This window comes from Notamacropus eugenii, chromosome 1 (genome assembly GCF_028372415.1).
Source record: "Notamacropus eugenii isolate mMacEug1 chromosome 1, mMacEug1.pri_v2, whole genome shotgun sequence".
Classification (NCBI taxonomy): Eukaryota; Metazoa; Chordata; class Mammalia; order Diprotodontia; family Macropodidae; genus Notamacropus; species Notamacropus eugenii.
In genome coordinates, this window is record NC_092872.1 from 301,550,184 (window position 1) to 301,622,272 (window position 72,089).

Sequence of the window (72,089 nt, forward strand, 5' to 3'; positions counted from 1 at the left end):
CTAAAAGCTGTCTGTAAGACCATAAAGTGCAAAGATGGATGAAAAATTTTCCAATTTTTGTGGTTTGTTGGACCTAATAAAGTAGCCCAGAGGTCAAGATTAGCTCAACTTAGCATCTCTAATAATCTTACGGAGGAAATAACAGCTTGTTAATGCAGTCTGCAAGTGATCATAATTGAGAGGTATTGAAAACTAGAGTGGTAGGAGCTGAATACGAAATGAATTTGATGAGTTTCAGAGTTGAAAGAAAAATCCTGAAAGGTAAAGCATAACTATAACAGGGCAAGAAATATATAATTCAGACTTCCAGGCCATGTGATCAACACTTCCCATGACCTTTCAAATTTCTCCAAAACGGAAATTATATGCCAAAGATATGGACTTCAGCTGCTTCCATAGTCAAGGTCCACAGCGGGATCAAACTTAAATAGAAAGAGGCAGCATATTGATTTAGAAAACCACAAATTAACATTTTCTGTTTTATTGTATTTGTATTTATTTTGTTTAACATTTCATAATTATATTTTAATCTGGTTCTTGCTGTGGGGACATTGGATATACATAGCTAGACCACCCAGAATCCAAAAGAAGGTTTAAAAAAACTCCATAAATTGAGTGTACCCTGACCTCATTCAGCACCTTCTTCCTAACTGCCCACCATGCTACCCTCATTGAAGCCCCATTAGCTGAACCAAGGACCTGATATATGGACTTACAACAAAACCTAACCTCATATCTCAGTGCCCCCTCCCTTCTTTTCATGGCCATGGAGATCTAGGCTCAAGGCTTTGGAAGCTTTCTGGGGCCACTGCAGTAGCAATGGCAGTAGCATTCTGTGCTGCAAAATATCTTTGCAGGAAGAGTGGAGGGACAGAAGAAAAGGGGAAATACATGTATCTGGACTTGAAATAGAACTCAAAACTACAACCCACTTCATCCCATCTTCTAGGGTCTCAGAGACTCAAACTACAGAAATAAACCTTATAGCAGCAAGACAATAGTTCTCTAACTGCCAAGACCAGGACAGAGAACTGAAAAACAGAAGGAGTAGGACAGAACACTGGAGTAGGACAATGAATGTGTGTGGATTATGCAGCATTCCACTAAACCTGAGCAAAAGTGCTCTATATCCAGCTGGAGCCAATGCTGCCCTCCTTTCCCTTTGGTTACTTGGGGCATAGGCCCACAGTGGTGGACTGTGAATTGCCCAGAATGGAAGAAGTGTGAGAAACTGTGAAGTCCAGCCCCCAAAGAAACCACAATCAGAGAGGAGGGAGTCAGAGAATGAGCAATAGGGGAAAAGAAGTTTTTAAAAAGACTGAAATTACCAAAGATCTCAGGAAGAAGAAAACTCAAAGGCCTTGAACATAAGCAGATAAATCAATAGGAGAAACATTAATAGCAGAAGGAAATATAGCATCCAGATTTAGTAAACGAAATCAAGTATATATGAATAAATGCTGTAAAACAAAAGAATATGACTTAACACTTTATAAGACAGAAAATCCTGTGGAATTTGAGGAGAACATGGAATCACAACACACTGTTTCTGATTGTTTTAAAATGGAAATGACAGTTATGAGAACAGAATTTATGGCCTGAATAGCAAAGACACAACTGACAGAATATAAAAACTTGAATCGGCTATGGCAAGTATCACCAAAAAACAAAAAAGAGGGAGAGCAATAGATAGAACAATACACAGAATTGAAAGACAATCCAGAAGAAGAGAAGCTGTAACATTTAAGAAAAATATTCTCACCAGCCAAACAAAACATATTTATCTAGAAAACAGTATGTATAGAGAAACCTAAGAGTCATAGGTCTCCAAGAAGAACACAAGACAAAATACCGGAACATTATAATGCAGAGCATAATAGGACAGAACTGCCCAGAACACAGAAAGGGAAATGCTAACTGAAAGAATTCTTAAATTTCCCCCAGAAAAAGCCCAAGATGCACAGTGGTTAAATTTAATAATCCAATTTAGAAATAAATTCTGCAAGCAATTAGGAAAAAAACCTTCAGACACAAAGGAATGGAAATTTGAATAACACCAGTCTCTTCTGCCTCCGCTAGAAATTGCAAGAGGGAATGGAAGAATGTACCATATTTCACTGCATAAATTGTCACCACCACATAATTGTCACACCCTTTTTTCCAGTCCAAAAATTGGTTTGTAACTTTTCATCGTGTGGTTTTCGCATGGTACAATTCTGTTTGTCCCGCTGCCTAAAAGGTAAACAGAGCAGCAATGTATTCGCCAGTGGCATATGGATACACATTTATCTCTCACACGTTGAGAGCCATGAACCTAGAATTCTCAGCATACACATATTGTCAGTATTCAATTTTAACACAATTTTATGAATATTCTGTGCATCCTAATCTTGCACCAAGAATAGTATAGTAATAAAAGATTTTTAAGTAATACTGGCACAATTTTTTTTTTTTAAAGTTTCACATAATGGTCGCACTCCACTTTTTTTTTGCAAGGACAAATTTGGCATGCAATGATAAAGAGCAATAGAGCTCGGGATGCAGCCCAGAGTGACCTACTCTGCAGATCTGAGTTCAACCATAAATTGTAAAAGATTCAATAATAAGGAGGTATCTGATGCATTCTTAGAAAGAAAACCAAGCCTGAAGAAACTATTAGCTTATCAAATGACAGGTGAATGAGTGCAATAGCCAAGGACAGTGATATAGTGACAATATAGAGATATTGAAAAAAATATAAAAAGGCAGGAAGAGTAAACATATCCTTTACAGACCAGGTGAAATGAAAATAGTAATTGGTTCAGGAACCACAAGTAAAAGACACAGACTCAAATGGAGACAGCAATGAAATCTTAAATAATGAATGGATCAAAGAACAAATCATAGAAACAATTAATTATTACATGAAAGAAAATGATAATGATGAAACAATATTCCATAACTTCTGGGATTCAGCTAAAGCAATCCTCAAGGGGAAAATCATATCCCTGTAAACATATATTAACAAAATGGAAAAAGAGAGGATTAATGAACTAAATATGCATTTTAAAAATTAGAAAATCAACAAATAAGCGGAGGAGGAGATATTAAAAATGAGAAAAATTAATAAATTGGAAACAAAAACCCATAGAAATAATAAATAAGACTAAAAGATGGTTCTTTGAAAAGACTAATAAAGTTGATGATCTTTTAGATAATCTGATTCAGAAGAAAAGGGCAGAAAATCAAATCAATGAAATAGAAAATGATTAAAGTAAAATTATAACAAAATCAGAAAAGATAAAAAAAAATCAGAACAAATTATGCACAGTTCCATGCTACCAAAACTGCAAACACAACAAAAATAGAGGAATATCTTCAAAAATATAAAATAGCCAAACTATCAGAAGATCAGTCGGAGATCTTAAATACCCCAACCTCAGAAAGAGAAATAGAACTAGCTGTAAAGGAGCTAGCAGAGAATAAAACACCTAGTCCTAATGGATTTACAGGAGAATTCCACCAAATTTTAAAAGAACGACTAGTATCCATACTTCTCAAATTATCTCAGAAATAGAGACAGAAAGATACCTGGCAGTATTCTTTTATAAGAAAGAGAAAAACTATAAGCCAATATCCTTCATGACTATTAACTCAAAAGTTTTAAATAAAATCCAGTCAAATAGACTGCTGCCTTTTATCCAAGAAATCATTCATTATGGTGAAGTGGGATTTCTACCATGGACACAAGAATGTTTTAACAGGAAAACAATCAGCATTATTAATTATATTAAAACCTCAAACATCCCAAACCACATGATTATCTCAATAGATGAAGAAATGCCCTTTGACAAGGTACAGGAGTCTTTGTGCTAAAACTCCCACAAAGTGGAGGCAGAGCCCCCCCCCCTTTTTTAATATCACAAAAGGCACCTATCTAAAACCAGAAGGAAGCATTATATGCAAAGGTGATACACTAGAACCTTTTTTTCCAAAAAATATGAGAGTCAAGCAAGGATGCCAATTCTATTATTTGATATAGTCCTGGAAATGCTAATAATAAAGCAATAAGATAAGAGAAAGAAATTCAAGACATAATGATAGGTAAAGAGGAGAAAAAAGTATCCCTATTTGCTGATGATATGATGGTATATTTGGAAAATCAGGCTAATAAATAATGATAATAAATGATAATAATAATAAGCTAGCATTTGTATAGTTGCTACTACCTATCAGATACCATGCTAAGTGCTTTTACAAATATTATCTCATTTGATCCTCACAACGACCCTGGGAGTTCGGTGTTATTATCCCCAGTTGAGGAAACTGAAGCTAATAAGAGAAGATAAATTATTTACCTAAGGTCTCACAGCTAATAAGTGTCTAAGGCTAGATTTGATCTCAGGTCTTCCTGCAGTCCCAGTACTTTATCCACCGTGCCACTTAGCTGCTTTTCCCAGTTCCTATCCTGCCTCTAACCCTCCAAAGCAAATGTCTTCCCTCTGAGATTATCACCCACTTAAATCTATACGTACATAGTTATTTTCATGTTTTCTCCTTCATGAGAATGTGAGCTTCTTGAGGTGCTCAGCACGGTGCTTGGTATATAATAAGCATTTAATAAATGCTTGTTAACTGACATTGATTGAAGTACAAAAGCAGTTATTTTATCCATTTCTGAAATAGTCCAGAGGTCTAGAGAAAGGAATTGGACCTGTGATTTTATTTATGTAGGGAGCTCCCAGGTGAGATAACTTTCACCAATGCCTTCTCTGTGATTTGTAGGAAGAGAGAGGTACCTAGAATACTAAAAGTTTAACCGGCTAGCCCTTTCCTTTCCTTCCCACCCTTTCTCAAAACCTAAAACCTACTGCACTATGAAGCTCATACATTGGACGACACTAGGCCCCTGCCTAAGGGCTCTTCTGGACCTTCCTGGCTTAAGGGTGATTATCAATAGTAACTGTTGCTGTTTCCCTCCCAGTCTGATGTCATTTTCTTTTCTATGCTTCTTTAAAGAGGCCATGCCCTGGCTACTTCTTAAAAAGGTCTATTCACTGAAGGAATGCTATCCCACCTTAAGTGAGTACTTGCATAGACCTTGGTCTAAAGGGGCCAAGGGCTTCCAGTGCATCCTGGGTCATCTCCAGTCATCCTGATGAATATCTGGTCACTGAATTCAGATGGCTCTGGAGGAGAAGTGAGGCTGGTGACCTTGTACAACCCTCCTTCACTTAAAACATAGTCAAGTGCAAGTCATGTCATCATTTCTCTGATGGCATGGTCTTCTTTGTCAACGAAGGATGAACACAACAAGCCAGTATGCATCAGAGATGGTACCTAGACCCAGAGATGGTACCTGGCTTCCAGTTAACTGGACCATGCTTCCTCCTAACAATAGTAATAATAAAATCACATTTATATTGCACTTCAGTGTTTGCAAAGTGCTTTACATACAATATCACAATAAACATGTGGGAGTCAATACTGTTATATCATCATTATTATTAATATTATTTCAATTCTCTAGCTTAAAGTGTTTCAGCGACTTGACCAGGCTTTTACAGGGTCACACTTAGTCTCTTTTAATTTCCCCATCTCTAAAATGAGAGAGTTGGGCTGGATGTTTTCTAAAGGTCCCTTAGGTTCCTATGGTGATGGATGTCTGGATAAGTATGGAATCTATTGAAAGCTGAAGATCTAGCCTGCATTTTTCCCACAGTGATGTACAAAGAATGGTTCTCTCTAATAGGCACACAAAAATTTTGGCAAAAAAGTCCAGATGTGTTTTCACTTAAGATAAGATGACAGCCAACCCCAAATTCTTCCTGAGGAAAAATCCCCCACTAGGATTTTTCCCTGGATTATTCACATCCATAATGTTGCTGTTGGGTTTTTTATTTTTTTTGTGCTGGATCTTGAGATTCCTTGCCAAGTATTTCCATTTTAAAGCTGGAAAATGAATATAATGACTTGTTGAGTTCAGGGCATAAACAGTCAGCTAGCTTTCTCTCCAATTTTTTTTTTTGACCTAGCAATTCATTCTGAACATTTCAGTTCAATATGCAAGTCTCTGAAAGGTATTCTGATAAAATCACCAACTGTATTACCAGTCTGAGGAAGCCTATAATATCTATAATATCCCCTTGATTAAGATGGTGATACTGATTTTGCTGGAAATGTATGTAAGTCATGAAATTCAGGAAACCATAGCTTTTCAGGATGTTAGCACAGTATTAACATAATTTTAGTAGAGATGCAATAGATTCCTCCCACTTCCATTAAAAAAAAAGGACAGTAATTATACAAATAATTATGTTCTAAGTAGTTACTGGCGGAAGCTTCAGCAAACAAGCTTTCCCCTGGATTCTTTGTTAGGTAGCTCCTATCAAGGTCAATCATCTCTGCTCTTCTATTTACTGGAGTAATTGAATGGGGCCCTCTTGACTGGATGTGAAGAGGTCATGGCACTTCAGAAGGCAGACAGGTACAGGACATGAATGGAAAAATATCTTTTAAAAAATCTTATTAAACAATAAGAGTTATCTGATAACCTACCACCTCAAAATGGTCTGTGTTTGGTGGGGGAATGCATGATAAAGCCATGATAAATGTGATTTTTCTGAGCCAGCAATGATGCTTGTTCATTTGCTAAATAACAAATACGGTAAAAAAATGTTTTAGAAAGGGGTAGGTGTCTAGCACCCAAGACAATGGTAATCCCTCAAGGTCTATATATAGTAAACGGATTTTTGGAACTGATGTAAAAATTCACCTTGGAAGTGTGGAGAATTCTAGACAATAGCAAAATGGTAGCCTCCTAAAGTTAACAAAATCTTAAACTGCGTTGTGGAAGAATGAGAAAGGTTAGTCCTGCTCTACTGGGTCTTGATCGAACCACATCTGGAATGTTGTGTTGAATTCTGGATTCCACCTCAGTCTCTTTCCTGAAGGACCATTTTTTGGGATAGTGAAGCCCTATGACTTGTGGGCCGAATTAAAGTCATTGGAAATGATTTTAGGAATTGCAGTTCCCCCAGTAGACTATGAAAGGAGAAAAAAAGGTCTTATCTCTTTCTCTCCCTTCTCTTTTTTGAGCACCTCTCCCTTGTATTTCCAATCAAAGGTGGACAGAGGGAACTATTCTCGTCCCTCCTTATCTTGTCCAATGGTCATAGCAAGCAGGAATGTGGATTGGCCTAAGAGAATTTGGGACTGGACTTTGGTTACCTTGTCTGTTTTGTGTTTTTTTCCCCAAATACAGGTGACCAAATAATAATCCTGAGGGATAGATGCTGGTGGATTTGAAAGGTCAAGAGTTCCTGAGGCAGTCCCAGCTTCCCAGAAGGGATGTATTTCCTGCAACGACATTGATTTTCAGAGGAGAAGATGCAATGCTAGGAGGAAGCCCCAGGAGGATTCTGATGCTGAAAGGACTAAGAAATCCCAAGCCATACCCTAGCTTGCAGGGGGGAGCCATATTTGCTCAGGCAACAAAAGCCAAAGTGAAAAATCTGTTCAGCATCCCTGCAAAGTACCTATATCTCTTGGGGACATTATAATAATTTATAATGATTTAATGAGTTGTTTTATATTTTAAGTACTTATTAATACATACTGATGAGCTTTGTATTTAACCATTTATTTTGTGTTGAAAGAAATATATAGCTGTTCTAAATTTGATACCTACCTTTATATTGCCTTTTCAGGACTCCTTTTTAGGGGAGATATTGGACAGAAGCCATCTTGAGGCTCTGTTTTAGAGATTTCCCTTGGAACTCCAAGGTAGGGGCAATGAGCCAGAGAGTTAAAAAAATAAGTCTGATTATCCCTCTTTCGGGTAAGGCTCCCCAGGGCTGAATTTGCCCAATCTGAGATCACAGTTAGAGCTCCTTGAATAATCTGCATCTACATTCTCCTTACCAAATTTAACACTTACATACTCCAATTAATCCAGCTGCTTCTATCCCTTTCCCTCCCCATATCTGTTTAGCATTGGGAGTTCTCTTTTTACTATATTTTCATTGTACAAGTATTGCGTGATACTTCTATATTCTTTTATTTCTTGCCTTCCATATTAAAATCTAAACTTCTTTACAACTGGGGTTTTGCATTCTTTTTTAATGCTTTCCTTGGCTTTTGATAGTGTTGCATTCAGAGAAGGTCTTTAATAAATGTTTGTTGAATGAGCGTACATACAGCAGCATCTGATGAAAAACTAATTGGTCATTGATTTTTTTGCGGATTTACTTGGAAGGAAGTGAAAAATGAGATTCTGTCAGTTTCAAAATAAATTAGTAAAGGTTTTTCCAACTAGGAAGCATCAAGAAATTTAATCATGGAAGGAAGTTTTCATCAAGGACAGACATAACAAGTTAATGACTGTTTAAAAAAATCTTAGGTTCCTTTCCTTAATCATTTGTCCAACATTTCTTTCTTTATACTCAAAACCTCTGGTTTTGGGCAGAGAGACAGGTATACCAGTGAGCTAGACCCCTCACATGTCATTGCTAACTAAACTAGGTTTAGTAAAGTGTTATGTAATTGTGAGCTGTCAGTATTACTAACTCAAAGGTACCCTCTTGTCCAATTTTGTTTTTTAGTCTTAGGTTGAAGCAACATGGTGCAGTAGGAACACCGGGTGTGAAATCAGATTATCTGGCTCTGCTTTGTCATCTTTGTGTCCTTGGCCAAATCATTCAGATTTTCTGGGCCTTACTTTCCTCATCTGTAAAAGGAGGTGATTTAAGCATGTGACCTGTCAGTTCTAAATCTACGATCCTCTAACACATCCATTCATTCATTCTCATCAGGTACCAGCATCTTCTTATGTTCTGAGAGCATAAGGAAAGTATATGATGCCTTAAGATTTCATTCATTTTTTCCATAGCCACTTATTAAATATTTGTATGGAAAGAACTGTGATTGGTACTGTAGGGATACTGAAAATTGTAAGATGTAGTTCAGGACCTCCAAGGTACTTATAATCTGTATGAGAGATAAATTATGGGCACAGTCAACTGAAAGAAAAATAACAAATATGGTAAGTGATTTATAGTGCTATAAATAATAACTACTAAATAATAATGTTATAATAAATACGAAAGTATGATCAAAGATGTCAGTGCAAAAGAGATCCCTTTTGCCTGGGGAAAATAAAAGGAGCTTCATGGAGGAACAAGCATAAATTTAGGTAGCATTTTAGCAGCTAGGTGACACAGTGAATATAGTGCCTGGTCTGGAGTTAGGGAGATTCTTCTGAGTTCAGATCAGACCTCAGACACTTGCTGGCTGTGTGACTAATCCTGGGCAAATCCCTTAACCCTGTTAGCCTCAGTTTCCCCATCTGTAAAATGAGCTGGAGAAGGAAACGGCAAACCACTCTGCTATCTTTGCCAAGAAAACCCAAATGGGGTCACGAAGAATCAGACACAACTAAACAACAACAAAAAGTGTTTCAGTAGGCAGATACACGGGGAAGGCAATCCAGGCTTAAACCTTGTAGTCTGTTCTCTTACCTTTCTGAGTTAGTCCAGTGATACGAAAATAAATCTTGTGATGGCCCCTCAAAGAAGAAAGGACATGAGAGCACTGACAAGACTGGAAAAGGAGGAAAGCTTTTTTTTCCTTGACAGTGATCTTTAATCATACTTTGGAAGCCTAGGGAGAGACCAAAGAGTCTTAACTCTCTTTGTGCCCTTTACACAGAAACTGGACCCCCAGAGGAGGAGCCCATCAATATCCCTTGGAAAGTTGTCTCTCTTAAGTTGTGCCAATATTTGAAATAACAGTAAGTGTGGCAATTTCTCTATTGTAACTTATAAGTTCCATAAAACAAGAGGGGAGACTTGGCAGGAAAATAACCACAATACACATTGAGATATGAGCATATATTTTGGGGGAGCAGGGTATCGTTGTACAGTGCACATTAGCTTCTCCAGTAATTTTGGAGACTGTAAGTGGTCCCAGCAGGGAAGCAGTTAATATATTACAGCACAGTTCTGAAGCCAGAAGAATTTGACCCCCACCTGCGGCTTGTTTCTAGCTGAGTTGGGGGATTTAGAAAGGATTGGAGGGTGGGTGTGGTCTCAATATTTCAGTTTCTAGGAAATAAAATTATCCTTTTCTTTGACCTTTAATGTGACTCAGATTAGTGTTTTCTTAGCATTCAGTTTTACCCAACTCATTATTAACTGAAAGCTGTGAATGGTAACTTTATGTATTCTCCATATTAAAAGCAAGGGTCCTGAGACTAGAAACCCAAAGGCTTTTGTGTTCTGGGTCTGATGGGCACTGACTTTTTGAGATTCTGAACCCAACTCAAAACACTTTTCACTCAATTAACTGCTTCTCTTTCCTTATTTGTAAATGGCTAGTGAAGGAGGCCTCCTTAAATCTCTCTCATCATGATCACAATCCTAGTCTTATCTAGGCTTAAAGAGGACAGGCAGGAATCACTCAGACACCTTCTCGTTGATACGCATCCTGAGTGGCATACTTTGGATTTGGAAGAAGCCTCAGTTCTCATGCTAGAAACTGAAAGAAAACTTAAAAATCTCAGACAAAGGATAAACAAAAAAAGCATTGAACCTTTCCCCAGGCCTGGGATTTAACAAAATTTGACTATGAGCCATTACATATACACAGTTCTGGGCTCTGCTTCTCTAATTATCACTGAAAACTCGTAGTCTATGTATTACCCTCATTTGTCAGCACCAGTATGTTATGTATCTGGCTTCCACTGTGTATCTGTTAGAAATTTCATTGTAGATATCCTGTGCAGGTGACAATATAGAGAAAAGGATCCTGGCTTGATTTTTAAACCCTTAAAGTATAACTAATGACATAAGGGTGTCTTTCTTGTTGAGGGGATTTAGGAAATGCTTGCTGAATTGATTTTAAGACTGAGCTGATGGCAATTGGGTAATTTATTTTTCTTTAGAAATTAATCTGTCTTGCATAGGTATAACTTGTGTCAAGGTTGCTTGCTGTCTTGGGGATGGAGAGAAAGAGGAAGGGAGGAAGAAAAATTTGGAACTCAAAATCTTTCAAAAAATGAATGTTGAAAATTGTCTTTACATGTAATTGGGAAAAAATACTATTAAAAATTAAAAAAAAAGAAAATCTGTCTCTCACATTCACTACTCCCTCCTCCCCCACAACTGAACAAATTAAAATAACAAGCCCTCAATAAAATTTTATCTCAATAAATTCTGCATAATCTGGCAAAACAAAATCCTATATTGGCTATGTCTGAAAACGCATGCCTTTCCTGCATTTTCAGTTCATTCCTTTTTGTCAGGAGGCAAATGGTATGTTTCATCTTCATCCTTTATCATTCCATTGATCAGAGGTCTAAAGTCTTTCAAAGATGTTTTCCTCTATAGTGGTATCTAAATTTAAGGGGAAAAAAGTTTCTTTTTCTTTCCTTAATGTTCTATCCTAATTCTTCTTATCAAAGTAAAAGTGACCCAGGTTAACTGCTGCTCTGGGAATGGTAAAAGTGAGAACTTAGTTAACTTACATTAATTAGAATCCTGGACAGGCCTTTAGAGATGGAAGACATTTTAGGGATTATCTAAGATTCAACTGAAGAATCAACAGAAGCCCAGGGAGGTCAAACTGTAACGTTTTTCTCCCCCTGAATAAGTGCATAGGTATATATCTTGTAAATTCTGAGTCTTAATATAGTTGATATAGTCATACTTGGGTCTTTGTTTGAATTTCCTAAACTTTTAAAATGCAGAGCATTTGACCCAGAGATGAGAATCACTATCCGTCATTCTGACAGAGACTCCTGGGAGGAAAGAAACCTTGAGCTCGGGCTGTCAAACTCATCTGACAAGACACAGACTTTGTGACTTGGAGAGACGATGATTTGTTTATTCTTCAATGCTAATGGAAACAAAGACTTTGATCCAGGTAATTGCTAATAATCTTGAATCATGCCACATGTATGGATCAAAGGGGCAACAGCTGGTGGATGTTGCCACCAGAAATTTTTGAGAGTTTGAGTTATGCTTCATTCATAATAGAGTTAGCTTGTAATTCGCAGCATCTCTCCATCTGTGCCTCTGTTACGTTCTCTCTAAGTTCTTGTGTCCTTGTGAAGTGGGTAGGACAAATAAGAGGTGTGTGTGGGGGTGACATTTGTGTCCGAAATATTATTCAAATATAGTAGGATGTCTACCTTGAAAGTTTGTGTGAATTTCAATTTTCAAACATTTCATTGCAAAGAGTACATGCAGGGGAAAAGGTATAAATCATTTTGTTTTATTGTTTTATCATTTGGTCTTTTTTGTCCATAATGTTAAAAGCTGCTTTTTGGACAATTCAACAAGTTGCTTACTACTAGTAAACATTTTTGTAGCCCTAGTCAGTGAAAACATCTGTGGCAATCACAGTCTTCTTAACCACATGAAAAAATTCTTATGAATCATGTTCATTCCTCTATTTCAATGTCTGCCTGAATCTGGTTCTGAAGAAATTCAATGAATAACAGCTTTATGGAGTGCTGTCCTTTTCATAAATCTCCAGCTCTTGGGCTTTTAGCTTGCACTATCCAATACTTAAACTTCCTCAAAGAACTATTTAAAATTTTGGTTGAACTTTAGCTACCCCCTAAAACACTTGGTTTGTAGACAAGTTTGGGAAGGGAAGCCTAATTAAGTTTTTAGTTTGCTTTGTCTGTGAAATGTAGCTAGGGAGGTTGGCTGGCTGCTTGGCCATTAGACCGGAGTTCTTCCTGGGCTGATTTAAAGCTGTAGAAGATTTTGGCCCCAGGTCTCAAAATTATGTCATGCCTTAAGTTTCTATGGTGCTTTCAGGCTTTTAAAGTGTTTTCACATACATCATCTCCGTAATATTGGGGAGGGTAGACCCAGTAGGAAGTATATGCAAGCATACACTAGCTTCTATGGAAAATTACTAATAGACCATTTGGGAACATGTGAAATGCCATGTATGTTGCCACAGATGAAATGTGTGGGTGATGCTCCTAATCTAATCCTAATTCATGTTATGTCTGAGACTTCTCTGTTTCCCCTTCTGTTTCCTACACTTGCTTGTTTCTCACCACTGATGCTAACCTATTGACCTGATGTTGAGTGAACTCCCAGTAGTTTTAAAAAACATGCCATGTTGCATATTTGTCTTAAGAAACCTTTGTTTTGTCAAGGATGGTTACTCAGATTTTTTTTAGGAATTTAATCAGGAAGTGTTTGGTACCAGGTCTAGAATGGTGTGTGTGTGTGTGTGTGTGTGTGTGTGTGTGTGTGTGTTGGCGTGTGTCTTTGACTGTACAATAATCTCAGATAGAGATGGGTTTTGAATTTTTCAGTGATTTTGCTTTATTCAAACATTTTCCTTCCATCACTGTTGGAACTTTAGAGAACCAACTGCATCTTACAATCAAATGAGAATTGACAGTTGTAATGTACAAGTAATGCTATATGATTCTTCTGTCTTTCATTGTGTTGTGATGTAGCAAAAAAAGTACTGATCTCATCTCATACAGCTCTTTTCCACATACTTTATGTTCTACTCAAACAAGGGAAGGGAATAAGCATTTATTAAATACTTACTATATTCTAATCATTGTAATAAGCACTTTACAAATATCTCATTTGATGCTTTTAATAACCCTGTGAGGTATGTGCTATTATTATCCCCATTTTACAGTTGAGGAAACTGAGGCAGACAAAGGTTAGGTGACTTAGTCAGGGTTATGTAGCTAGCAAGTGTATAAAGCTGGATTTGATCTCAGTTCTTTCTGACTCCAAGCCCAAAACTCTCTCTCTGCTACGCCACCTCACTGCTTCTATTTAGGGCTGTTTGCTGTTCCCTGTACATAGTCTATACTTATTGGAATGCTTTTGCTTACATTTTTCTTGCTATAACTTGAAAGACCTCTCTGTCAAGAAAGAAAATGCCGATTTGAATGGGAATTAGGAGACTTGAGTTCTGGTTCTTCCTCTGCCCCTGACTAGCTACATGACCCTGGATAAATCATTTAGTATTTCTGGGCAAATCTTAGTATCTCTGGACCTCAGTTTCCTTTTCTTTAAATGATGAGAGTGAATCCTTTAAGATTCTATGGCTCCATAAATTTCTTCCCCGCTATTTTATTCATGCATAGGAACTTGGAGTGGTCTCTTTGGACTTGATAAAATGGATCATTTTGATTTATTTCAAGTTCATGAAATATTAAGACCCAAGGAACCACCTATGTTTCCTTTGGCAAATCATTTGAGCTCATTGGGAATCTTCCTTATTTCCAAAATAAATGATTTGGTCCAGATGATCACTAATATTCTGTTTTTAAATACATGAATTTATTTGTAATCTTCCATTCTTATCAAATAAATGTAGGGATGATGGTCCTTTTATGTTATGAGAGTGATGAATGGGAAAATATTAAATGCAGTCTGAGAGAACTATTATTGACTGAAGAGTTAACCCCCACTTTTTTAATTTGGTGCTCTCTTGCAAGAAAAAAATCATTTGGGACTAAGCAACCAATTAATCAATTAGCCAGCATCTGTTAAATGACTACTATGTGCCTAGAACTGTGCCAGATTCTGGGGATACAAAGAGTGAAACTATTGTAGCTCACAATAAGTTTACATTCTAAAGAGGAAGACAAGTAATACACAAAAATATATAAAAACATAAAATTGCATACAAACATATGTATGTAACGTAGAACTTAAGCTCATTTGTGTAAAACTTTTCTTATTGGTGGAGATAGATATCTCAATGCTCCATGACTGCATTAAGTATTGAGTTGGTAAGAGCTTGGCAAAAGAGAGATCTTGATCTTTTGGCTTCTAGCTTGTAGTTCATGATTCTCAGATTCTCTTCAAGGAGAGGTCCCTGAAAGATGAGAAGAAGTCTGGGAAGAAACCATCATGTAGAGGACCTAACAATTTGATTATGTCCACTTCTTTCTAGAGTTTTCCTTTACTGTCAGAGACTTTTCTCTGAAGAGAATCTGGGACCATGTGTCTTTTCCCTCGAAGCTGGAAGCCAGGTGACCAAGATTTCTTCTTTCCCAAGCTCTCATCTGCTCCACCCATCATGTAAATGGGTTTGAGCCCTGAATTACATCTATATACACATATACAAAATGATTAAGTATGTGTTACTATGAGAAGGGGAGCACTAACATTTGGGGTATCAGGAAGGGCTTCAATAGAGAAGATGGTGTTTGAGCTAGCTTGATTGACTCATCATAGATTCTTGATATATCTTGAACATTCACAATAAGTAAGGCTAGATAAATTCAGGTCCCTTCAAAAAATATGGAAATGGTAACTCTGTATTTAAGATATTTAGATTACTCCATTCTAACTGTTTGACTTTTCCTCGGTCTCCTTTGTTGGATTTTTATCCTTTTTATCCCCATCTATTTGAAACAATGTTCTTTAGAATCTGGACCCTTTCTGTCTTCTTCATCTTTCACATTATTCCCCTTCATGCAGTCTGGTTTAGTTAGAGTGGCACGTTTGCTATTCCTCACCCTATGGTTCATGTCTTTTCTCTGGGTCTTTGGATTGTCTGCTTCCCATGCCTGGAATCCTCTCATTTTCACCTCAGCCTCTAAATTTCCCTGGCTTTCTAGTTTCCCTGACTTCCTTTGAGATGCAGTTCAAATGCCACCTTTGGCAGGAGGAATGTCCCTTCCCATTTTAAGGTTACTATCTATTTATTCTGTATGTATCTTTTAATTTTTTATTTTAATAGTATTTTATTTTTCCAATTATGCATAAAGACAATTTCTAACATTCATTTAAAAAAATTTTTGAGTTTCAAATTTTCTCCCTCCCTTCTTCCCCTTCCCTAAAATGGTAAATAATTTGATTTGGATTATATATGTGCTACCATGTAAAACATATTTCCATATTAGTCATGTTGTAAGAGAAGATACAGACCAAAAGGAAAAAAACACAAAAAATAAAGAGTCAAAATACTATGCTTTGATATGTATTCAAACGTTATCAGTTCTTTCTCTGGCTATGGACAGCATTTTCCATTATGAGTCCTTTGGAATTGTGTTTGATCATTGTATTGCCAAGAAGGACTAAGTCATTCAGAGTTGATCATTGTATATTGTTGCTCTTACTGTGTACAGTGTTCTGATTCTGCTTACTTTACTTTGCATCAGTTTATGTAAGTCTTTTCAGGTTTTTCTGAAGTCTGCCTGCTCATCATTTCTTAAAACACAATAGTATTCCATTGTATTTATTTAGCACAACTATTCGTATCTTATATATTGTTATTTGTGTACATGTTTTGTTTAGGAGAATGCAAACTCTTTGAGGACAGGGACTATTTTTACATCTTCTTTGTGTCCTCTGTACTCAGCACAGCTCCTGACACATAATAAGCACTTAATAAAAGCTTGTTGTGTGACTGATTCTATGCTTGTTTGAATATATGAAAAATAATAAAGCATCTATGTTTCTGGCATTGTGCTAAGTTCTGGTAAAAGAAAGTGATATTTTGAAAAGTGATAGTCCTTGCTTTCAAGGAGTTTACATTCTAATAGAGGAAGACAACACAAATTGAGGGGTGGAGGTCAGGGAGGAATATTTTATTCCAGGAAGTTTTAAGATGGTGAAGGGATGCAGACATTTGGTGAGATGACTGAACAGGATTAGTGTGAAACATGATCTGGTGTCCAGGGCCAGCCAGTAGCTGTAGCAGTCTAAGTGTACTAGTCTGCGCACAGACAGCAACCATCTGATTTGGACCCTAGGGAAGGAGCTCCGAAGATGAATTATGTTAATGTCTCAGAGACTGGATTTCTGGAAGAACTAGGTATGGAGGTCCAAGTCCATTTTTGATGCTGAAGATCCAGGTTGGGAAGAGCAGTGGAGAAGTAATTGAAATCAAGTACATATGATGAATTTTAGAGAAAGTGATATTAACTCTTCTTTTAAATCATGAGAAACAACTAAGGAAAAAAATTCCTTTTAAAGCAAGTCAGTTCTTTTGCAGTTGTGGTATGAAAACAAATTTTTCTTCACCCTGAAAATAAACTTGATATCCTTCAGGTTCAACACAGCCATGGCACTTTTTTCCAAAGAAATTGATTTTCCCAGTCTCTCTAATGTTCCCTTTTGCCAGATGAATTCTGACATATTTTTAATTTGTTTAAATAGTATTTTATTTTTCCAATTATATGTAAATTTTTCAGCATTCTTTTTTTATAAGATCTTGAGTTCCCTCCTTTCTTGCCTCTTCTCTCCCCAAGACAGCAAGCCATCTAATATATATTATATATATGTAATCATGTAAAACATATTTCCACATTAGTCATGTTGCATATCTTTTAAAATCCATTTCAGATACCATCTTCTCCATGAAGACTTAATCTGTCTCCCTGGATGGTAATGGCAACCCCTCCCACTCCTAAATCTTATATATGATTTTGCCTCTTATCTACTTATCTACCCATTGGTGGCAGTTGGCCATAAAGTATTGATGGTAATGATAAGGAAAATGGGGTCCCTTTCCACAAAGACTTGATTCCTCAATGAGGGCTTCAGAAGCTGGGCTAGCCCACTCTTCCCATGGAAGCTATATTACTTATGAGAGAGCACTCCCCAGGATTTTTTTTGGGGGGAATGTTCTATACTAGATTATTCTTCCTATGCCATTTGAATAAATGTCTGTGATAAAAGCTATTTGAGTCTACTAGCTGATTGTTAATGTGCAGCATGTTGGTGGAGGCTTATGAGCATTAGGAGTAGCCATTCACAGGATTACCCCTGGAACCCCTGGGTCATATATTATTGCTCTCTCTGGACCCAGACTGTGAGTGAGAGTGCAGGTTGGGGGTGTTTGCTTCAGAGAGGGTACTAAATAAGGAAGAGCTTTAATGTTCCTTACCATTCAAAAATAGACTCCTCAAGCTCGTGTGATCACATATATGAATGAAAATGCTTTTCAGACCTAGTTGCACAAGAGCAAAATTGCTTTTTTTATTTTTCTTTCTATGAGTTTTTCCAGGAAATTGCTTTTTCCTTCCACCCTCCAAATATCAACAAAAACACCCTTTGGGTCAATTTTGTTTCCTAATACTCTTATGATGTCCAGAGTTCACAGAACCTGTCTGAAATGATGTAGAGAAATGGGTGACAAATTCATCTTTTCCATTTGGATACTTCCTTTAAAGAAGTTGTGCTAAGGGCATTTTCACCCAAAGCAATTTACATGCGGTCTAGAATTACAGCTTTATTTGAAAGTGAAAGAAAAGGTTAAATTAAAAATTTTGGTAATTTTGAAAATAACCAGTTAGTAACTGATGGCTTAATGAAATTGAGCTATCTTTGTTTCAACCACCGGCTCCCACTCTAACTGCAGTTCAATAACTTTATTATGGGTTAACTTTAAAACTTTAGAAACTTATTTTTCCTTTTTGATTTTGAATTTCCTTTGTTACTTTTAATTGTCTATATTTTTCTTGTTCTCCTAATCATTTAAATGTCTCAATGATTATTTTAGAAATATTATGATCATATCCAGCAATCTAGTTAGTCAGTAAACATTTATTATGTGCAAGGCATTGTGTTAAGCACTGCGGATAAAAATAGGAAAAAAAATAAAAAGTAGTCTCTTCCCTCAACGAACCTACAATTTAGTGGGGAGAGAGAAGAGGGAGAGAGAATGCACAAAAGGATTCTTAAAAGGGTAGAGGGAGAGGGAACAAAGTATCTGGTTATGAAAATGGTGGAAAAGTCCCAAATTAGTGCAGCCAGGTGAGTCAGATACTCTGATCTGAGTTTCCTCCTTGTACGGAGGTTTTGGAGTTCATGGCTTCTTCCTTCAATCAGAGGGACAGAGGGTCATATGTTATATGTCTTTTACAAAGCACAATCACTCCCTGCTTTGGTTCTGACTGCTTAAAAGTACATTTATAATGGCTCCCATAAATTCAAAAACTTACAAGTGATAGTTTTATTTGAAAACACAGCAGTGAAGCTGCATGATATATAAAGCAATACCAGCTTCAAATGCCTTTCCCACAGATACTGTTACTGTTTCTTTAAGAGTTAATGGAATCTTGGACCATTACAGTTTAACTGTCATTCTTTGAGAAAATTGTAAGAATACTTTCAATTTTAACTATCATTTTGAAGAGATTGTTAACTGCAATAGCTTGAAAAAAATGTAAGAAGATGGAGAAAAAGGACTTCTTTTTAAAAGAACTGTTTTTATTAAGAAAGATGAAGAGAGTTCCTGAGAATAAACTTAAATTGATATTCTGCTAGAGTTGATGGTGGGACTGTGTTTCCAGAACTGAGGAGGTCAGCCATTGTGGTGATGGTTCAAAGTAACTTTGGCTATGTATTCTCATAGATGATACATTATAAATAATTATTTGAATCTTTGTTTTGTTGTTTTTCACATTGTTAATATGTTAAATTGACAATAATCTTGATTTTTTTTAAGCCTAGGAGATTAGAAAGGAGAAGAGCAAAAGCTTAACGGGAAAAAGGTTTCTACAGTTTATTTAGTAAATAATACTTAATAAACTGCAGTAAAGGGCTCAGAGCTAATTGATGAGATAGTTATTATTTTAATAATTTATGAAGAAATATCAAAACACACCTGTAAATTTCCTTGAAACTTGGGAGTGAAAATGATTAAGGAAAATGAGTTAGTAGCAGGCAGAGGGAAGGGTGATCACCCTGTGGAAAAACGCGTAAGGGGCATTGACCCTAAAACTTTGCTACCTTGATATCCACAAAGAAAGATTTCTCCCAACATAGGTCAAAATGTATTATTATTTTGCAATGTTCTCTACTGTTGAATCCCTTACTCCCTTATCCTATATCCTATTACCTAACATAGTCCTAAGCTTGGATTATTCCCCCCAACCATATTCTTTATCCATATTCATGTGCTATGTTTTGTGTCCAATATAAATCTGTTACCTGAACTCAACTGAACCTTCACTGCATGATCTTTTTACTCTTTCTTAGTTGATTCTCATTTGCACTTCTTGCAGTAACTTTTCTAGATATTCTTTTTCCTTCTTTCTTTCTATACTACGCCTCTCAGCTGAAGTACTCACTTAATATTTTACTGAAAAAATGGAGACCATTTGATGTGAGCCTCCTCTTTTCCTCTCATCACTCACTCACTCCTCCTCCTATCTCACTATGCATCAGTATCCTTTGCTAAATATTTTCCCATATACTGTCACCATAACTGTGTGTATCCCCATTTTGAGAACTCTTCTTCCTCTATGCTCTCTTAGTGACCTCATCAGCTCCCATGGGTATAATTATCATTTCTGTGCAGATGGCTCACAGAGCTACATATTCAGCCCTGGCCTCTTTCTTGAGCTCCAGTCTTGCTTTACCAATTGCCTATTAGACATTTCAAGCTCCATGCTCCTTAGGCATCTCAAACTCAACGTTTGAAACAGAACTCATTATCTTTTCCCCTAAATCAACCCTTCTTGTGAATTTCCCTCTTTCCATTTAGCGTCACATTATTGTTCTAGTAAGCCAGATTTGCATCTTTGGAGATTTTCTTGACACCTCACCCAACCTCACTCAACATATTGAATCAGTTACAAAGCCTGCTGAACAAAGCTGGAGACAATCATGAAACCATCTCCTTTGCTGGGTCTTCATCCAAGTCATTCCCTCTAACTATGTGTTCCACAAGCTCTGTTTCAGTTTCTCTTTGTTTCTCCTTCTATCTATTTCACTATCAATTCCTATGGATTTAATGATCATTTCTATGCTGATGATTCTCACTCCTTATCTAGTCCTAACCTCTTTGTGGACCTCCAATCTCACATCTATAACTGCCTATTGGACCTCTTAACTGGATATCTCATAGATATCTTAAACCCAATGTGTCCCAAAGTGAACTCATCTTTCCCCTTGCCGCTCCCAAGGATTCCTGTCTTCCTGACTTCCCTATTACTATTGAGGGCACTGCTATTCTCCTAATCACCCAGGCTTACAACTTAAGTTTCATCGTCAACCCCTCATTCTCTCTCAACCTATCTAATCTGTTGCCAAGGTCTATTGATATTTCCTTAATAATATTTCTTGTATATATCCCATCTCTTCTCTGACACAGTTACCCCTGCATAGCTCCTCATCATCTCACATCTGAATTATTACAATAGCCTCCCTTGGTCTCCCTTTGGTTGGTCTCCCTTTCATAAATCTTTCCCCATTCCAGTCCACACTCTACTCAGCTGCCAAAGTGATCTTCCTAAGGCATAGAGCTTCTTCCCCTAAGCCCCTTCCATTGGCTCCCTATTTCCTCAAGAATCAAATATAGAATCCTCTATTTAGCATTCAAGTATTTCAACTTCTCCCTACTTTTCCAATTGTCTCTGTGATCCGATAAGATTGACCTCCTTTCTGTTCCTCAAATAAGCTCATCTCCTGACCTTGGATATTTTCCTTGATTGTTCCCGATGCCTGGAACTCTCTCCATTCTCATCTCTACCTCTTGACTTCATTGAAATATCAGCTAAAATCCCACTTTCCGCAAGCAGCCTTTCCTGATTTAATTCTATTGCCCTCCTATTGTTGATTATTTCAAATTTATCTTGTGCATAAATTGTTTGTACATCTATCGTTGTTCAGTCGTGTCTAACTCTACATGACCATATTTGGTGTTTTCTTGGCAAAGATGCTGGAGTGGTTTGCCATTTCCTTCTCCACTTCATTTTACAGCTGAGGAAACTGAGGCTAACAGTGTTAAATGCCTTGCCCAGAGTCATATGGCTAGTAAGTGTCTGAGGCCATATTTGAACACAGCAAGATAAGTCTTCTGGATTCCAAGTCCAGTCCTCTATCTACTGAGCCACTTCTTTAGCTGTTTGCAAATTGTTTTGCAATTTTTTTCACCATAAGACTGTGAGCTCCTTGACAGCAGGAATTGCGTTTTGCCTTTTTTGGCATTCCCAGCACTTAGTACACTGCCTGGCACATCATAGGTGTTTAATAGATATTTATTAACTGACTGATTCTACCTCTACACCTCTCACATTCATTCCTTTCTTTCTCCTTCAAGTTAGCACTCCAGCTTGAGCACTTATTACTTTTTGCTGGATTGTTGCAATAGATTCCTAACTGATCTTCCAGTTTCTTGTCTCTCCCCTACTTTAATTTATCCTCTACACAGCTGCCAAAGCTGATATTTCTAAGGCACAGGTTTGAGTATATCAACTCTCTGCTTAATAAACTCCAAAGGCCTCCTATTATCTCTATAATAAAATAAAAAAAAACTCCTTTGGCATTTAAATCCTTATGTAAGTGGGTTCCAAATTTCCTTCCCAGGTTTATTGTATGTTACTTTCCTTCATGTAGTTTTCAGTCCAGCCAAACTAGCATTCTTTCTTTTCCTCACAAACAAAAATCCATCTCCACGTCTTTGCACAGTCCCCCATGTCTGGAATACATTCTCTCTTTACCTTCACCTCTTAAGAATCCCTAATTTCTTTCTAAACTCAGCTTGAATGTTACTGTCTACATACAGCTTTCCTGTCTAATGCCCAAATCACTTGTATATATTTGGCAAATGCTTGCAATTTTCTATTGTCTACCTATCTATCTATCTGTGTATTGATCTATCTATCATCCATCTATCCATCCATCCATCTATCTATCTATCATCTATCTATCTATCTATCTATCTATCTATCTATCTATCTATCTATCTATCTATCTATCTGTCTATCTATCTATCTATCTATCTATCATCTATCATCTCTATATCTGTATCTATTTGTCCCTTCTGCAGCCTTTCCTGGTCTTCCTTCTCTCTAATCCTACCCTGTCAGCTTGCTTTATACTTCACTGGAAAAATTGAGATCATTCACTGACAGCTTTCCCTTGTACCCTCCACCTCATATCTCATCCAAATGTCTTCTTCATTCTGGTCTCAGATGAAGAGGTAGCCCTTTTTGCCAGAGAATACTCTTCTGCATTTGCCTTTGATTCCTTACTCCCTTGCAACTGCACTATTGAATTACCCTGCTATACTTTCACTTTGTTGTCTTCAATCTTTCCCTATCAACTGGCTCCATCTCTATTTACTATAAACATTCTTGTGTCTCCCCCCTTCTTAAAATAAACAGCTCCCCCAAACCCAACCCCCTCCCACAACTCTCATTTGATCTGACCAGCCCTGCTAGCTGTCATCCTGTAATCTTGAGAAATCTATCTAAAATCATTGCCTTCTCTTCCTCTTCTCTCACTTTCTTCTATACTCTCTATGGCCTGGCTTTCATTCTCATTAATCAACTGAGAAATGCATTCTCCCACATTACCTGTGGTCTCTTAATGACAAATCTAATGGTCTTTTCTCAATCCTGATCCTCCCTGACCTCTATGAAACCTTTAACATTGTCAATCACCTCCTCTTGGATGCTTTCTCTTTTCCAGGTTTTTGTGACACTATTCCTTCCTGGTTTTCCTCCCTAACCTTGCTTTCTCAGCCTCTTTCCCCAGTTTTCATCCAGATTATACTCAATAACCAGTGGGTATTTCTCAAGGCTCTGTACTCTGTCCTTTAAATCTCTTTTTGTACTATATGACCTTACTTGATATTCTTATCAGAATCATAGGTTCAATTATCTCCATGCCAATGATTCCCACATCTATCTCCCTAGCCCTAGTCACTCTGCTGAGTTAAACTCATGTATCTTCAAATGTCTTTTTGACATCTCAAACTACATGTCTCATAGGCATCTCAAACTCAACATACCCAAATATAACCCATCATATCTGGCAAACTCTGCTTGTTGGAACTTCTCTATTACTGTTGAAGGCACCACCATCTTCAGAGGCACAAAGTCACACAATGTTGGTGTCATCCTCCACTCCTTACTCCCACTCACCCCACATGTCCAGTCTCTTGCCACATCGATCATTCCTACCTTTACAACATATCTTATTTATATATCTGCACTCCTACAACCATGACCCTAATTTGGGCCTTTATGATCTCTCTCATAGATTATTGTAATAGCCTTTTAAGTCATCACATTGACTCAACTCTCTCCCTACCCTAGTCTACCACTAAATTGCCAAAGTGATCTTCCTGAGATTCAGGCTTGGTCATGTTATCTCCCTGCTCGGTGAGCTCCAGTGGCTCCATATTGCCTCTAGGATCAGAAATAGAGTTCTCTGTCTATCATCCAAAGCTCTTTATAACCTGCCCCCATCAGTCTGTGGTCTTCTTAGACTTTCCTGCCTTCTATGGATGCTACAATCCAATTGCACTGCCCTACTTGAAGTACCTCCATTTCCTGTCTGTATGCTTTTGTACATACATGTTGTCCCCCGTGATTGGAATGCTCTTCCCTGATCTTTACTTCTTAATTTCCCTATCTTCCTTCTGTTGTTGTTTACTTGTTTTAGTTTTAGTTATGTCCAACTCTTTGTGACCCCATTTGGGGTTTTCTTGGCAAAGATACTGGAGTGGTTTACCATTTGCTTCTCTAGCTCATTTTTACAGATGAGGAAGCTGAGGCAAACAGAGTTAAGTGAATTATTGAGGGTCACACAGCTAGGAAGTGTCTGAGGCCAGATTTGAACTACCTAGCTGCCTTGGATTCCTTTTAGAATAAACTGAAATTCTACCTTCTGTAGAAGGACTTCCTTAGTCCTCCAGTTGTGTTTTCCCATTTAAGAGTATTTTCATCTACCTTATAAATACTAACTATTTATACACACACTCACACACACATATATATGGTATGTACCTAGTTTTATACATGTAATCTCCCCCATTGGAGTTTACATCCTTAGGAACAAGGACTGCTTTTTGCCTTTCTTGTTATATTCCCAATGTATTAGTAACCTTCTTTTATTACGCCTGCCTTCTCTTCCTTTTTTTAAAGGGGGGGATGTCTTTGATTGTCAGGATTATTTGGCTTTTTCTTCTATGCTAAACAAAAAGACTTATTGTTTTCAGCATGAACTGGCTCAGTTAATTATTCTACAAAGTCTCTTGATGTTTCAGCAATGGAACCCTAAAGAAAATAGGTAAATGGGATGAAGAGAAGAGAAATGAATGAAATCAGAAAGATGATGAAAAGGAAATTTTGAATTCTGTACTTCACATATTTCTAATGACACTGAATTCTTCTTTTACTTCTAGGGGATAAAAGCAGTCAAAGATTTCAGGAACATTCAATTTTCAGCAAAACTTTTCTCCCATCTGGAATAATTCAATATGGAGCAAAATCCAACATTACTAATTCAATGTCTTTCCACCCCCGCTTACATACCAGGTTAGCTCTGGGTTGGCTCTGGGGACGCTGTCTTGAACCAGTGTGGGAACTGTCCAATTTGGATCAGAGGAATGGTTTGAACACTTTTTCCCTGGTCCTGGAATGAATTTGGTTTCCCAGACCTTGTCTGGTCCCTGGAAAAACAGTGTTTGCCTATGCTGATGACCATTCCAAGCCATCCCACTTCTGGACTACTTCTAAGGTGGAGCCTAATGCATCAGTCAGTGTAGCAACAGCTCCTGGCTTAAATTAGAAAGTTCCCCCCCCCCCCCAAAAAAGCTTCTAGCTCCCACAGACTTTTGAAACAAAACCAATCTCTTTCTGGGGTAAATGAGCTGTCTACAAACCAGTGTGATCACTTGAAGATGATATTTCTTTTCTTCTAGGAAAAAAAAATCATTTGTCATTAATTATACATGTATATATGTTTTCTTAAATTTTTTTAAATTAGGGTCCCCATTTGGTTGTGTAACAAGTTACATAGATTGAACAACCTAATTTCTTGGTCACACCCTCCCTCAGCTTGCTTCTTGATTTGTTTCCATATTTAATTTTATCATTTTGCCTGAACTATAAGGTAAATTAGGGTATGTTTGTATTCATTAGTAACATTTCAACATCTCTCAATTCCTCTTAGAGGAAGCTATGTGGTAGAATGGATAGAATGTTAGACCTGGAGTCAAGGAGACCTGAATACAAATCTGGTCTCAAATATTTATCAGCAGTGTGACCCTGGGCAAGTCACTTAAGTCTGTCTCAGTTCTCTTCTGTAAAAGGGTGATAATAATAGCCCCATCTTCTAGAGTTATAAGAAGATAAAATGAAATATTTGAAAAGAATTTCACAAACGTAATGTACCTTGTAAATTCTAGCTATTATTAATCAATTAAGCTCAGAGTGCCCCCAATTAATCAAATATTATTTATTCAAAAAACTAGTAGTAGTTTTCCTAGTAGTAGTCATATCTTTATTAAATCCCTTATTAATCTCCTGGGATTAATATTCAAGTTAATGAACATGTAATTTATACATAATGAAATCAATCATTAAACAAAGCTATGGAAATTTTTACAATATTTGAGGTAGGAGAAAGAACATAACCAGTCACTTCAAACCCTCACAGTAGTAGCAGAAGACTTCACTTACAAGAACATGGTTTTATTGTTCAGTTGGCTCAAGATACCAGAATGCTCAATAATTCTATTTATCTTCTTCACAAGATAAAAGTTAGAGCAGGTCTATCAAGCTGCATCAGTCATCACCTTCTTTTCAACCAATATAGGAAAACTACCTTTATTGCTTTCCTCAAGCCATCACTCTTAAAAGCTTCTCTACAATCTCACTCCTTATAAATTTCTCTTTATGTTTCTTCAGAAACTAGTTGACAGTGCTCACAAGAAAGATGTTTCACTTCACTTTGTTTCTTTTGTTTCCATATTTGATCTCCCAGATTCTCATAAATCAAGGTCAAAAATAGATACTACCAGACTCCATTAGAAGAAGTACCTTGTGGAATGACAATTATAACTGTAACTCTTGACTTTTGTGTTCTGAGAAAAGAGATAGTAACAGTTTCTACAGCTTTTTAGGATAGACTTTTGAAACAGGTGTTACACTTATAAAGCTCAAATAACCAGCTGATTCATCCAGATAATGGCTTCATGGTCCAGACAGACTGTAGATTCAGCAGGAATGCCACTTAATCCAAACACCTCCCAGACAAAGCTTTTCAGCCTTTCTTGAAGGAAGATAAAGAACAAAATGAGTGTGTTTGAGTGGTTTCAGAATAATTGGAAGCCAGCATGTTGCATGCTAAGGAATGTGCAAAACCTTTGCCAGCCAATATATTTGATAGATGATAAATGTATTTGTAAAATAAATTTGCACTTGGGCAGGCACTCATAACCAACAGCTGCAAGGCTTAAATGGGTTATCCTGCAAAAATATCTTTCACAAACACAAAAACCTAAATATAAATGCCAGGGTTGTTTTAAATGGACCCCTTCACCATTAAAATGTACTTTCTAGAGTTTAAAGGTCTTTTTGAGAGTTTCATTGCTGCAAGAATGACCCTAGGTTACTTATATACTGCTTGGAGGATAAGGCTTCTTTCCTCTCTATACTCACTTTACTGAGCTGGGAAATCTAATGAAGTTGAAAGGGTGGAGATGAGTGCTTTATTTTGCATTATGATAGAACAAGCACGAGGATGCTTACTGCTGAAACAGCTGCATCATAAATAATCCATGTAGAATTAATGCAAATTTATCTTGGACAGGATACTACACTGGATTGTTGGTCACAGTGAACTATTCTGTATAAATGTTTAAAGACAAACAAACTAACTGGCTCAAACTTTTTATTGAAAAATCTAAACCATAAACTTAGATCTGAGGTTTAATGCTGATGTGGTGGTTTTTTATGAATGTCCTCTATTGAGAAGAAGACATTACCATGTGGCCAATGGCGTTAGCAGATACTTGAAGACCACAAAAAAAGCTTTGGGTGAAAGTTTCTCATTTTTAAGATGTGGTTTATGTAATGTATTTATTGATGAGTATAAGCTAGTCATTTTATTGCCAAAACTTGGTAGTAGGAAGTAGTGATGAGGAAAATTTAAGTTTGAATCAGCTGAAAAAACACTTACCATGGTTATAGCTTTTCAGTGTACAACATGCAGACCACCAGCATCTCTAAAGACCATACTTGGTGGTCTGCTTCGCACCTCCCAGTAGACAGAGGGGTTTTGTTGAGAATAGGAAGGGTGAAAAAAGGAGTGTAGTACAAATATTCAAAGTAGAAATGTAGGGAAATATACCTTTGAATTGATGACAAATGTTAAAACAGAGTCACTGGGCCCAAGGGGGCTAGGGTACTTGTCTTCTCCCATTTGGATGGGGGGTCAAGTTCTTTTGTTACCATGGATTTTTAATTTGGAGCTCTGGGGGGGTATCATTTAAAACTTAAGTGTAACAGTGAGGTACTCAATGTGTAATGTTGATCAGGTATATTGGCTATTTATTTCCCCTCATACAAAACTAATGCTTATAATACAAAAGGCTAATAAGCACTCATTGACAAAGATTTAAAGTTTGATACAATAACCTGTAATTCCTGTTATGGACTTCCAAGAGGATGATACTTAAAACGTGAGTAGTTTAGTGGACTGTTGAATACATATTTCATTTTCACTTTGATTTGGTACTGTCTGAACAACTACATCAAAGGTTATGGCTTCTCTTAGGCCACACCAGGACCTAGATTCCTTCTCCTTTTGGTTGCCATCCTCTCTTTTGAGAAGCGCTGTGGCTACTTCAGGAAACATCTGCTGAAGACAAGTGACACCAACTGAAGCACACAGAAGTTGTGGACCACTCAGACTCACTGTGCCCTCAGGTAGGAAATGTCAGGATTATTATTTAGTCAACTATGTATAGGGAAGGAAACACAAAATAGAAGCAGCCAAGGGCTTGAGGCCCAGACCTTAGCTGCCTTGTGGCTGTTGGAAAGCATCTCTGTCATGTCCCAGATAGAGAGAGTTCCTTGCCATATGATCTGGAGAGAAGAAGAGAGGGAGAAATAGTGGATTGTTTCTCTCTTTATGCCTACCAAGTGGATAATTTGTCCTGCTAAATGACCCATAAGAGTACCATTTAATAATCTCAGTGTCTAGGCTGAATCACACAATTGACTCATTAAGCATGTACCCAGAAGCCCTCAAAGATAGTAGTTATTTTTTTGTCCATTATCTTCCAGGCAAGATGACTTTTTGTTTTATAGTTTAAGGGCCCTGGGATAGAATTATAGGAACCAGGAGCTTTTTCTTCAGTCCTGGGAAGACTTGGAGCCTGAACCTATTCATACCGAACACTGCAGGAATGATTGACTGATGAAGGCTTGAAGAGTGGGAGTTGGGAGGGGGATGTGGGCCATATCTATCATGACTAAGAACTAAAACTAGGAGGAAAATATTGAGGAACAGCAGTTAGGAAGTTCCTATTTCCTTGACCCATATGAGATACTGTTTAGTAGCACTCTAGAAACCAGGTAAGGATTATTAAATGGAAATGGTCCTGTATTTTAATCCTGTAAAATATAGAGCAACAGGCACTTAAACCTGAAAATATCCTCTTTTAAAATTTTCTGATATGAATAATGAAAATAGTCTTAGGCTATAGAATCTCATGTATTTTAAATTAAATTAATCTTAACTTTTGAGTCTTGAAAAAGACCCCAAAGTTTTTAATTAAGTGTATAATTTACTTAAAACATCTCAGTTCTCTTCTACTTACTTTTCTGTTCCTTCTATTCTATTTCTGGTCAATAGAATTTATTTATCAACTAAGCAAAGCAACGCTATTGTCTGGGAAGGAAATTGACATGCTGGATCACATCCAAAGGAAAATAACCAGGATGGAGAGAGCAGTATTTTTGATTAGGCCTGACTCAGGTTGAACCCAATGGTTCAGGTTTGGGATTGGAATGATGTGAAACATGTGTTGAACATCTAATCTTTAACAGAAAAGAAGCATACTTAACAATAAAATGGAGAGGCTACTTAGCAAGCCCACAATGTTGATTAAACTGGGCACAGATGCTTTGACTTTACATTTGCCATGGTGGTGCATCAGAGGATCACCTGAGTTCTTATGAATGACTTTTGTACTTAGTTGAAAAGATAGATACATCAACAATTTGAATCTTAGTGTCTCTCCCTGCCCCAGCCCCCATTAACTCTAAAGGATAATTTAATTACCTTTTAGAGAAAAATTGCTTTTGCCTATCTGGGGTAGATGGTAGTCCTTTGCAGCAAGATCCTGATGTCTTTCAGAAGACCTTTTACCACTTAAATGGGTTTAGGTCCAACTCCTGACAATCCCAAACACTGGAAAATAAGAAGTCTGCCATAGGCATCAATGGAGAAAGAGTGCTATTCAGGTAAAAGGAAAATAAAAAAAACAGAAAGATACCATAAATGACAAAAGCAATATTGCAGCCTCTTGGAGGAATGACTGAATACAGATGAGACTAAAACCCAGAAACTGCAGGTTTTACTTCCTCATATCAGAAGGACTGAAAATCAGATCTTAATTATCTGGTCCATGTGGTAGATGATGGCAAATATGGACTGATACTACCAGGTTTCTACATGGTGATGATGAGCTCCTGTTTCACAAATCTAGATGGCATGTTCTTGGTGGAGATGCACCAGAAAAGGTAGAAGTCAGTCATCACTCTGTTATTCAGGCCTGAAGTAGGTGGGATCATGCAGAACAGCATCAGGGGAAGAAGCCAGCTATCTCCTAGGCCACTGCTGAGGGAGACAGAGCAGGAGATACCTTGGCACACTTGAAACTACAGCAGGAACATAGGCCACTTCAACAACTAAGTACATATAGTGGGGAGAGTTGGGGGTGGGGAGGGAAATCTTACAGAAGGCCTCCAGCTAACCTGGTCTAAAACATCTGATTCGGTCTCGTCAGGGTCACAGCAAAGGACAAAAATAACTCTCAGTTGGGGATAATGCATAGAGGGAGAGACAGAAGAAGGCTGAGGCCAGTACCTACATGGGTCCTCCAGGAGAAAAAAGTAGCCTCTGTGGCAGAGGATGGGGCCTGGTCCTAGAGGCCCATGTAGACCCTGCATACTGAAGTGGAAGCAGCAGTTGTATCTGGATTACAGAATATTTGAGACAGAACAGAGATCTTCCCTCTCCATGTAAGACTATGGGAGGGGAAAGAAATTGACTCTTGCATAAATTCCCAATTTGGAAACTGTGGCTGAAGATGTAAACAGAAAAAAGAAAACACGAAACTTAATTAAAAATTATTATGGGTTAAAAGAAACTCTGGGGGGGTTAATCCAGAATAATAAAATAAGTCAATAACCAATACAAATAGAGCTTCGGACAAAAGAATGTCTTGGTAATGAGGACTCCAAGAGGGAATGTAAAAAATGAATCAATAGATAAAAATAAAATTATAGCTTGAGAAAAAAATTAGAGAAAGTAGCTTAGAACAGAAAGTAGGAAATCTTACCTAAGTAGTTCACTTCCTGAGAAATGGAGAAATCATAGCTGAGTTATTTTATGAGACATCAAGAAGTATTAGAACAAAATTAAAAGACTAAAAAAAATAGAATAGCATTTAGGCTATTAAATGCTAAAATAAGTAACTTGGGAAATAGGTTAAAGAGATAATTTAAGAATGATCTGACTCTGAAAAACATGATCAAACAAAAGTGTATTTCAAGAATTTTTTTTAAAAAGCTACTCAGATCTATTAGAATCAGAGGGCAAAATGAAAATAGAATTAACCAATCGTCTTGAAAGAAACTCCCAACTGAAAACCCCGCTGAATGACATGGACAAAATTCAGAGTTTCTTTATTAAAGAAAATAATAATGTAACCACCTAGAAAAAGAACCAAAGAATGATGGGCTCTCACAAGACTGTGTTACAACTATAATGAAGGGATTTGGGATGCTATTTCCCACAAGGAGAAAAACAAAGACTTATAATGAAAAATAATTTGCCAACAAAACTGAACATAATCTTATAGGGATTAAATTGACCTTTAATAGAATAGAGGCAAATGTTTATGATGAAAAGGCCAGAACTGGGTAAAATCTTTGAAATGCAGTGACAAGATATAAGAAAAACACAATAAAGTAAATCTATTTGAGCAGTTTGGAAAATGGGTAAATGATGATGAAGAATTTACATGCCAATAAATTGAAAGAGCTAATTCCAGGTTGCAGAGGTAGCTAAGAAAAATGGAGTCCCTGGATGTTATTTTGTTCTCATTGGTTTTAAAGAGGAAAGAAAAGGAAGGGAAAATGGAATACACTAGAGAAAAAATGAGGAAGAAGAAGGAAGACCTTACTAGTTCTCAAAATTAGGATGTAAGAAAAGAAAAATATACAAACATGAAAGGGGTACATGGAATAAATACTTCACGAGCCTCACTTTTATCTGAACTGAATTAAGGAAAATTTGAACACACACACAGACATATACACACAAGGAATTTAATGTAGAAACTATTTTGTACCTACTGTTCTACCTGTTTTCAACTTCACCAAACAAAATGCCACCTCCCCCCTTCCCCTTCCCCTAAATTTATCACTTCTAATCTTATTACCATGATACTAACTCAATCTTTAATTAACACCTCCCTCAGTTTCCTCTTTCCCCTCTAATTGGAGGGCTGGAAGGTGGAGTACTAAACTCCTCCCAGTCCCTTCCTTTATAGAGGGCAGAAATTGGACTTCATCTCATTCCACTTTGCATCTGCTGCTTTGCCAGATTTCAACTTCATGGAATAAAATGCCCCCTAGGGTCTCTCCCCACACCCCATTTTCCTACCTTCTTTTCTATGTGGTTCTCTCCCTTTCAGTTGTAAGTTCCTTGAGAGCAAGGGCTGTTTCTTTTTATTAATTGTATTTCTAGAGCTTAGCTCAGAGCCTGGCACATAGTAGGCCCTTAATAAATGTTTATTGGGTTGGAAAACAGGGGAACAAATTGGGAAGGGATAGGGGAATAAGGAGGGTAGAGTTGGGGAGGGAATAGTCACATGAAAAACGACTTGAACCATTCACAATTTTTAATCATACAACATCCCTGTTACTGCATACAATTTGAGTTCCAAATTATTTTCCTTCCTCCAGTCTGTCCTCTGACCACTGAGAAGGCAACCAATATGGTATCAACTATGAAATCATGGAAAATATATTTTCATATTAGCCATGTTGCAAAAAAACCTAGAAAAATAAAGTGATAAAAGTATATGCCACTTTGTACTTAGAGTTGATAAGTTCTCTCTCTTTGGAGATAGATAGAATTTTTCATTATGAGTTCTTCAGAATTGTCTTGGATCATTGTGCTGATCAGAGTAGCTAAGTCTTTCACAGTTGATCATTTTCAACAATGTTGTTATTACTTTGTTCAAGGATCTGGTTTTGTTCATTTCACTCTGCATCCATTCATATAAGTCTTTCCAGGTTTTTTTGAAACTGTTCACTTCATCATTATAGCACAATAGTATTCCACCACAATCATATTTTTCAGCCATTCCTCAATTGATGGGCATCTCCTCTCAATTGCCAATATTGACCACTACACACAAAAACCCTGCTATAAATATATTTGTACATACAGGTCCTTTCCCTTTGATCTCTTTGGGATATTGATCTAATAGTGGTTTTGCTGGGTCGAAGGATCACAGTTTGGGGATAGTTCCAAATTATTATCCAGAACAGTTGGGCTAGTTTTCAGCTCCACCAACTCCAGTAGTATCCCTATTTTTCCATTCTAGCATTTGTTATTTTCCTTTTCTGTTGCTTTAGCCAATCTTACATATGTGAGATAGTGCCTCAGAGTTGTCTTAATTTACATTTATCTAATCAATGGTAATTTAAACCATTTTATGTGACTACAGATAGCTTTGATTTCTTCTTCTGAAAACTTACTTTAACTATTTAACAATTGAGAAATGGCTCTTAATTTTCTAAATTTGACTCAGTTCCTTATATATTTGAGAAATGAGACCTTTGTCAGAGTTAGTGTAAAATTCTCCCTCTTTCTGTCCTGGTTTACTGTTTTTCTTCTACTTTTAACTGCAATTGTTTTATTTATGCAAAACCTTTTTAATTTCCTGTAATCAGAATTATCTATTATCATTCCTGCAATCTTCTCTATCTCTTATTTGTTCATAAAGTCTTTCCTTATCCATATGACAGATTATTTTTTTGCTCCACCAATTATGATATATACCATGATATACACTTATGATATCATCTTCTATCTCTAAATCAAATACTCATTTTGACTTTTTCTTGGTATATGGTGCGAGTGGTTGAACTATGCCTAGTTTCTGCTGAACTGTTTTCCAGTTTTCCCAGTAATTTTTATCAAATAGTGAATTCTTGTTCCAAAAGCTTGCATCTTTGGGTTTATCAAAAACTATATTACTTTTACTAACTTTTAGTAATTTACTAATTTACTGTTATTAATTTACTACTGTATTGTGTACCTAATCTATTCCACTGATCTGTCACTCCTTTTCTTAGCCAGTATCAGATTGTTTTGAGGATTACGACTGTGTTGAAACTTGGTAACTGTTGGACTTCTTTCCTTCACATTTTTTTTGTTGACTGCCTTGATATTCTTGACCTTTTTCCAGAAGAATTTTGCTATTTTTTCTAGTTTTATAAAATAGTTCTTTGGTAGTTTGGCATTAAATAAGTAAATTAATTTAGGTAGATTTATAATTTTTATTATATTGGTTCAACCTATCCATGAACAATATTTTCCAGTTATTTAGATCTGCCTTTATTTGTGTGGAAAAATATTTTCTAATTGTGTTCATGTAGTCTCTGGGTTTGTCTTGGCAGGTAGTGAAATAGTGAAACTTTAAAAGTGAATTGTTATATGAGCAGTGTTCTAAGTCCCACATAGACCAACTTTCTTAGGAGGGACTAAAAGAATCCTTGTGACTTTATTGTTTCAGGGAACTAAGGGCTAGGGCCATTTACATAGCTTTTGTATGACCTTGGTACAAAATCCAGGGCTCTTTATTTAGTTTCTAACTGTAGATCACCACAGGCAACACAAAGACAGAAAACTCTACTCTCAAATGAATCCAGTGCTATATACGTCCTATATATTCTTTTCCTGCCTGAATGCCCTTACTTTGTTACAGCTAAGTAAATATCCTTTTTTTTAAACTGCAAGATATTTTATGAGTATCTCATTTGTCTCAGTCTTGAACCTGAGATGCTAGATTGGCCTGAGTCAGGCCTAAACTATTGTATCTGACTTAATTTGTTTCCTTTTTTTTCCAGGTGACAGATTATTACAGATGTATTTTAGTCTATCTCTGGAGGGAAGGGAGGGGAATAAAGCAACTATCCTTTCCTTAACCCCCAATGTAAGTAGTGAGGAACCCAGTAGGTGATCTGAGCCTGGACCATGGTTATTCCTGGATGTACAGGTAACTGATAGCAATCCTGAGATAGACATGTCCAATCCTGTAGACAACTGTGTATTTGAGAAGCTTATATTTTGTGGGCCCCTAGTAACTCCTGACTACACTTTTGGAGGAGTCTCAGGCAAATAATTCAGTACTTTTAGAATATGAACTCTGGCCAGAGTAGCCCCAAGCCCTGACTTGTCTTGCCAGAACTCGCTGGAGGGAGTTGTTTAGATAGCAGAGAGGTAACATGTAATAATGCTTATTCAGCAGTCTGGCCATCTTTATGTTCCAATATTTAAGTCAACTTCATGGGAGAATATAACAGTAGCTACTGATATTCTCAAGGATGTCCAGGTAATATGAGTGTGTTAAAGGTATAAAGGGCTCCACTTTCCCATTTTTACTGTAGCAATGAATTGTCTAAAATGAGCACCATATTGAACAATTTTCTAAAATTATCTAAACAATTATCTAAAATCTAAAGAGAAACTTTAGGAAGTTCCTTTTTATTTAGCTTAATATTGAGCACAAAGATGTTCAGAGGCTCTGGACAACGGCATTAAGGTCTTGCCCAACATACCAGCAGAGCACAGGTAAATAGGCTGGAAGTCCTCATTGGAGGATGCCCAGGTAGTGCCTTAAGCAGGAAACCCAGGGAGGGCAGTAAACCACAGAATCACCATGAAAAGTAGAAGGCTTAGAAAAGTAATGCCTTGATTAAAAAAGACACTGGCAGGGGAAAACAGAAGACCACCTAGTGTTTTATAAAGGTACAGTCAACTGAAGAACTCTGAAAAGGGATACGAAGACCATCAATGCTCTGAGCACAGATCCATCAAAGGAAATTAAACTATCAGAGGGAACCTAAGGAAGTAAGATCAGGACCAAAAAGGGTGTCATTACCCTATCTAAGAGTGTGGGAGGGGATAGACTTTTTCAAATCAAGAACCCAGACTAGATATATGAGCAACAGAAGAGACTGAACACGATGAAGCATTATGGATCAAGAATGTTCTCTGAGAGACACTCAAAAAGAGATAATAACAGTGCAGCAACTACAAGCAGAACTTCAGAGAAGAAAATGGCTTGTCCAGAAGGATTACAAGAGTACCTGGAAGAAACCATTCCAAAAGGACTCCATTCTAGGTATTCTTCTCTCTCTCTCTATAATTCTACATCGGGATCTCATAAGCTCCCATGGATTCAATTGTTGATTATTTTTAAATCTAATTATCTAGCCCTATCCTCTCTGCTGATTTGGAGTTTTGCATCTCCAACTGCCTATTGGACATCTTGAACTAGATATCCTGTAGACATCTTAAACTCAACATGTCAAAAACCAAACTTCTTATTTCTCTCTCCTTCCCCTCTTTCTAACTTCTTTTTGCTATTAAAGGAACAACTCAGTTATCTACATTCTCAACTTAGATATCAACTTTGATTTCTCACTATATCTCATTCCACTTCCCCCATATCCAATCTACTGTCAAGGTCTGTCAATTTTATCTTTGCAACATTTTTTTGCATACACTTTATTCTCAATTCCAACACAGCCACCATCCTGGTGCAAACTTTCATCACCTCATGCCTGTACTGTAGCAATAGCCTGCTACTTGACTAGTCTCTCCTTATTCCAGTCCATCCTTCACTGAGCTGTCAAAATTATCTAAGGAGCAGATCTAACCACATTACCACTTACCTCCACTCCAGCAACTTTCTAACACTTCCAGATCAAATATAAAATCCTATGATATTCAAAATCCTTCAAAACTTGGTCTACCCCCTGCCTTTTCAGTTTTCTTACATCTTACACCTCTCTACATGCTCCGTGATCCAAAGACACTGGACTCCTCCTTCTTCTTCCACAAAGATATTCCATTTCCCAGCTTTAGGCATTTTTGCTGTCTCCTATGCCTATAATATTTTCCCTCCTCATCTCCACCTCCTGACTTCCTTTGGATTCCTTTAATTCCCAACTAAAATATTATCTTCTGCAAGAGACCTATCCTGGTCTACATTCACTCAAGATCCTTCTCTCTGTCAATTACTTCAAATTCATCCTGTATATAGCTAGATTGTACAATATTTATGTGTTGTCTCTCCCATTAAACTGTGAACTACTTTAGATTAGGAACTGTTTTTTACCTTTCTTTGTATCTGCAGTGCTTAGCACAGTGCCTGACCATTTATTAAGTACTTAATAAATGTTTTTTGATTGACTGAAATGAAGCAAGAGAATATAGATGAAATGAAAGCTTTGTAGGAAAGACTTGGAGGACAATCAATAGTTTAGAAGAGGAAGTGCTAAACTATACCAAACAGATGGATTTAGAGAAAATTAGTAGACCAAAAAGAAATCAGTGACTTTGTGAGGCAACAAGAAATGTTGGAACAAAACCAAAGACTTAAAAATGGAAGAAAATGTAAGGTATCTACTATTAAAAGTCAGTGACCTAGAAAAGAGGTCAAGGACAGATTATCTAAGAATTATCAGACTATTTGAAAATCATAACCAAAACAAAAGACCTGGGTGTCACATTTTAAGAAATCATAGATGAACACTGTCCAGATCTATCAGAATCAGAAGACAAAGTGAAAATATAAAAATCCACAATCACCTCATTAAAAAACTTCAGAATATAAATTTCCAGGAATATCATAATTAAAATTCAGAGCTTCCAGGTTAAAGGAAAAAATGTTACAATTCATTGGAAAGAAAGGGTTCCAGCTCTATGAAATGAGAATCAGGATCATATAAGACTGGATAGATACATCAAAGGAGAGATGATAGTGGAACAAACTATTCTAAAAACCAAAAGATAAAGACTTTTCAACCACAAATAATTTACCCTACAAACCAAATATTCCCTTACAGGGGAAAAAATGGACCTTTAATCAGAGGACGTTCAAAATTCTTGATTGGAAAAAACCCTCAACAATTTAATAATTGAAATTCAAACAAAGAAGTGAAAAGAAAACCATATATAATATGTACTTAATATATAACATATTCATGTGATTTACATACATACATACATACATATGCACATATATGCACTTAGAAGGAGCTATATGATGAAGTATTCACATTCTAGTATAGAGAGAAGAAATCATCTCTTCAGAATCCTAATGCCTTCAAGGGTGATGGGAGTTAAATAAGGTAAATGAGTTTTGTGGGGGTGATTTTGTTCTGTTTTGATGATTTTAAGAGAAGAAAGAAAAAGGAGGGTAAAAAGAATATATTGGGTAAGAAAGGAAGATGAAGGGGGTGAAACTTACTATTTCAGATAATTAAGAGGTATGAAGCAGAGTATACAATCATGAAGAAAGCAATGGAGGTAATGTGCATCACATGAGTCTTGTTTTCATCTGAAAAATCTAAAGGAATGTTAAATATACAAACAGACAAATACAAAGAATTTTGTGTAGAAAACATTGAACTCAAATGAGAACTAGGTAGAGGGGGGTGGGTATTCAAGTGGATTAATGAAAGAGAAGCCAGAAGAAGCAAAACAAAAGCCAGCATCAGAGAGAGGATTGTGAATAGAGGATGAAAAGGAAAGAAATAGAACCTGAAATTTATGGCTATGCAAGGGGAAGAGAAGAGGGGCAGTAGAGTGAAAACAAATCATTTAAATTCTAGATCACCAGTATCATGCACACTTCTCTTTTACACAATGTTCTTCTCCTGTATAAAAAATGGGATGGGGAGGAAATGAGAAGGTAGAATGAAAAAAAAAATCACAGGTAACTATAATCATGAACAAGAGTGGAATGAACTTGCTCATAAAATGGAAGAGGATACCAGAATTGATTATAAAGCAGAACTGAACAATATGTAACCTACAAGAAACACATTTGAAACACAGAAAGTTTACCATAGTTAAAGAGATGCAGCAAAAGCTATCATTCTTCATATGAACTCCCAAAGTAAGGGTAGAATTCATGATCCTGAACAAGGCAACAGTAAAAATAGATGACAAAAAGACATAAGTGGAGAAACTACATTATACTCAAAGGTACCATACATAATTAATAAATGCAAATTTTAATATATGTACTGAATGGCATAGCATCTAAATGCTTAAAGGACACATGGATCAAATCACCAAGAGAAACAGCAAAGCCATAATAATGGGGAACTTCAATGCATACCTTTCGTACAAATCTAACAAAAAATGAAAAAGAATGAAATTAAAACCTGGATGAAATTTTAGAAAAGTTAGATTCAAGATCTTTCTATTACAGAACAGGAACAGAAAGGAGGGGGCAATTTTATCACACACACATAGCACCAAAGCATAAAACATCATAAATCAATACAGAAAAGTAGAATACTGAATACATCCTTATATCCTTACTAATGGAAAAAGTATGAAGTATCAGACACTAAATAATTATTGGTGGATCAAAGAACAAAGAAAAAATAGATAATTTTATCCAAAATGATCACGATAATAACAAGATAACACACTGAACTTCTGGAATTTATTCAAAGCAGTCTTTAGGGGAAATTTTATATTTCTAAATGCTTTCATTTATAAAAAGAGAGAGAATGGGGAATGAGTTGAATATACAACTAAAAAATGAGAGAAAACCAATAAATAAAAAACCTCAATTAAACATTAAAAGAGAAAATTTAAGAACCAAGGAAAAAACTGAACAAAATGGGAAACAACAACAACAAAAAAAAACCCCCAAAGACCCGAACAATTGAAATGTTAAAATTATTAAATGGTCTAAAATAATCATCAGTAAATGACCATTTATCTAGTCTGATTTAAGAACAAAAAAAATAGTTAATTTCATAAAAATATAAAAAGGAGCATCCATGAAATTGATTATGAAATAAAAGAAACTATTAATCAGTATTTTGCCATATTACATGATAACAAAACTTATAAATTAGGTGAAATGGATGAATATTTACAAAAATGTAAAATTTACAATTAACACAAGAAATAGAAAATTTATGTAATCCAATTTCAAAAAAAAAAATGAAGTCACAAGTGAATTTCCAAAGCAGAGGGTGGGGGTGGGGGTGGAGAACAAGACCTGATGGATTTACAAATGAATTTTAAGTACAATTAATTCTAATATCATATAAAATGTTTGCAAGAATAGGAAAAGAAGAAATACTTGCAAAGTCCTTCTAATATATTGATATGTTCTTGATGCTCTATGAAAGAAAAAGAAATAGGATGTCCTGTGGCAATCACAATGTGGGGTCTCTCTCTCAGTCTTTGCCAGCAAGATTTTTGCCTCTTTAATAGCCTAATCCTTCACCTGAAAGATGATCTTCTACCCAAGAATCACTGAACCTTCAGAAAGCATCAGGAAACAACTGATATGGTGCTTGCTGCCCAACAACTCCAAGAGAACTGCCAGGTGCAGAACAGAGGTCTGTACATAACATTCATTGATCTGACCAATACCTTTAATTAGTCTCTGATTGTCAGTCATGAGGGCTTGTGGAAGATTATGGCAAAGTCTGATTGCCCAGATAAGTTCATCAATATTGTATTCCAGTTCCATGCAACATGCTTACAGGAATTCTGGATAATGGACAATGCCTTCATGCTACCCCAGTCACCAATGGAATAAAGTAGAGCTGTGTGCTTGCTTCCATGCTTTTTACCATGATGTTTTCAGGGATGCTGTTGGATACCTTCAGCAAAGACACAAACAGTATCATAATCAACTACTGCACTTGAAAAGGCTACGAGCCACGATTTAAGTGGAGGGAGAGTTGGTGTGTGACTTTTTGTTCACTTAATTGTGTGCTCAATACAGCCTCTGAGGCTGAGATGTAACAGTATGCATTGATTCTCTGCTGCTTGTGCTAATTTTAGCCTAATAATTAATACCAAGAAAACAAAGGTTCTCTACCAACCAGCACCACACCATCTATGGAACCATTGATTTAAGCAAAGGAGAAATTTTGAATACTGTGGATAAGTTCACTCTCCTTGGCAGTATATTTTCCTGGGATGATGAGGCTGATGCATGCATTGCCAGAGGTAATCCAGTGCTTGCAAGGTTCCAAAGGAAAGTGTGGTGGAGGACTATTAGGCTGCCTACCAAACTGAATGTCTTCATAGCTGTTGTGCTGACCTCATTGTTGTATATCTATGGAACTTGGACAGTATACTAGCACCATGCCAGGAAATGGCATTTCTTCTGTTTGAATTGTCTTAGGAAGATCACCTGACAAGATAAGGTACTTGATACTGGGGTCTCTTCTCTAGCTTAACTTTCTACTGCAGAAAGCACAACCCCAGTGGGCTGGCCATATTGTTTGAATGACAAATGAATGTTTACCTAAAAGACTATTTTATGGAGAACTCACACAAGACAAGCACTCATATGGAGGTCAGAAGAAGTGATACAAAGATACTCTCAAGGTCTCTTTGAAGAACTTTGGAATCAATTGTGAGACATGGGAGACAATGGAACAGGACCATCTAGCATGGTGTGCCTGCATCAAAGAAGGCACTTTGCTCTATGAGCAAAGCAGAATTGCAGTAGCTCAAAAGAATTTTGAGATGTATAAATTTAGAGACATCTCCACTCCCAAGGTCCATATAGACTATTTGTGCCTGACCTGCTGTAGAGCCTTAGGAATTTATGTTGGTCTGATCAACCATAGTATGTGGTATAGACATGCCTTACCTTGATCCCAATACAGTGATGTAGTTTTGGTCCTGTTTGATCACGAAGGACAGCAATGATGGTCTTGAAAGCTAAATCAGAGAGGGATAAAGCAGAGGAAAAAAATTACATCTCTAGTGAATATCATTGAAAGAATTAAGTATTAGCAAAGAGGTTACAACAACATTTTAAAAGATTATACAACATTTATTTTTATGCCCAGATTCTGATATAGAATGCCATGGAATATTATTGTGCCATAAAAATGATAAAGGGATTGATTCAGAGAAACCTATAAAGACTTGAGTGGTTACAGATCAAGTGAAGAAAACTGGGAGAAATTGTTTTTTTTTTACAGTGAATGCAGTAATGTTAAAGGAACTCAGCTATGAAGAACTTGAGAACTCTGCTCAATTAAATGATCAGTAATGATCTCGAGAAGCCTGATTATGAATCATATACTTCCTACCGTTTATCATAAAAGTGACATACTAGATATGCAGAATGCAGCCTGTGTTTTCAGACATGGTCAGTTGTGGATTTGTTTTGCTTGACTGTACTTGTTTATCTAGTACAATGGCTAATCAGGAAGTTAGGCTGCAATGACAGGTCGGGGACCTTCACCAATCCCTATTCGTTTCCTCAGATTTGGTCAGAGTTCCTGGCTCCGGAGCTGCTTGCCTTTTCAAGGCAAGGGAACTAGGCTTCTCAACAAGGAAACTCCAGAGCTTCAATTTAACTCTCAGTTCACATTCCTGAGAAAGTTCTATTTTTTGGCTTTAGTTTATGGAGTCCTCTCCAGCAAGGAAGGGGTAAGTAAGAAAAGGTGCCCATTATAAAAATGCTTTATTTCCACACAAAGATGGGAGTGCTAAGCAATCAAGTCATAGAATTACGACCATCAATTGAGAGGCTAATGTTCAAGCTTCGTTGAGATATTTGCAGTTTCTGCAGATATTGGTCACTAAGCCTCTTCGACTGTTGCTACAGCTGCTCTGGTAGCTGCTGACCTCTTGGTCAATGGCTAGGAAAAAGAGTCCAGCTACCTATGAGGATCTCTCAAGGTCCTGCTATATATATGCTAGACATTATGCTAAGTGCTGGGGATACAAAGAAAGGGGGGGGGGGAAGTCCTTACTCTTAAGAAACTCAGTTTAGTGGAGGAGACAACATGCGAACAAGCTTTGTACAAATAAGAGATATACAGGAGTAATATTAGATGGAAGACACTAAGACTAAGGAAGACTGGGAAAAGCTTCTTGTAGAAAGTAGAACTTTAGCTTAAACTTGAAGGGAGCCAGGGGAGCCAGGAGATACAAAAGAGGAGGGAGAAAGTTCTAATTATGGGGGATGGTTAATGAAAACTCTTGGAGTTAGGAGATGGAGTTTCTTGTTCGAGGAACAGCAAGGAAGCTAGTCTCACTGGATCTCAGTGTATGTGGAGGAGGGTGAGGTGTTGGAATACTGGAAATGCAGGAAAAGTCAAGGTTATGAAAGACTTTGAAAGCCAAACAGAGAATTTTACATTTGATTCTGGAACCTATACGGAGTCATTGGAGATGATTTGGTCAAATCTGTATTTTAGGAAGATAAATTTGAATAAAGGATGAGTTAGTGAGAAGAGGCTCTATCCCAGACATAGGCTTTCCTATGATACCATGATCTCATAACTTGTGGCTGGATCAAAGGCAGGGAACTCCTTGTCTCCCTTGCTCTCCAACCCAACCATCTTGAGCTCAGAGAGTTGTCCTTTCACTTTTAGGCTGGCAGGAAGAAGAGACCTGAATATCATGGATTGCCTCTTTAATACATTCATGGATTTGTGGCTCAGCATCTAATTAAAAGACATTTTCTTGGAACACTATATGCTCTCTTGGTCATCAGGGCCAACAAGAAGTAGTTGGAGAATATTTGTGCATGCTTTGAAGGCTGCCATTGCAGAAGCAGTAGAGAGGACCTACTGTCCATAAGTTTCTCAGACAAGCTGTCAAGATTCACGTCACAATAAGGCATTCTCATTCTGCTTAGAAGTAAAATTAAAATATGTACATTTAGGAGCTAATGCAATGTTCTCTAGGCAAACTTGTAGCCACTAGTATTTTAGAGATGCAAAATCCGTACTTCTCAGATCAGCTTCAATATTCATACAAGACGCACTAATACAGCAGATTGGTTGATTGGTATATATATATATTGGTTATAAATATTCAAGCAGACAAAAGTTATCTCAAAGGAATTGGACTGACTTTAAGGCATGCACCCAACAAGCATTTATTTAATCATTTACTGTGTGCCCTGTCACTGGGCTAAGTGCTGGAGATACAAATACTGGCTAAAGGAAAGGCAGGCCCTGCCCTCTAAGGAGCTTACACGCTAATGGAGGAAGACCCATAGAGTGGAGGGGAGTGAGAGAAGGAACACCCATGAGGCCTTGGTGGCAAAGTCTGTAGGGTCAAAAGCTCAGCTGAGAAGGGAATAAAAAATGGTGGGACCTATCCCCAAAATAGAGACTCCAGAAGGAACTCATCAGTGGAGGAAGAGGATTTTCAAAGAAACACACCAGAAAGATTGACTGCTGTACCATTGCAATATAAAAAAAAAGCGGGGGGGGGGGGGGGGAATGCTAATTTTTAACAAGCTGATCTAGGATACCCAGTAATGTAAGTTCTGAATAAAGACTCTCCCCAGGGAATCCTCAACATTTCAAAGGGCTCAATATTTATTGAGACGACGCCCCTATAGTGTAATTGCGCTCAGTGTTTTCTTCTTATCTTTATGCTTTCTCCTAATTCGGTATCGATTGGTCTTTTGATTTAATCAGTTGCTTCTCTGAGAGCACTTGAACAGGTCATTTGGAAACAATTTTCACATTTGCATCTAATCTTTTTCTGTTGATTAAGATAGTCACCTTTATCTTTTTTGTGATAATGTTCTGTATTTGCCATTTAAAGTACTTTCTGGCTTGTCTTGAATAAAATATTAATAACATACAGGCATGAGTTTTTAAAGAATCTCTAAGCCTTTGACCTCTTTCAGTTCTTGATCCTGAATCATTTTCCATCACTTTTTTTTCATCTTCCCTTGTGCACATTTCACAGTTAAGTTAGAAAATATCAAAGTTCTACATAGAATTTTTTTACTTCTTCAGTCTCTGCAATAGATTTTGGTTCCTAGACTGATCATCATGGTTTTTATTTATATTCACCATGACCACTGCAAGGTGATCAAGCATCCTATGAAATGATATTTCTTGCTGCCTTTGGCTGAATGATAAAAACTTACTCTTCCCACTCCTATATTTACTTCTTAAAGGGGATCTTGTGAACCACTTAGCTGTAATTTCCTTACATCTTTTGTTTTAAATATGATGAAAATAGAATTATGAATGTGCTTTGGTTCCTGTAATAGTGTATTTTTTCATTTATCAGTACAAAGATTTCCAATTAATTATATTAACCTAATTACCCATTAAGCGAATGCTTTAGGCATGTAAAAATCATGATTCTTAGCATCCTTCATCTTTTTTAAAAAACATTTTGTCATTATCATTGTGGAAGCGGAGGGATTCCAAGTTATTCTGCATTTTTAACCATTTCCTAGGACACCACGAAATACAGGGGAGTTGTTATTCATCAGCAAGCACTTGTTTAACACGTATTATGCACAAACATTTCTGTGTTGTTCCTCCCAAGCCAAGTGTGGTAGTGCTTCTGTTAAATTGGAAAATGATTTTGCCTGAGCATAGTAGTGGTTAGTCATGTTTGTATATGCATGTGTTTAATAAATATTACAGTTGTTCGCCAGGGTTTTTCAGGCTTTCCAGTTCTGTAGTAAGTAAGTGACAGCTAATGAATTATGACCTAACCTTGACTCAATTCCTACATTTGATTTACAATTTTCTCCTGACACTAGTTTGTTTGAGGTGGGTGGTTTAAAGGTTGAGTAAATACCAAGGAACTTTCCATTACACTCATTTAATGTATGAGTTTAGTTTTCCATCAAATAATTTTAGAGGACTGACTGTTTTTTGAGCACTCTTTATCAGACTATTAAGTTTTGTGCATTTAGTTCTTGCCAGAAAGTGACCAATCACATTCTCTCGTAGAGTAGTATGCAGCTCTCTCATCCATCTTCATTTGACCTCTCTTGTAGATTTATCACATCGTATTGATCATATATTTCTTGTAGTCGTATTGTACACATTTAGCAAATCAGGATTTATCCTGCCGTATCATATTCCAAAGGGCAGCTAGGTGATGCAGTGGATAGAATGCTGGGCCTGGAGTCAGAAAAACAAATCTTCCTGAGTTCCAATTGCCTCAGTTTCCTTATCTGTAAATGAGATGAAGAAGAAAATGGCAAACTTCTCCAGTATCTCTACCAAGAAAACCCTAAATGGGGTCACAAAGAGTTGGACATAACTGAAAGATGACTGAACAACAACAAATTATATTCTGATTTGTGTGTGTATTTATACAAGTATATACACACACATGTATATATCACATATATATTGGTTCGACTATATTCACTCAAATGTATAAATACATCACACACACCTTCCCCCCAACAAATGTTAAGTTCTTTGAGGCTAGGGACTGATTTTATCTGTGTCCTCATTGCTTAGGATGGAACCTTGTACATAATACATGCTGAGTAAAAATTTGCTAAAGTGAATAGCGGGAGAGAAAATTGTGTCAGAGAGAAACGTCTTCATCTTAGAAGCTCACTTCAGTCCTGAACTTCACATATTGGAAGCACCTTCCAACCCTTCAGTCCCTCCCTCTGATTGGTTGGTTCCTCCCAGAACCTCTCTTTTAGGGAGGCTGCCCAGACCTTCATCTTTTTCCAGGCTGCACTCTTGACTCTTCTGAACTTTCTTTGCAATATCCTTATGCAGGGACCTTCGCCCCTCTGTGTCCTCTTCTCACTTTCCAGGTTTCTTTTAGATGTTGTGTTTCCCCCCTTAAAATGTAAACTTGAGGGTAGAGACTGCCTTTCTTTCTGCTTCTATTTGTATTACCAGTTAATGTGTGCTCAGGGAGGACTAATACCTCTGGTACAGCTTGCAGAGCTCTTTTAAGGGCTACTCATCCAACTTTGGTGTCTACCTCTCACTCAACTCTCACCTGTGATTCCAAGATGCTGTAGACTGTGCAGTGAAGTGTAGTAAATCATCTTTGGGCAGATGAATTCAATCAAGTTGAAGGTTACTGACAGTCCTCAAACCTGTCAGTGAGGTAGGGAGATGTCTATCCCAAGTATATGAAGATTTTCCTCAACAGAATGGGCAGAGGAGAATGATTTGTTACAATGGTCATGAAGGTGGTTGAAGCAGATGCTGTGGGACGCTTAGAGCTGGGTCAGTCATTGAAGATGCCAAGGTTGTCCACTGCATCCTGGGCCCCCGACAGTCATCTGCCTGTCACTGGACTTCAATGACTCAGGAAGAGAGAGTGAGGCTGAAGACAATGCCACTCTGCCTCACTGAAAACTGATTGATCAGAAACTCAAGACATCACTGGGGATGTCTTTGGTCTCCTTAGAAAATGAAGGACAAACAAGCATTTCCAGTACTTTCCACACTATATAATGCTTATTGGCTTGACTTGTGTTGACTTGAATAGAATGCTGCCATATATGCATTCCTTCTTCTAGTTCAGGAATTCTTAATGTGGGGTCGTAGAAGGTGGGGTGGGGTTGGGGAGGGAGAAAGAATCCTGTGGATAGATTTCAGGGGATCCATGAACTTGCATGGGAAAAAAATTGCAACTTTATTTTCATTAATCTCTAATTGAAACTGAAAAATATTTTGAGAAGATATTCCTAAGTTCGAACTGCCAGTGGGGTCTATAACTCAAAGAAAGTTGAGAACCACTGTTCTAGCCCTTTGGAGAAATCTTGTGGTATAGGCCAAATTTTCTCCATTTGTAAACAGAGAAATCGAGGACCTCAAAACTGAGGTGACTTTCCCTGTGCTAATCAGGGAGTAAGAACCTTTTGCTTGTATGCTCCTATATGTCTTTGTGGTCCAATAATCTGTAATTTATCCATATCCCCCAGCCTTGGTGGTTGGTTGGGAATGTGCGTGAGAGAAAGAAAAGAGAGACGAAAATGCATGTGCATGTTTTCTTAAAAGTCAATACAATAAACACTACATTTATTTTGGGCATTTTGTTAAAATGCTCATTATAAATAGCGCATCTGGAACAGGACATATTTGTCACTTTAATTTAAAATAACCTGGCCCCCAAGACATTAACAGTTCTCTAGTTTTACTGGGTGGGGGGAGATGAGGAGAAGTAAGGGGAGAGAAAACTAATAAATACATCTATAAATACATGCATTTTTAAGCAGTGCTAACTGATATTACTAATGCCACCTAGAAGAAAATTTATTTTAATTTGAAGATAATTGTTGTTTGCCCTTCATTCTCTAAGAGGATCATGTCATCAGGGAAGTGACGCCATGACATGCAAGTGAATTGGATTTAAGTGAGAAAGGGCTGTGCAAAGTCAGCAGTCTCATTTTATCCTCCAGAGCCTTCTGAGTTTGGGGTGAGAGATAAATCAGGACCACTGGAGATGACCCTGGATGCAGTGGGAAACCTTGGGCTTTTTAAGCTAAGGTCTTTAACAGGTTTCAGTCTGACTGAGGCAACCAATGAACATTCACTGATTAAAGCTAGGTAAGAAATGAGGCAGAGAATGGTCTCTTAGTAAAAAAAAAAAAAAGATGGAGATGATAAGTATCTTAATTTAAGGAGGTATCAAGAATATCACAATCTAGTCTTACCTTTCCTTATGATAAACTACAATGGCTGACACTTTCAGTAAGATGGGGGTCACCTTTATTACAACAGACTTCCAAATCTACTTTGAGACTTCAAGTACTATGAAGCCACATGTTTATGTGGATGGTGTCTGTGAATGAGGTGTTATGTATGAAACACATAGCATGTATAATAACTCATTTGGGCAAGACTTAAGAACTTTGGGTTTTCAATCAATTAACAAGTATTTATTGAGGACCTAGTTAGAAAGCAGTATAAGTTACATTTTCTACACTCACAGATCTCATATAGATTCAGTTTGAATTTGCAGAATGCAAGGGGTAGATAACAGAGCGAACTGAGTTAATCTCTTTGAGACTTAAGTTTAGCCCATTTTCTCCTTGAAAACAGATCTACCCTTTCTAGGCTTTGATTGAATCATTTGCATATGAAAGAACTAGCAAACTAAATGGCAGTTTGGAAGAGATAATGAACTTAACCCTACTTAGGGATAGCTTCATTGAGAGTTTAAAAGCAGAGCAAAGGAGCTAGGCAAGAAAGGAGGTAGTCAGGCAAAAAAAAAGCAGCAGCTTTGGAGTAAGTTCATTGCTGTTGAGAGTTCTTTCTTCACCTTTTCCTTGTACTGTTTGGAGTGTGTTCCAAGGGAGAGAAGGAGATTTCTCTGCCTCTCCTCCCACTCCTCTCCAACAATGACATCTAGCAGTAGAAGCACATAATCTTGAGTGAAGCTGTAGAATTGTGTTGAGTCAATGAAAGAACAGAAAGTCCAATACCTGGGGTGTGGATTTTACTCAGGAGACTGAAGACCCTAGAATTGAAATTCCTGTTGGTTTCCAAGTTAGGAATTCTGGTTTCTTCTAAAAGAGGCAATCCATACCCTAGGTCAAGATTTCTGCTGAGTCTGAAACTGGAAACAGTGGAGACTGGGATCAAGCTGTAGAGGTGCCACTTCCAGAGAAGAACAAACCCAGGGGCCTAGAAAACTGACTTATTCAACAGAGGTGCCCCATTCTTCAAGGAACAGCCTGAAGACTTTTTGATAAGGCTCTGGAACTTCTCTTAGCACTAGAGGAAATTGTAGAAATTGACTTGACCACATTTGTTCTCTGTGTATGTGCCTCCAGTTTTAAAGTCTGTGGCCATTCTTTTTTTTTTTTTCCTACTGATGTGTATATTTATCGAAGAGTGTGCTCCCAAGTTGGAGGGGCTGGGATAGGGGGTGGTAAGCCGAAAGGGTAATGGTACTACAGCTACAAAGTACCGATGTGTTTATAGAAGAAACAATAGAAAAATAAAGTCCTTGTATATTTATGTTGCATATAGACAAGAGGATACAGGCAAAATGTGTTACTAAATATGGCTGAGGCAAAAAATGCTGCTGTTAATTTTTAACATTTGTTTAGTTTCTGCACTATGATGTTGGACAGAACTCCCTATGGTCTTTTAAAGACATATGTTCATACAAATATATAATATATACATATATACACACATACATGTGTATATGTGTATATATATACACACACATATATGTATATATACATACGTATATGCATGTATTTAAAGCCATGAAGAATGTTTTTAGACTCATCATAAGTTAAAGATTATGATAACAAAAGCATGAAATCAGCATTCATGCCCAGTGTTAGTGTTACTCCTTCATACATAAAACCCTCATAAGATATCTCCATTTATAAAGTTTTCCCATATGCTATATTCTGTTTCTATATGTCCACATTTTTTTTTCTCACAGGAAATTTTCTCAGTTCAAGTAGTTTTTGAATGTTGTCCCTTGGAAGAAGATTTTTAAAGAGGAATTTGCTTAAATGTTTAGAATTTATTTCCTTGTAAATTTTCTTCTCTTTTTGTCCCTTAGACAATAGGATGCTTTCAAAAAGTCTCAGATAAGGAAGGTGATTGTTGTGTTTCTTGTTAAGAAAAGTACATTTAGAAAATGTAAAAAGGAAAATGACAAAACTTCCAGCTGGAGTGAGAAAAAAATCAAACCTTCCCAGACATTTTTGTCTGTGGCCAACTGGTGACTTTCCAATGGGTCTGGTTTGTCCAATCTGTTTCTCTCATTCCAAAATGAAATTTCAGTTGAGTCTTTCAAAAGGGAAGTTTTCACCAAGTTGTCAATTTAACTTCATAAAGGAAAGGAAAAATGTTTGTGAGAATCCTAGGGAAAAGTTAAGAACCATATTTCTTAGCTGAATTCATATTCATTGAGTTTTCCATTATATTTCCTTAGACTTAAAAGCTGTTTCCCACTGGAAAACTTCTCTTTTTAAAGTCTGCATAGCACCAGAAGTCTTTCAAGAATCAGAAGCCTGAAGTGATGAAAAGTAAAAGGGCTTCTTAGGGTAGCGGTACCCCCTGCAATAGCCAGTCACCCAGTATCGTCTTCTTCCTTTGGGTGCATTGATCCGCTGGCTATGTCTTCATTCTTTGAGTCTGACTGTGGAACAGACTCTCATGAATGAATGAAAATGAGTGAAAAAAGTATTTATTAAGCACTTATTATCTGACACATTCAAGGGATAAAGCCTGGGAAGGAAAGAGGGGGAATGACTATAAACGATCAAGACTATTCTCATGAGGACATGGCCCATTTCTTGCAGAGGAAGCATGTTGATACAATTTTTCATGTGGAAGAGATTGGGGAGTTTACTTTTGGGAAGGCATGATGTTGTAGAAAGGAAGTGTCTTCTAGTCTGCTAGCCATGTGATGAAGAGGAAGGTTCTTTTTTTGATAGGGAGGTTGGGGAGCTTGGCACGTAGCCAGAACTTGAGCATTGAAAAGTCACTAGTCAGCCAGGGTTAGTTTCTTGGTGAAGGAACTTTTTGATTTGTTGGCATTGAAAATGGATGAGTGGTGGATTGCCTCTGGCTGGTGAAGGGGCCTCAGGACCTCTGTTTTCCAGAGCGGGCATAAAGCTAAGAGCCCTGCTGTTGCTTCTGTGCTGTGTTCATTGTTTTTAGGTAAGTGAAGTTGGAGACGACTGTGACCTCGTGAGCTTTGAAAACTCAAGAGAACAAGCCACTGAAGGCCCAGAAGTAGAGTCCAGCCAGTCTGACCTTGAGATCTTGAGGAATGACCATCAGGACCCAATCCAAAACGAGCTGAAACAGGACTTATTCATCCATTTACCGTAACACGTTTGGAAGTGAGCTCAGCCAGATGAGTGCTAGATAGAAATTTTGTTAAGTTTGAGCCCACACTCCCCAGGGACAAGGTGGTGGAGAGGAGAGGGTGCTCCCCAGCTGTGGGGGAGAAATGCTTATGCTCTTTTTCTTGTCATATCTTTGAAGTAAATATCTCTTTGTAAAAGCTAATCAATGTTAATTGGTTAATTGGAACTAGAGCATTAATTATTGGTGGTTGACAGTGAGGTCAGAGGAGGACACCAGGTACATTATTCACCTGGACTTCCATGTCTCCAGAGCAAGAAACAGTAACTTATAGGAAAAGTCCATAATGAATAACATTTGCTTGCCCAGGAAGCCTGAAGTCATCAGACCTCATGTTCTTGACGTTTTGCTTTTATTTTTGAGCATAGCTTCCAGATCCAAGTTCTAGAAAGTGGGCTTGCTGTGCCCAAGATATGACACCAGCAGGCACATGAGTGGAGGCAGGAGGCAGTTAGACAGAATGCTGGGCCTGGAGTCAGGAAGTCTTGAGTTCAAATCCAGCCTCAGATACTTACAAAATTGCATGGTCTTCGGCAAGTCACTTAACCTCTATCTGCCTCCATTTCTTCAACTACAAAATAGAGATAATAACAGCAGGATCTTCCAGGATTGTTATAAGGATCAAATGAGATATTTATCAAACACATTATCTGATACATAGGAGGTTCTACATAAATGCTTATTTCCTTCCCCTCTTTCCCCCTGCTTTGTTGTTGTTTTTCATTTGTGTCTGACTCATCCTGACCCCAACTGGGGTTTTATTGGGAAAGATACTGGGGTTGTCTGCCATTTCCTTCTCCAGCTCATTTTACAGATGAGGAAACTGTTTAAGTGACTTGAAAAAGGTCACACAACTAGTAAATGCCTGAGGTCAAATTTGAATTCAGGTCTTTTTGACTCTAGGCCAGGTGCTCAATTTACTGTACCACCTAGCAGTTCTAACTTAGATCCCCCTATGTAGTTCTCCTAAATCTATTATTTCTTCACTAGAACATTCTGTTCTGTAAAATGAAGGAACTGCACTAGATAGCCTCTGTGATCCTATGACTGCCCCCTGAACCTGTTTAATGCTGTAATTTTTCATCAGAGGATAAGGAATTGATTTCTAGTCAACCCCAGGACTCAGATCCTTCTTCAGAGAGCTGAAAATACCAATGGGAAAACTTTAAAAATTATTTAAAAAAATTTTAAAACAATTTCTTTGAAAAAATTTTTTTATTTCTGTTTTTAGTTGGTTATTAGTTTTTCCTTCCTAATCTATTTTGGATAAGGACAGGTCCTACAGTCACCAGATAGACTATGAAAATGTTGTAAAAACATGTGTTGTTGCTGGATTTGTATAACTGTATATTGAGGTAGCTGCAATTTTTAGGTGCACTTGCTATGCATGGGAAGTCTGATCTTCACAAAGACTTAATTTTGGAAGTGTCTAAGGACCATTCTACATTGACTTGACTGACAGCCTTAGCATAAGGCACTGGAGGGAGGCAATCAAGAAAAGGTCAATGTCAGAATCTTTCCATATCTCTAAGAACTATACAGAAATGGGAATATGGACCATTATAACCCAAAGTACCGCAGTTTGATTTTCTAGAAAGCAAATATTTAACTAGAAGAAGATTGTAAGAGGGCTGATCAAGGGATCCACTGATGAATTTAATGAGTCCTCTACTCAACTCCCTGATATTATAGAATGTTTAAACCATTTTTCTGAATGATGGAAAGTAGATGTGAACGATGGCACCGTGCTGAGAGAACAGAAGGAATTTCTCTGATAAGTTTTTAGATTTTCAACTACTTATCTTAGAATAGCTTTCCAGTGATCAGCTATCCTATGTTTCCCCTGTACACCAAGACTCCATAACAAAACCTCATCACCATGCTGAAGACCTTGGCAATGAACTGAAGCACCACCCTGTTGCTTGTTTCTACCGGAGCTATTTTTTGCTGATATAGCTAGACAACAGCAGTACTTCAGTTACCTCTCAAGTGAGTGAGGTACTAGTAATGAGTCCCTAAAATTTCTCCATTTTTTTTCAGACTCCAAATCAGTTTTATCTATCTAGTCAGTAGACTGTCTAAACTCAGCAGGTATAGCGTAAAGTCTATAATGTAAGAGGTTTGTTCAGGGAAGCCTCTTTTGGAAGAGCATTCCCTTCCGCTCCCTTATTTTCAGTTCTATTTATTGACAACTACAAAAAAGACCTGAGGGATATGTTGGATGCTGGGGACAATAAAACAATGAATTAGTCCCTGCCTTTAAGGACATGATATTCTGCTGGAGACAGTCAACATGAATGCAGGCAAATAAATATAATTTTGGAAGAGATGGAACACCAACAACTGGGAGGATCAGGAAAGGTTTCCAAGGAGGTGATACCTGAGCTCAGCTTGACAAAAGCTAGGGATTCTAAGAGGTAGAGTTACGGAAGGCATGCATTCCAGAGTTGGAAGGCAACCCATATAAAGAGACAGAGATAACAAGCCAAATGTTGAGTTCAGGGAGACCTGAGAGGTCAGTTTGGCTTTAACATAGAGAGTGTGAAGGGTATTCATATGAAATAAGTCTGGAAAAGTAGGTAGGAACCAGTTTGTGGAAGGTTTTCAATGCCAGGCTAAAGAGTTTTTATATTGACTGAAGAGTTTTTATTTTATCCTAGATGCAGCACAGAACCATTGAAGACAGTTGATCAGAGGACTGACATGGTCAAAACTGGGTATTTTGTTTGTTTTGAATATTAATCTTGCAACTATGTGGATGAACTCAAGATAAGGGAGATATTCTCTAGGATTTTGGTTTTGAAAAGAGGAAATATAGGACAATAGCTTGAAGGGATTGCAGGGAATTTTTTTTAAAAGGGTGAGGGAACATGACCATATTTGTATGGGAAGGAACAAAAAGATGAGGAGAAATTGAAGATGAGAAAAAGAAGCTCCCAGAGGATATGGGAAGACCACACAGACAGAGGGGCTAGCTTTGGCAAGCAGGACTAGGCTCACTATTTATTAGGATTCTTCTTCCCTTGCCTCCTCCTCCCCAAAGGTTAGATTCATTATTTCCTCTAAAAGACAAAGAAGCTATCCCGAAGATCTGATTAACTCAGAAGACTAAGGCATAAGCCTTGGCTGTTGAAGGATCTTTTTGGTGGTCTTTGGCCACATTAATGTGGCTTCTTGGTCATCTAAGGGGATAAAAAAGCCCACCCACATAGGATCAGGGCCCTTAACACTTGGCTGACACATGAGTCACCATGTCCTTTCTTGCTCACCAGCTGTGTTTCTGCATGGAGACAACAGAAGTCATATCCACTCAAGCTAAGTGCTGTAGTATCTTTGTTGAATATCCTTCCTATGCTATGGCTAAGTAAAACTCTGTATTAACTGTTGAGTGCTTAGGATTGTCTCATTTCATTCCAATATTGAGCCTAATGATGACTGGCCTGAATAAAGCCTGCTCAACACAAGGGTTGTCTTTTTTCTCAGACACTGGAGCAAATGAGAGAATGGAGGATAATGTAGAGCTAGTTTCTATTTTCTTATCAAAGTAGGACTTGAGGTCCTCTGCTAAGAGAGGAAAAGGGGTTTTGTGAAGAAAGATCATCAATAGAATAAGAGGACAATAGAGCAAGAGATTCAAGAATAGAACATTGCTGACCTAGTCAACCATAGGGTCAAGACTATGAAAAGAGGATAATGAGTGTATAATAGAGAGGAAGGACTAGGATAACAGTCCTATGGAGGGAACCATATAGTTGAAAAATAGCTTTAGGAGGAGTGAGGCCAAGAATAGATGGAAGGACAAAAATAATAAGAGGAATTTCAGCATTCTGGATGATGAAAGGAGCAATGCTGGTGGTGAGTTCAAGGATATGACACCTTCCCATGGTTGAATACTTGGCAGTTCAGCTCGAGCAAGGACTTTGATGGGCTGACTACATTGTTCAAATGCAAAATGTACGCTTGCCAAAAAGACTATTTTATGGAGAACTCACATGTGGCAGGTGATTACATGGTGGCCAGAAGAAACAGTACAAGTATACTCTCAAGGTCTCTCTCAAACACTTTGGGTTTGACTGTGCAACATGGGAGACATTGGCACAAGACCTATCATCATGGCATGCCCACATCAGAAACAGTGCTGTGCTCTTTGAGAAAAGCAGAATTGACACAGCACAAAGTAAATTCAGGATGTGAAAATTTGGGATATCCACCCCAAATATTCATACAGACTATCTGTGCTCATCCTGTGGTAGAGAACTCCAAGCTCATATTGGTCTGATCAGCCACAGTGAAACACACTGAAATTTTACTTTATCATGGTGATGTCATTTTGGTCCTCTTTGAAGATGAAGGACAACAACCACCACTTTCCCATAGGTGACTGAGATGGATTAATGAAATAGTTCATGGGCATTGAGGGTGTTGATGGCTTGAGAGACTTTGGTATAATCAGTAAGATGTTGGGATGTACATTGAAGTCTTTGAAAAAGAAGGTAGGGGTTGGGATAAAGATGAAGGCTGTGAACTAGGTTTTGAACTCCTTGAGAAAGATGAGGAGATTTGGTAGCTGACTATGACAAGGATCTCACCAGAGGAATAGATGGATGGAATGAAACTTGAAGGAGAAGTAGCTACTCAGTGATAGTAGAAGAGGGAAGGCCAGGTAGTGTTAGTAAGAATTAAAGAGAATGTCCATTCTTTCTGAGGTGATCTATTAGGGAGGGACAGAAGAAGGAATACACAGTTCACCTCTGACCAATGGAAAGAGTGGACAAAGTATCTTCTGGAGCTGTGGTCTCTAAATATTTTTGACTATGCAATCTATAAGTAAATTTTTTTGAGTATGCACTCCCAATATACGCACATTTTACGTTACATACATGTGCTATTGTACCAACATATTTTGCATATCATAAAACATATGCAACAAATAGAAATTTTAAAAAATGATATAAAGATAGAATATATTACATTTTAAAATTTATTAATGGTACAAAATATTTTATTCTTACTAAAATATGATCATAAATAACATAATATAAATTATAAAATATAAATATTATTAATATTTTAGTGGAAACAATCTGATTGAATATATAACATTATTTTTGAAAATACACTGTGATACAGCAATTCAAAATTCTGGTTTGAAGTTCAGTTTATTTCATTCCTTGTCTATCATAACTGAAATGTGCAAGCATTTATAGATTATAAGCATCAGAATCCATAAAAAACATTTTAAAAGGTGAATTGACTGGTGAAAAGGTATTGTTGTATTTTCTATCTCATTAAACTCCGCAGTTTCTCCCTAAGCCTGAGAAAGCTTACAACAAAAAAAATCCTTAGTTCCTGGTGATACAGCCTCCTACAAGAGACTTTTCAAGATCCTCTCAGTTATCAATATTTCACCTCTAGCCTCCCCGTCAAATGACTTTGTATGTACTTTATCTGTGCAAGGGGGTGTTGTCGGCTGGTTTGCCCATGTAGGTTATATAAGTATGCATGGATTTGTCTCAGTTGGACTTGAAAGGAAGGCAAGAATAGGTATCAGTAGAATCTTTTCACCCTATCGTTCTTCAAGGAGATTGATTCCTTCCAGGAAGGGAAGCAGGAGATTACGGCTAGAAGGCTGCCTACTCTGCTCTCCTTAGACAGAGGGGTTCCCAGCCTAGAATTATTTTTATCTATTCCCTTAAATGTCATCATCTTAGGGGAAATGACTCTTAGTGTGAAGGTGCACTCCTGGTTACTATCCTTCAATAGGAAAGGATGGTTTTGAACTATTTATTGGAGCCTTGACCCCTTTCCTACTAGATGCCAGTTCCACCAAGAATACACACAGCAAACAGCAAAGAAATCACTTATACAAACAGATGGCAAATGGAAATGAGAGAAAGTATACATGTGAAGTTATATACCAGACGATACACAAGACGCAATGCCTTCTCCTTCTGGGGGTGAGATAACTCAGTTCATCTGAGAGAGTTCCAGATCTCATCCAAGGGGAAATTCCCTGAAGTCTCTAGTGTAGGAGTTTGGGGATAAGGACGTGATTGAGACAGCCAGCTCCTCCACATGTTGTCTTTTTCTCGGAGTTTTTCTTCCTCTAGAGGCTTAAAGAGAGGTTGGAATGATTTATCTTCTTTCTTGAACCTGGAAGCTCCTAAAGACTGGATCTCTCCTCTCTTCGGCCCTCACCAACTTGGCCTGTCTCTTACCCAAGTGCAGGTGTTGAGTAGTCAATCTTCACCAGTGGAGATAGAGTCCCATGCATTTAGCCCTTTGAGTCAAGGGTTACATATGTATTTTGAATTTGCTCATCTGAATTTGAATTATTCTGTGTCTCTCCATCAGCCCTCCCTCCAAGAATGTAGAATGTAAATTTCTTAAGAGCAGGCACAGTTTTGCTTTGTCTTTATGTAACTTGGCTTCCATGTGTTCATATATATTTTACATTTGAATCCACAGGGCCTGCTCAATAGGTATTTAATAAAAGATTGTTGAATTGCAGTGATGAATCTTTGGGCCTACCTTTCTCTACTATGCACAGCCCTTACTTGCCTTCATTTATTGGGAAAGAAGTAACTCTGAACACCAAGGAATAACACTGTTTGCAAAGGATAGTCCTGTGAGAGATCACAGAATTGTCCAATAAGCAAAAGCAGCCACATTGGCCTGAACTCTGTTCCATATAACTTTTCCACTTCCTGCGTTAATGACTATTCCATAATCTTTCTCCACTCCTGAGATGTACATTTTGCAGTTGCCTTCAGCTTCCCTTTCTATTACAAAATCCACCAGGCCCAACATTTTAAGCAGGTAAAGTTCCTTAGAGTGGGCTGAGTGGAGGAGGGAAAAGGCAAGGAGTAGTGGTGGTAGTAATGTGGGAGGGGAGCCCTTCCTAACAAAGTATTTAATGTGAGCAGGAACTAGAAGTGTGTCATATCCAGCTTACATTCAGAACTTTCACTAGTCCCTCCTCTTCACAAATGAGACACAACTCCTTAACCCACAAGTCAATCTCATGTCTACTTTTGTGATTCAAAAGACCTACTACATCTCCTTAAGCCCATGAACCTGTTCAAAGAGCTGGCCCTGTGCAGTCCCATCCCACCTAACCTTCTCCTGGGAACTGTTTCTGACTTTGACCCCCCTAGCCCCACCCCCAATGAGGCTACACTGGGAAGGTAGGAGTATGCTGTTGGAGGCCCAAGGCAGACACAATCTAGCCAGGAGAGGCTAGGAACACTTTCCTCTCTTGCTCATTAAAGTATGAGAATAACAGAGCTTACTTATTAAGCCATCTAGAAAAGTAGTGTCAAACTCAAACAGAATCAGATTACTATGGGCTGCACACTAACTTAAAAAACCACAAATTGACATCTCCTATGTATTTTTATTTATTTTATTAAACATTTCCCAGTTACATTTTGATCTGGTCCAGTCACACTTTTGCAGGCCTTTTGTGACCAGGTGGCTGCAAGTTTGACATCTCTGACAGGTATCTTCATAGCATAAATTTCTGCCTACTTACAGCCCAAACTTGTCCCAGCTCCTAAGGCTCGGCCCTATTGTTTGGGACTACCAAGAAACTGCAATTATTACGTTCTACTTCTAGATTTTGTGGATATTGGAAAGGTGGGGAGATCTAATGTGGCAGGTGACTCTATGACAGGAACCAAATGAGAAATACTGTGGCAGTCTATGTATTTAGTATTAGCAAAGCTATTTTTTTCTCTTTTTATATAAAAAAATAAGTACATATTGAGGTTCTAGCATCTATGAACCCCTTGGATCATCTTTTATACCCTCATCATTTTTGAGATCACTGTTCTTGAAAGCACAACAATTTCTGTTTGCACAAGGTGATAATGATGCCAATAACTGACATTTTATAGCACTTTAAAGTTTAGGAAGAACTTTATATACATGATCTCATTTGTGCCTCACAATAATAATGAGCTAAATTAGGTACACCCATTTTACAGTGGGAAAACTAAGGCCCAGAGAGACTTAGTTGTATGTGAGTTGTCACTAGCAAGTATCAACAGACAGATCAAAACACAGATCTTCTGTCCTGATGCCAAGTCCTACCTACTATGTCATATAGTGCACACTGTGGAGTGAGGAGATCTAAGACTGTGGCAGAAGTTTCCAAACTTTTTTGGTTCATCGTGACTTTGGTGTCTCAGAAATTTTTTCACAGCAACTTTGGGCCAAAAGAAACAGTTCTCTTTATTAAGTAGCTATGTCCAGACAACATAAATAAATATTCATGTCTTAACAACTTAATATTAGATTTGAAAACATAATACACATTAATTAAAAAAAAAGTTTTATTTTATTCTCTTTTTAAATAGTATTTTTTTCCAGTTACATATGGTAATGTTAATGGGATAACAAGATCTTCCCTGCCCATTAATGGGCTTCAAGTGGAGCCCACTGGGAGAGGGACTTGCTTAAGGAGGAGCTTGCTTAAGGGGAGGCTTGCTTGTAGGAAGGCTTTCACACCTTTTGGTACTAACCTGATTAGGCACTGAGTCACAAGAGCCTTCTGCCTTTGAGAAGTGTATATATACTCCGAGTTGGTATTTTGCTTTGGGAGTTTGCTTATGAGAAGGATGTTTGATTCCCTGGTTGAGACCCTGAGTATGGCTCTCTCGATCCAGTGGTGTGTAAAGTGTATAACAATATTGCTTTGACTCAGGCAGTCAGAGCTCTGTCTGTTGGTCTTTGTGCTATTTTCTCTACTTGTATTTTTCTATACTCACTTCTTTTTCTGTAATTAAAGAAGAATTGTTAATCCCTTTGAAGCTGTCTTTCCTTTATAAAGCAGTTCAAAAGAACCTGTGCTAGCAGGCCATCCTGAGTGTGCTAGGGTTCTTACTGTTACACATATAAAGATAATTTTTAACATCTCTTTTTACGTATACAATCATGTAAAACATTTCCGTATTAGACATTTTGTACAGGAAGATTTGAATAAAGGAAAAAGACTGAAAGAAAGAGAAAAACAGCATACTTCAGTGTGTATTCAGATAATATCAATTCTTTCTCTGGAGTCAGATAGCATGCTTCATCATGAATCCTTTAGGATTGTCTTGGATCACTGTATTGCTAAGAATAGCCAAGTCATTCACAACTCTTCATCATATGATGTTACTGTTACTGTGTACAAAATTCTCCTGGTTCTTCTCACTTCACTTTGCATCAGTTCATGTAAGTCTTTCTAGGTTTTAGTATTCATTTTAAAAAATTGAGTTCCAAATTTTCTCCCTCTGTCCCTCTGTCTTCTTCCACCTCCCTAAAATGACAAGCAATTTGAAATGGGTTACATATGTGCAGTCATGTCAAATATATTTTCATATTAGCCATGTTAAAGAAGTATTTCATTCTTAAATAACCATAATCAGTTACTAATGCACAATCAGTGCACCTTTGGGCACTGCCCAAGTTCTCAAATCTTGGAATCAGATTGGAAACAACCACTCTCATTTCCTGTTCCATACTGATTTGGGGGCTATATTTGTTTTTTATCACAGCAACTTCAAAAATGAGAACTGCAAAAAAGGAACAGTCTAGCTCTAACCTTTGGGGCCTTTTTGTGAGCAGGCCCTTGAGGATTTATTGGACTGTCTTATACATATACTGTTTTTGTTGTTCATTCTTTTCAGTTGTGTCTGACTATTTGTGACCCCATTTGGAATTTTTTGGCAAAGATACTGGAGTGGTTTGCCATTTCTTTCTCCAGCTAATTTTATAGTTGAGGAAACTAAAGTGAATAGGGTTAAGTGACTTGCTCAGGGTCACACAACTAGTAAGTGTCTGTGGTCTGATTTGAACTCAGAAAGCTGAGTTTTCCTGACTCTGGGCCTGGTTTTTCACTATTAACTGTGGCATCTAGCTGTCCATACATATATACTAGACCTGGTTTTTATAGATTTAAGCCAGACCTTTGTGTTACATACTGATGCCAGACTATAGGCTATATAGTCACCAGGAGAGTGGTGACTATCAGAAGCCTTGTTTGCCAGGAGTGGGTTTACTTAACAGTGAAATTTAGTATTCTCTTCATAAATTGTAGTTCTTGGCCTTGAATTGGGCTTTTGCTGCTAAGTTCTAAGACTACATGTTCAGAGATTGATCCCATATATGAACAGACAATGATCCACTGACTTATTTTGGCAGATGACAAACTGAATGCTGCCAGACAGAGATGGTAGCAGCATAGCTCAGTTATAAATTCAGTGTGCGTTACTAGCCAGAGTAGATATAGATATCCTAATCAAGCCAACAATAAATCAGCAAATATTTACAAAGTGCCTATATGTTCCTGGTGTTGTGCCAGGTGTTAGGCATCTGCACACCAAAATGAAAGAGTCCCTGCCCTCAGGAAGCATTTGGTCTACTGGAAACTTTGTTGTGATGTCATTACACTCCCTGGTGCCTTTTCAAAAGTTACTTAAAGCTTAGTTTTTGCTCCCAAAGTGGAAAAAGTATAGAAAGGTAATCAAAGTACACTATGAATCAGGTATAAGATAAGCATCTGGTGGCACAGTTGATAGAATGCTGGAGCTGGAAAGACCTGAATTTAAAACTGACCTGATATATTTAAACGATCTGTGACCCTGGGCAATTCATGTAACCCTGCTTACCTCTGGTTCCTTTTCTGTAAAATGAGCAAGAGAAAGAAATAGCAAGTCACCCCAGTATCTTTGCCAAAAAAAACCAACCCCCCCAAAACCCCAGCAAACCCTAAATGGGGCCACAATGAGTCAAACATGACTGAAACAACTGAGCAACAAAAAAGCTCAGAACTAAAGGAGAAGAAGCAGAAATACTGAATATAAATGGTTTTTTCATGGAATTTAGCTGAGAAGAGGAGAGATATAGAATAATTTCCAGCATGGGGATGGATATGAGGATTGAGGTTTTTTTTTTTTCCAAGGATGAGGAAGACATGGGTTGTTTAAGACAACAGGCAAGGAACCAGTAGATAGAGAGATATTGAAGATTAGAGAGAGTGAGGCTGGTGGTGGGGGCCATCTGCTTGAATAGCATGGGAAGGCTTGGGACCATTGAGGCAGGAAGATCTGACTTAAAATTCAACTTCAGAAATTTACTAGCGGTGTGATGCCGGGCTTAACCTCTGATTAGCAAAATCAGGCTAATCGTTACTAGCACATAGTAGGCACTTAGTAGACACTTGTTTCCCCCCTTACTTTCTGTATACAAAAGAAATGCTAAAGGGAAAAGGCTCTCACAGGCACACTTCAACAGAGAATAAAAAATGGCAGCAGTGGCATAACTTCTGTCACCCTCTCCTGGATGGTGCATTTTGCAACGTTGTTCAATGAACATTTTACATTTCTCCTTGGCTTGACACTGTCCAAAAAATTGCTTTAGCTCCTTGTCTTCTGGCCAGCTTTGCCAAAGACTGAGCTTCTCCCTCTACTGATGGCATATTCTCTAATGCAGAAACTCTCTCTGCTGCCAGTCAGTTCTGACTAAGAGACTCTATTTCCAAATTCTCAATGTTTGGAAACTTCTAAACTGGAACTATCCATCTTGGGATCTCTGTTCTATTACTTATACTTCAGAAAAGAAACATGGTTGTCAGAAAAGAGCCATGAGACCCAAGGCCCAGGCTTAGCTTGCCATGTGGGAGCAGTTATTATCTGACTGAGACAGGGAGGAAGGGCAGCTTCTCCCCCCAAAATTTCATGGGAGTACTGCTTACTTAGAAGAATGAAAAAAGAGGGGTAGATTCATACTCTTTTTTTTTAAAGGTCTACTGTATCATTGACTCTTTCTGCTCAGTGACCAATAAAGCATTGCTTCCCTCATACACTTTAGTTCTGAGTCACATGTGGTCAGCAGGAAGCAGGCAGAGCAGCTCTGTATACATCTGTTACCCTTCCTGTGGCCTCCTGATTCAAGGCAATGAAAGACTGCGATTATTTGCATACTTGGACCAAGAGAGAACTCTGGAACTGGTAAGAAATAATCTACTGGTACAAAATGATATCAAACGTGGGGGCGGAGCCAAGATGGCAGAGTGAAAGCAACGACTCACCTAAGCTCCTGGACAAACTCCTCTGGATATCTCTGAAAGGAGAATCTGACCAAACTTTGGAGGTGTGGAATCCAGTGGGTGACAGACTTTGACAGATTCGGAGCCCAGGTTAGACTGGAAGGTCCACGGGAAGGATCTGTTCCGCGGGGGTAAGCCCCCAGCGCACAGCGCAGCGCGATCAGTGCAGCAGGGCGGAAGGGACCTGAGAAGCCCGAGAGTGGCGGGCGAAACCAGCGGAGCAGGAGACAGGCCAAACCAAGCCGGTGAGAGCCACTGAGCGCCAGATATCAGCGCAGCAGCCCTTGAAACCTTCAGCCTGAAGACTAAACTTTGGTAAGTCACCTACTGGAACTTCCGGGAGCTAGGATGGCGGAGTGATCAGTAAATGTTCTCTCCTCCCCCCTGATGACCGTGAAAGAACCATAAAATTCTTCCCTAGATAAATCCTGGATCAGCGGGAACAGCAGAAGGGGGCAAATAGTCTCATAACACCAGAGGCTAGAAAAATAGCAAAGGGGGATTCTTCCTACCGTGGCGGAGGCGATCTGGAAGGACAGACAACCCAGGGCAGAGAAAATTCGCACTGAGACCCAGGCTAGCCTCAGCACCGGGAGACGAGCCCCAGGAGGGCCGGGAACACGCATTAGCTTCTAGGCGTGCCCCAGCCCTCCAGGGGAAAAGGGAAGACAATAGGGAAGTTGGGATCACCATCCCCTGACCTTGCCTTTGCCTCAGGTCAGCTGAGGAGATCTCCTGAGACCAGACCATCCCTCCCACACACCTAACAAGCTAACTCCAGGGTTGATCTGGGAAACAAACAAACAAACAAAAAAATGATATCAAATGTATGTAAACAATGTGAGACCCGTGCTCAGTGTATTCAGAGAAAAGTGTTGTTGATGTATTCTGCTTGCCTGAAGAGAGTAAATATCAGCAAATCTTTGACACCGGTATTCATAGAAAGGAGGGAGAGAAAATATAAATGACACTTTACTGATGACACAACATTTTACCCAATTGGTTAGGTGGACTCAAGCAGGAGCCGGAGACTACCTAAACAAAGTTTAGAGTCTAAGAGTAACTTAGTTAAGGAGATGCTCGTCTTGGCAAAAGTAAAAGAAATCTAGAATTACATTATACCACCTTCAAGGAGACCCACAATCAGAATGTTTTAATTGCACATTGCTGTGTGAGTCTGATAACCCTGAAGCCTGTGGGGAACACTCAGGGGAGTTAGTATGTGGCCTCCCTTGTGTACATAATGCCACCAAGAATGACCTTACAGGAGATAGCTTAATATGCAAATGGCTGAGAGAGCCATGCTTACCTATATACCTTTGCTTTGGAATTTTGCGAAATTGAGATGTTAACAATAGCCTATTCACTCTGCTAAGAGATCAGGTCTATTGCATAGCTATTGTCCCAGTTCTGCTGAGTTCATAGAAGAAGAAATAATGGTATGCTTCTCTAATCTATTATCAAAAAGTCTAGCCAAAAGCCTTGCGAAAAATCTTGGTGTATTGGAAAAGCACATGATATTGAAATTGTAGATAGCCACCCATACCTAGAAGTTGAAAGATTAAATAATCTTCTGGTCTACAAAATAGCCCCAGATACAAGGTAGAAGCTAGAGGAGCTAGTCAGACTGCCTAATGACCAGGAGGCCGGTAACCATGTTGGCAATGAACCATTGACAATTACCCGTTGAGTCTGTCTATCTGATCACTTCTAACTCCATTTAATTGTATCTAGTCCATATCTCTTTATCTGCACAAGAGTGGTTTAAGATGCTTTATCAAAAGTTTTGCCAAAAATCTAAGCAAACTATATCTATAGTATTCCCTTCATGTAATAGATAAGTAATTCTGTCAAAAAAGGAAATGACTTTGGTCTGATGTTATCTGTTCATGATAAAGCCATGTTAACTCCTTGTAATCACCACTTCTCTTTCCAGATTTAGCAAGCTACCTCTTTAATGATTTATTCTAGAATTCCATCAGGAATCAAATGCAAATACACTGGCTTACATTTTTGAGGACTGTTCTTTTTCCTTTTTTGAAAGCTGTGTCATTTGCCCTTCTTCAACCTTGGTATTCACATAGACCTCCATTTTTTATACTCATTGGAACTGTTTTCCTTTGTGCCTTCAGAATTTCATTCTTGAGTATCTCCTATCCTTCCTAGAATGACTTCTATAGGATAGGATTCTCCCTATCTTTTTTCTTAACCCTTTGATATCTGCTTTCCTTTCTTAAAGGTATTACAAAACTTGTTGGGATGTAACCAAGGATTGGAACATGGTTTTTATAAATCCCAAGTTTGGCGATGAGCAAAAGTAACATTAATAAACATTACTTTTACATATTATTATATGTTAAGTAATATAAACATTCCTTTTGTTTGCTGCCTCGTGTATAGAAACATGAGAGAACATAGTGTTTACTGCTCTTTTCTATCTTGGGCTTTTATCTTCTGTGAATGTCTGGGTATTTATTTCACCTATTTTTCTTCTTTATTCATCTTAGCTACTCTTGATATTGGCAAGATTTGGAGATATACTTACATAGTCATCTCTCCCTTCTATTCTTATTAATTTTAACCATTTTGATTAGAATTATAAGAATCTATTGAGAAATATATTCTTATGAGCCTTTCTAACCAGTTTTGTTAAGTATACTCCATCTCTGGCCAGGAATCTGTAATTCTTGTATTTTGGTGTTTTGTAATTCTTAGTTCACAAGTCCAAAACCCATTCTAAGATATCATCTTCCTCATCAGCTATCTATTCCCCAAATAGCTTTTTTTATTACATTTTTTCATATTTCCTGCTTCCTTTGACATTAATGTGCCACAGTGAGGTAAAACATAACCTGTGCCTCTGTGGTCTTTAGTATCTTGCCCAAGACTTCATAATCTAGGGAAACAGATTTTACAAGTGACACTTATGCCTATGTGAATCACAGAGAAGTAGGTAGTTGTGATAAGTCTGGGGAGGTTCCCTGTTCTATCTTGGCTACATACTTGGGGAAGATAATAGATTCTCTTTAGTTATGTAGTTTACAAATAACTGCATTAGTGCCCCTGAGTAGGGAAACAGCAATCATGTCTACTCTTTGATTCTTTCTCTGATCCGTAGTGGATGGTAATTTCTGTGACTCTGTTGTATTATCCTTTGGAGGATAAGCAGTTGTTTCCTCCTCATGTCACCCAGCCCCCTCTTCTTCAGGAAGAAACTCAAACCTGTTTTGTTTTTTTTTTAAGCTGTAAGTATTCACATGTGCGTTTTCTTCCGTTCTTCCTCTGTGTAACACTCTGACTCTAAAATCCTGGCAAGCCTCAAGTCTCCCTCCCTCTTCTTCCCATTTTTTCTCATCAAAGCATCATTCCTGTTTCCTGCAGAACACTGCGCTGTGGAGATAGCCTGGGGTGTGGAGGGGACATTCCTTAAGTGATTTGTGTGTGGTCGTATGCATTGGAGGGGAGCATTCGAACTCAGATCTCTCCTCTTGCCACTACATCCCATTGTCTCTCCAAGAGATTGATGTGGACTGGATAATGTCATCCTTGGAATTCAGAGGATCATAGACCTAGAACTGGAGGAGCCCTCACCGGTCATATAGACCTCCAAAATACATTTATTTTGCAGATAAGAAAACAGATCTAGTGAGGTTACATGATTTGTCCAGTGTCATACAGGAAGCCTGTGGCAAAGCTTGGGTTTAAAACCAGGTCTTATGACTCTAAATTGAATACTTTCCCCATTCTAGCCAACTTCTGGTGACAGGAAAAGAGGAGATATGACAGAAATTGTCTTTGAATGTCAAAAGACATATAAAAATGGTATTTTCATCTTTCACCTTAGGAAAGTTTCCTTTGATATCTTTCTAGCCATGTATCTTTCTATGTGTGCATGCATATATGCATGTATGTATTATGTATGTGTGTAAATCTGTCTGCCTGTCTATCTATCTATCTATCTATCTATCTATCTATCTATCTATCTATCTATCTATCTATCTATCTCTGTCATAACAATCCCCTGCTTAAACATTTGTTAAATGGAGGTGACTTCCTCTTAGTATTGTCATGCTGTGATCCCCCTATATCCTTATCTACCTCCTTAGGACTCTGAGAGGCTTAGATAATGAATGTTTGCAAGCATTATTAATAATTATCACCTTCATCACTCTACAGATCTTCTCTGCTGTAGGGCAGGTGATGGGCTGACTGAGAGTACCATTTATCAGCAATAATTAGCTAGCCAGTCAACCAGCCAGAGGGGATGGCTTAGTGGTCTAAGTTTGAGTTTCACATACCACAGGTGTAATCAGGAGCTCAGCTCCTTAAGGGATCTTCTTAGGCTTTTTTATCCTCCTGAGGTAGATAAAATGCATACCAATCAGTTTATTCTTTGTAGGTATTTTGAATGAGGTTTTTCTCTGCTTTCAGAATCCAAGAAAAATCTTTAGGTACTTATGAGAAGAGTAATAGTTTGGGCTCTTGGCTTTCAGGTTTTTACCATTTCCTAGATTTAGGATATAAGATATAATGCATATTTTGGTCCCATGCTCTATGACTATCCTACGGGAAGTCATATTCTAGCCCCAGATTTCCTGATGTGAGTCAGTGGTCACACGTACCCAAAGAATACAAGTTGCTCCTCTGAGACAGAGTATGCTCCATCTCTGGCCAGGAAACTGTCATTCCTACATTTTAACCCATGGTCCATAAGTCCAAAACCAATTCCAAGATACCATCTTCTTCGTCCCCTATGTGCTTCCTAAATCAATTGTTCTTCCTTCTTTGTTTTAAATGAACTACAGTGAGGAAAGCATGCATCAGCCTGACTTTTTTATGTACTACACATTTTTAGGAACTTAACTGTCACTTAGATTGCATGGTTACACTTGGGTACTCTGGAGAGGCAAAAGTAAGAAGCCATGAAATACCAAGTCAAAGGCATTTCTAACTTAGGGCCTACATCCTGCTATGTACAGGTAAAAGCCTAGAAAACCCCAACACTACGAAGGTGGCTGGTCTCTTAAGTTTGAAGTTTGTGTCTCTGGGGCTTGGCTGGGAGAATTCATCTTGAGCTCTTGCATGTCTGAGAATGGGTTAAGGGACAGGAAACAGAAAGCACATTTAGAATATGGAATATAAACAGTACATTTCAAAGTGGCTTTTGGTCTGCTGCCCTGATTTTTCTCCAAATTTAAGTGAAATAGATCTTTAAAAAATACATTTATGGTATTTTATGACAGGCTACACAGTGTGGTTTAGGAAGGGCATTGGAATTAGAAGCAGAAAGAGCTGGGTTTGAGCACATTTACAATAGTGTGATCAAGAGTAAGTTATTTAATCATGCTGAGGCTCAGTTTCCTTATCTGTAAAATGGAGTAATTCTGGATACACTACTTCAGAGGGTTGTTATGTGGAAAATGTTTCGTAAACTCCAAAGTGCTACATAAATGTCAACAATCGATTACCAATAATTATTTTTATTAACAAATAGCTGTTAGTAATTAATAGCTCTCAATAGTAAATAGTTATTAGCAATAATACTAATAATAAATAAATAATCATCAAGTTTTAATCTTCCTATGAGGTCATCAATAAAAATAATCCTGTTCTAAACTTTGATGCCTCATCACTTGTAAAGGTGACCCCTGGGTTCTCCTAGGCTAAGCCATCAGATTTCTGGCATGTCTTGCTAAACTGGGCAGGTTTCAAGGATGAGCCCTAAGTATCTACATAAGTTCAAAGAAGCTATCTTCAGCTGATGAACTTTTTTGTCAATAGCACTCCTCAAAAGCTGTTTACTAAGTAGTCTCTGTATCCATGAACTATAGATCCTTGATATATATTATTAATAATAATATTAAGCATATCATTAAAAATAAGGAAAGAATTGAGTATTTGTATAATTCAACTGAACAACTGTCTATCAGGTTGGACAATGGGGATACAAACATACAAAGAAGAAAATGTTGTGATTGTATAAATCTACTTTGCCTCACTTTTTCCCTGAGTCAAAGGGAAGGAGGGATAGAATTTGGAACTCAAAACTTTAAAAAATGTTAAAAAATTGTTTTAACGTAATTGGGGAAAAATAAAATATTATGTATTAGGAAAATGCTTGTATTTTTCTTTCTACCATTTGTTAAGAATTTGACTTAGAAATGATTTGTTTCCCTTGCTAACAAGATTTTATTTATACAAAGAGTAGCATAGTAGAAAATCCTTAAAAAAAAACCCAAAAAACAAAATGCAGATCTGTGATTTTCTTAGAACAGAATGAGACACCGCAGTTCATCTAAAAGGATGTGGCACTAATTAAGTTGAGCTCAGCTACTCAACTTTGTATTGGTCAGCGTTCACCAATCAAACATCAGGGCCCAGCTGGAGCTCTGTGGCTTTTTGTACTCAGGTGAACAGGAAGCCTGAGCCAATTAAGTCTCAAAGCTTTTTGAAAATGGCACATAGCTTACAATGGAGTAGTTCTTTCTCAGGGTGATGTCTAGAATTTCAACGACATCGAAGAAATTGTCATGTAGCATGCATCCCTTCAGGAGAAGTAATTGTCGTAACTTTAAAAATAGTGTTACAAAGAGATCAATCAATTGATTCCTGTGACTGGTCTTTATGGGGTGGAAGGTAATTTAGTGAAGTTCCCATAGGATATTAGGATAGAATTGGAGGAATCTCTGGAATCATCTGGTCTAACCTCTTCATTCTACATATGAGCAAATTGAGGTCCATACACGTGATGCAATCTATTCAAGTTCATGCAGGTAAGCTGCAGCAAAACATAGGTTTTATCTCAGTTTTCTAATTCTGAAACTAGTGTACTTTCCATAACACGATTGATTATGCTTTCCCCATGGAGGTGTCCAAGATCATGTCCTCAGTTGCCAAACTTCAGGAATTTGATTTTATCAATACCTTGTTGAGATGTTTATTCAGATTCTAGGCAATTGATTCACATAAGAGAATCATTTATGAATAAATAGATCAATTTATTAATGTACAGTAGGAGACATATTTAGCAAGAGCACTCTTAACTGGTGAAGAAGTCCACTTAAGGGACTGAATTGTAAATCATCAAGTAATTGGTAACTTTGTGAGCAGATAATCAAAGCAAAGACTTTGGACAGATTAAATCTATATATAGGCTAGTAAGTTGATCTCAACTTTATGGATATCTCTGTTTAGTCCATGAAGATCTGTTATTGGGGAATATTATAATTAATTTCAATATGATTTCTTTTGTTTTTCATATATTTAGATTGGTGTTTTTCTGACAGATTTGGAGGAGATAACCTAATGTCATCAAAGGGACTTCTGTGGAAAGAGGTTGTATGAGAAAAAACAAACCCCAACAAAAACCAGTAGAAGGACTTAAGCTGAAGAAAGAGACATCATCTCTTAAGGGTGGTAACTTAAGCAGTTGAGTAATCTCCTCTACTTTATGTTGACTTACCCTTTTTCTAGGGAGATTTTTTTTTTCCTTGACCTGCCTCTAAATCTGAGAGTATACTCTCTTTAAGGCTTGAATCTCCCTTATACATCTACTTCATTGCCGTATTAGGGGCAGTTAGATGGCGCAGTGGATAGGGTGCCAGGCTTGGCTTCAGGAAGACTCCTTTTCCTGAGTTCAAATCTGTCCTCAGACACTTCCTAGCTGTATGACCCCAAACAAATCACTTACCCCAGCTTGCCTCAGTTTCCTCATCTGTAAAATGAGCTGAAGAAGGAAATGGCAAAGCATTCCAGTATCTTTGCCAAGAAAACCCCAAATGGGGTCAAGAAGAGTCGGACAAAACTGAAAAAAGACTGAACAGCATTAGAGTGTGTTTGCCCTACAGGTATTACTTTCTTTAGAAATGCTCAGGCCCAAGAATAGGATCCAGTTTCTCCAATTTTGCTTGGTGGAGCTGAAAAAAGAGATGGATGGGAACTATTCTATATTAAAGATTTAGTTTGCTCCGTCTGAAGTGGCTGCCACCATACCAAGTTCTACTCTAGCTCTAGCTTTAGCTTTAATTTCTTGTCATGTAAAGGAGATCTTAAAGTCTTTTCGGGTTTTGCTGGCCACCTCTAGATATGAGAGGTCAGGACTATGATTAGGCTGATGGAATATAA

At 37.7% G+C, this 72,089-nt stretch overlaps 1 long non-coding RNA gene across 1 annotated transcript; it reads left to right on the forward strand.

Annotated features, from left to right (window-relative positions):
* Window positions 1–19,077: 19,077 nt before the first annotated feature.
* On the forward strand, window positions 19,078–42,711 carry LOC140525352 (uncharacterized). The gene is made up of 3 exons (XR_011974014.1): window positions 19,078–19,292; window positions 28,506–28,657; window positions 42,533–42,711. It is a non-coding gene; the product is annotated as an uncharacterized lncRNA (long non-coding RNA).
* Window positions 42,712–72,089: the final 29,378 nt, after the last annotated feature.